Genomic DNA, 72089 nt, shown 5'->3' with positions numbered 1-72089 from the left:
AGGCACCAAGATAGAAGGAGTAGCTGGGCCCAGATGCTGGAAGGCTTTCCCCGGACCTTATGCCTGAAGCTATAGGCCAGCAGTGCTGGGATTACACACAAGAATGATGAATCCGGGGATCCCTGGGTGGCGCAGCGGTTTAGCGCCTGCCTTTGGCCCAGGGCGCGATCCTGGAGACCCAGGATCGAATCCCATGTCAGGCTCCCGGTGCATGAAGCCTGCTTCTCTCTCTCTCACTGTGTGCCTATCATAAATAAATAAAATAAAAAAAAAAAGAATGATGAATCCGCTTTTGCTACATAACAAACCACCCCAAATCTCAATAGTTTAAAATCGTGTTTATGACTTACCCATCTGGGGTCAACTGGGTTTGGCTGGTTCTGGCTGGGCTTTGCTGCAGTGGTTTGGCTCTCCACAAATCTCTTTTCCTCCTGAGACCACGGGGCCAACGTGGGTGTGCCTTGATCATGGCAATGGCAGAGGCACAGGGTACAAAGGGAGGCATACAACATGTCTGGAGGCCAGGCCTCAGAAATGGCGTGTTTCTACCTCATTCTGCTCGCCAAAAGAAGTTACATGGCCTGGTCCACACTCAAAGGCATGCACCTGCAAAGTCATACAACACAGGACATAAGTAGGAGGACTGGAGAACTGGGCCCATCAATGCACTCTAACATGGGTAATGTGATCAGATCTCTGTGTTAGGTCTCTTGGCCGCAATGTGGAGGCTGGATTAAAGGGGATAGGCAGTTTCAGAGATTCAGGCATGAACTAAACAAATGCCCCAGGACCCCACAATTTGTTCTTTCCTCTATTCCACGTACTGGGATTTAGCCAGATCAGGCAAAGGGGGGCTTATCTCTAGTCTTTTGTTCGATTCTAAGAGCTCAGCCTGAGCACTTTGGTGCTTGCAGCAGTGAATAAGGATCCTTTGAAATAAGCAGATAAAGGCTAATATTCAATAAACTAGTGAACAAGGGTTTTCTTTAACTCTCTTGGAAAAGACATCTCTGAGACAAAAACAGAGCTGAGCTGCAATATTGGATAAGCCCCACTGATCACAAGAAAACCTAACATAGGTAATTGACTATTGGCAAACGCAACAGAACCAAATAAAGCAAGTAATTAACAATTATTGTGCTGGGCGGTAATGGAACTACAAATCTAGGCTGCCTAGGAGTTTGTCCCAGGCATTGATAAGAATAGAGTGTTTGTTAGTGGGTGAGTAACCCAGGTGTGAAATTCATTTTATTAGACTACATCTAAAAATAGGCTTGAATCAGACAGTGGAAAAGAACAGAATTCATCCCCACTTGCTCATTGGGGCACATGGGTAATAAACTCAAGGCTCTGGTTTTTGTTTAAAAAGGTGGAATTATGTTTGCAAGATTGTTTGCAAACATGGCCCCATTATTTCTCTTCTGGTATCTATGCTGTTTTGTGGTTGTTGATTTTGCATCTCTTCCCAAAACATGGGGTCTATTTCCCCACCTCCAGACACTGTGACTAGCTCTGACCAATAGACTGTAGCAGAAGTGACATTATCCTACTTCCAGGTCTAAGCCTCAAGAGGCCTTGTACCATCACTGCTCTCTTGGGAACCTTGGCCCCACCATGTGAACAAGCCCAGGCAAGGCTGTACTGGAGGATGAGGCAGTGAGTCAGTCCAGTTGTCCCAGCAAAGGCCCCAAGCATGTGAGACAGTTCAGCCAAAATCAGCAAAGAATGATTGAGGATACCTAGAATGGCTGGAGTGACCTTCAGTCTCGGCATCTAGAACTATCTGGGCCCTTCAAGATCACCTAGGCTAGGGTTGACTAATATAAAACACATAGGCCCCCACGTCCCGACTGGTGCCCAGGGCAGACATTGCTAACCTATTACCATATACTCTTTGAGCCCAGAAACAACTTCTGAATCCTTCTGGACGCAACACTGTAGGCAATCTCTACCCATCAGCTGCTCATTCCTGATGATTTCTATTACTCTCATTTCACAAAGGAGAAAATGGAGGCACAGGGTGAATCAGGGACTTATCCACGGAGAGCCTTTCCCTATGCTGCATGGCCTCCACATGGTTGTAAAAAACAAACACTTGTAAGTCTCAACTATAATTCAGGGAATCACTCCAATATGTGGGAGGGGCTTCTATAAACAATGTCATTTTTTTCTGCTTCCAGCTCAAGGTGTTATTTGGGCAGGTTTTTTTTTTTAATTTTTTTTTTTTAATGTATGATAGTCACAGAGAGAGAGAGAGAGAGAGGCAGAGACATAGGCAGAGGGAGAAGCAGGCTCCATGCCCCGGGAGCCCGCCTTGGGACTCTATCCCGGGTCTCCAGGATAGCGCCCTGGGCCAAAGGCAGGCGCTAAACCGCTGTGCCACCCAGGGATCCCTTGGGCAGGTTTTAAACAGCAAGTTTTTATTATCATAATAAAAGAACACAAACAGTAGATTGTGCCTACTGCACTTAATAAAACCCTAAGAAATTCATTCATTCACCCATGGGCCAGGCATTATGCTGGGCATTTAGTTTATGAGGACACAATGGACACCCCAGACACCCAGGGAGCTAAAATCCTCAACTCTGACATTCTGCTTAGTTGGGGGAAGGTGCAACTGGTTCACAAGGAGGCTCAGTTCACCTCCTGCATCCCAGGGCTGGGAGGGATCCAGAGATCCCATACATACCACCCCTCATGCCATCTTTCATGCAGTCCTCTCTAGAGCCCTCTGATGGGCTCCCATTCACATACTTCCAGTGATGGAGAGATCATTACCTCTCACGGCTCCATAATTCCATCTTCAGATGGTTCTCCCTGCTACAAATTCCTCCTTTTGCCAAAAGGAAATGAGACTCTCTGAGACTCCCTCCCCTTGGACTGTGGGGAACTAACTTTCTGGGGACCTATGGAAAACACTGAGGAGGAGAGATGTCCCGGAAAAGATAGACAAGGAAAGGGGAGAAGGAAGACACTAAAACTGTCCTTCCCAATTTACAGTGTGGCAAGACCACTTCATATCCTTGCTCATAATTCTTACTCATATTGGTGGAACATTGTCTTACCCATTGTGCCCTGGTATATGCTGAGATCCTTGTAAACCTAACTCCTTCAGAAGACCCCAAATGCATTTTCTATGGTATCCTGTGTAAGAGAGCTGGTTGCTATGGTAACAATTGGATATAAATTTCCCAGAACCCCCAACTAAACTATTAATCAGAAAGATGAGAAAAGGGCCAGGGAAGTAAATAAATCAGTTAAGAAATCGGCTCCTACCAGGAAGCCAGGGCCACCACACCCTGCTGAGGTGATAACTCATCCCTCCCTTTGATCCTTTGATGGGGAAGGAGGGGGTAGCTGGAGCCCAAGCAGGGGGCGGGGGAAGCACTACCTCACTCCTCCTTCCAACTATTTGTCCCTCATCCTTGCAAAGTCAGAGAGGCTTGACAGTGGAATCCAGTGCAAGTATCTTATCCATGGAGAGTGAGGAGAAGGGCCCTGAAACAGAAACATCAAAGGTACAATGTTGGACCCTGAAAACAGTGTTCTGACCGGCTTGAAAGAAGTGTTCTACTGAAGTGTGGTGATAAGATTGGGATTAGAGTGATAAGGGCCACATTTTTTTTTAATTTTTTAATTTATTTATGATAGAGAGAGAGGCAGAGGCATAGGCAGAGGGAGAAGCAGGCTCCATGCACTGGGGCCCGACGTGGGATTCGATCCCAGGTCTCCAGGATTACGCCCTGGGCCAAAGGCAGGCGCTAAACCGCTGCGCCACCCAGGGATCCCGAGGGCCACATTTTAATGAGCAGTTTATAGGATTTGGTTCGGTTTTTTTTCAAGGACTTTCTCTTTCTTTAATGTTTATATTTGGCTGTCTTAATAAGGATTGGCATGGGAAGGCTTACTAAGCTTCCTTGAAGTGAAGTAGACCCACCTGTGAACTGGTAGGTCCCACTTCAAAGCCCTGGATGCTGGGGATGGAGGTGGGTGCTTGCTCTGACTATAGGAAACAAGGGAAGAAAGTTAATTTCTGGGAAGGGAAGAAACAGAGAATGCTTTCTTGGTGCACACAGAATCCTGCAAAGGGAATGTCTGTATGACCAAAAAGGTTTCTCAGGCCTCAGACCTGGGATTGATAGACTCCACTTCGGACTGCACTGTGTCCCCTGCTGACCAGGCCCAGTGGTTGTCCCAGCTTTGGCTGAGGCTGGCAGGGCTAAGGCACGTTAGCGAGGGAGAGCGACTAAGGAAGACCAGCCTTGGCTTTGCTGCAAACTCACCCTGAGATCTTGAGCAAAGCTCTTCGTGTGTCTGGACTTCAGTTCTCCAAACTCTATAAGGAAAAGTTTGGGCCAGCTAAGGTCAAAGTCACCATGTAACTAGCAGTAACAGGACTCTTTCTCCCCTACTGCTTGCTTCTCCTTAAGGGGAAAAGTGGACTTCATCAAGGATGTCATTCTTGGGAAAGAGAATCAGAGGCAAGGAAGAGGACTCCCACCTCAAAAGCCACCCTGGAAGAGATCTCACCAGAGAAAACAGAGGGATGTCTCCAAGACTCCAACAGCGGGGCCTCTGGTGCCTCTTTGGTGCTCTCTCACTTTACAATTAAGACTCTCAAGCAAGAAAAGAGGAAGGGAAAGGGATGAGAGGATGGAAGGGGGTTTTCCACCCCTAAGGCAGAGATTGAATTAAAACCTCAAAGAGAAAATTTTTTTAATTTTTATTTATTTATGATAGTCACAGAGAGAGAGAGGCAGAGACACAGGTAGAGGGAGAAGCAGGCTCCATGCACTGGGAGCCCGATGTGGGACTCGATCCCAGGTCTCCAGGATTGCACCCTGGGCCAAAGGCAGGCGCTAAACCACTGCACCACCCAGGGATCCCTCAACGAGAAAATTAAACAACACCCCATCTCTCTCCGCCATGTAGCAAGTCTTTACCCCAGAAAAGCATTGGCTACGCAAAGCCATTTTGCCCACTGCCTCCTGTAAGCATCCTCAAAACACTGTTTTGGGCTTGTCATAGTGGGGAGACCTTGAAGGGATCACTAAGACCCAGAGAGGGGAATGACAAAGCCAAGACCTCCCAGCAGGAGGCTGGAGAAGCAGGACTTACAGACAGGTCCACTTACAGACAGGTCTCCTGTGCTCAGACCATGCAGTTTCTGCTGCCCTTTCCCAGTATCCTTACATTGTCTTCCTTGGGCTCTTGCTATAATGAATGCACGTTCTGTAGTGAAAGTGGCAGAGAGAGATCCTGCAGGGATTGGTAATTTTTCACGATGGGTGGCATTGAGGCTTCCCTGTTCCCTGGAGGAGGGAAATGAAGGGTTGATTAAGTGCTCGAAACATCCCTGCCTGTGGACCATTTAATAAGTGCCTCGTCCATCTCTCAGGCATTAAAACCGACATTTGGTTTGCTAATCCAATTTGGCAAGCCTCTCCAAGGCTGTGATAGCTGGCTGCTGGGCGCCATTTTGTTTGATGTGCTAGGAATCAATGCAAGCTCCCCACACTCGCTCTCGCTACCGCTTGATTAATTACAAATGAGACCTTTCTCTTTACATTAATGTTCCAGTACGGACAGAGCAACCCTCAGTGGCTCCAGCAGCTCTGAGAATCTGGTGATGACCCAGCCAGTCACCTGATTCTCTCAGCCTAATTCCCAGATCTAAATAAATGAGGAGAAAGGAGTGGGGTCTGCAAAATCTCCCTGAACTCCGATCTATGCTATGCTGTCCACTTAGCAAGAGGAAATCTATAAGTAGGAGCCACTGAAGAACATTCAGCAGCTCACATAAAAATTAACAATGAGGTATGTTGTCATTTTGTTATGCAACATCCGTTATTTGAGTGCAGAATGAGTGTTCAGTGCATCTATTTCTCTCAGCAGACAAGAGTTCTGTAAGTTAGCAGGGCTTCCTTTGCCTTGCCACCAAGAAGCTCAAAGCTAAATACAGTTCCATGGTTCTAGATGCAGGCATTTTCCTGCACGCTCAGAGTGGTTTCTTACTTCATTTTTAACTATTATATCATGTGTGTTCCTTTTCTTAAAAAATAACTATGAATTACTCATTTTACCCTGCAAACTTGCTTACATTGTTGGAAATTTTCCTTCTTTCTTTCTTATCGGAGAATGCTCTTGGGAAAGGAAGATGTAGTAGATATTTATTTTTGCCTCCACAGTATTCATTCTTCAACAGGCACAACCCATGGGCCTCCGCTCTCAGTCTAGATTGTCTGGATAGACTTTTACTACCTGGCCCGGAGATGTGCGTTGCACTCCTTGGGCCACAGTGATTGGGTTGGAGTGCCCTGCAGAGTGAATATCAGACCTTCTGTTGGGAATGCTGAACAAAGATTCTTTTCCCTTTCTGCTGAATTTGAATGTGTAAGGATGTAGGCCCAAGTACTGCAAAAAATCATCTTGTGAACCTCTGTAGGGGGAAAGCTGGTCTGAAAATGAGTCAACCTTGAGGAGGAAGAAATGAGAGGCAAAGAAAGAAAGACATGCGGGCAGCCCTGGTGGCTCAGTGGTTTAGGGTCGCCTTCAGCCCAGAGCGTGACCCTGGAGACCCGGAATCGAGTCCCACATCAGGCTCCGTGCATGGAGCCTGCTTCTCCCTCTTCCTGTGTCTCTGCCTCTCTCTCTTTTCTGTGTTTCTCATGAATAAATAAATAAAATCTTTAAAAAAGAAAGAAAGAAAGAAAGAAAGAAAGAAAGAAAGAAAGAAAGAAAGAAAGAGAAAGAAAGAAGAAAGAAAGAAAGAAAAGAAAGAAAGAAGAAAGAAAGAAAGAAAGAAAAAAAGAAAGAAAGAAAGACAGACAGACATGCATCCTGACAACATTATTTGAGCCCTATATCCAGCTACAGGAGCCAATGCATTCACTTTGGGTGGGTTTCCAGTGGCTTGTAGCCAAAAGAATCCTGACAGTTTCTGGGACGGTTTCTGTTCATCGCACCTATGCCTCCAAGTCACCCTCCCTCCAGCCCCCCTCTTGAGAGACCACAGATGCTTCCTCTGACCAGTCTGGTATCCTCCCCAGGGGTTGTCATAGTGGCACTAGAGACCTCTTTAGTACCCTAATACATGAGAAATCAGGTTTTGTTGACGACCTCCCAAGCTCTCATTTCTAAGCACCTGTCAGTACAGACCGAAGGACAGTCCTGTTCTCTGCACTCTTAGGGTTTCCCTTATCCCCTCTCTTCTCATATTATCATCCCTCCTTTGGCCATCTGTCTGGTGATGGCTTCCAAGTCTATTTCCAGCCAGGCTGCTCTGGAGCTCCCCAGCTGGGTGCCTCCAAGCCCCTGCACCAGGCACCTTAGCCTCCACATTTCCTACCTCTGTGAGGGAGGGCACCTCCCTGAGTCCTTGTAGCTTAAAGATTTAGAGTATCTCTTGCTCACTTACCCTGTGCCTCCATTCAATTGGTCACCAAGTCCAGGCAGACATTTGCCTGATGTCCAGGGTATCCACTTCTACCTCCAGTTCCTACTGTTTCTTCTTCAATTCAGGTCAAACACAGGTCTTCACACTACTAATCTCCCCTCCTCCAACTTACTCCCCATACTTCCATCTGAAACTCCTTCTAAGATACTGCCCTCATTTGCAGCTTCCTTTCTCAAAATTCAAGGACTCTCCATCACCAAATCCTCATCTGCACAATCTGGCCCCACACTGAAGATACTCCAGCAAAGAGTACATCTTTCTGCACAAATGCCTCACACTTCTCTTCCACCACATCTTTGCTCACATGTTCTATCCCCCTCAGTCTCTACCAATTGAACTCCTAACTCATCTGTCAAAGCCCAGATCCCATTCTCCCTTCCGCTAAGAAAACTTATACCTACTGCCACCTTAAGAGTGAAATCAATGATACTGTACATAGAAAACCCAAAAGACTCCACCCCAAGATTGCTAGAACTCATACAGCAATTTGGCAGTGTGGCAGGATACAAAATCAATGCCCAGAAGTCAGTGGCATTTCTATACACTAACAATGAGACTGAAGAAAGAGAAATTAAGGAGTCAATCCATTTACAATTGCACCCAAAAGCATAAGATACCTAGGAATAAACTTAACCAAAGAGGTAAAGGATCTATACCCTAAAAACTACAGAACACTTCTGAAAGAAATTGAGGAAGACACAAAGAGATGGGAAAATATTCCATGCTATGGATTGGAAGAATTAACACTGTGAAAATGTCAATGCTACCCAGGGCAATTTACACATTCAATGCAATCCCTATCAAAATACCATGGACTTTCTTCAGCGAGTTGGAACAAATCATCTTAAGATTTGTGTGGAATCAGAAAAGACCCTGAATAGCCAGGGGAATATTAAAAAAGAAAACCAGAGCCGGGGGCATCACAATGCCAGATTTCAGGTTTTCCTACTACAAAGCTGTGATCATCAAGACAGTGTGGTACTGGCACAAAAACAGACACATAGATCAATGGAACAGAAGGGTCCAGAAATGGGCCCTCAACTCTATGGTCAACTAATATTTGACAAAGCAGGAAAGACTATCCACTGGAAAAAGGACAGTCTCTTCAATGAATGATGCTGGGAAAATTGGACAGCCATGTGCAGAAGAATGAAACTAGACCATTCTCTTACACCATACACAAAGATACACTCAAAATGGATGAAAGATCTAAATGTGAGACAAGATTCCATCAAAATCCTAGAGGAGAACACAGGCAACACCCTTTTTGAACTTGGCCACAGCAACTTCTTGCAAGATACATCCATGAAGGCAAGGGAAACAGAAGCAAAAATGAACTATTGGGACTTAATCAAGATAAAAAGCTTCTGCACAGCAAAAGAAACAGTCAACAAAACTAAAAGACAACCTACAGAATGGGAGAAGATATTTGCAAATGGCATATCAGATAAAGGGCTAGTATCCAAGATCTATAAAGAACTTTTTTAAAAAAGATTTTTATTTATTTATTCATGAGAGACACAGAGAGAGAGAGAGGCAGAGACACCGGCAGAGGGAGAAGCAGGCTCCACGCAGGGAGCCTGATGTGGGACTCCATCCCAGGTCTCCAGGATCACACCCTAGGCCGAAGGCAGATGCTCAACCACTGAGCCACCCAGGCGTCCCTATAAAGAACTTCTTAAACTCAACAGCAAAGAAACAAACAATCCAATCATGAAATGGGCAAAAGACATGAACAGAAATTTCACAAAGAAGACAAATACACATGGCCAACAAGCACATGAGAAAATGCTCCACATCACTTGCCATCAGGGAAATACAGATCAAAACCACAATGAGATACCACCTCACACCAGTGAGAATGGTGAAAATTAATAAGACAGGGAACAACAAATGTTGGAGAGGATGTGGAGAAAGGGGAACCCTCCTGCACTGTTGGTGGGAATGTGAACTGGTGCAGCCACTGTGGAAAACTGTGTGGAGGTTCCTCAGAGTTAAAAATAGAGCTGCCCTACGACCCAGCAATTGCACTGCTGGGGGTTTACCCCAATGATACAGATGCAATGAAACGGCAGAACACTTGCACCCCAATGTTTATAGCAGCAATGTCCACAATAGCCAAACTGTGGAAGGAGCCTCAGTGCCCATCGAAAGATGAATGGATAAAGAAGATGTGGTCTATACATACAATGGAATATTACTCAGCCATTAGACACGACGAATACCCATCATTTGCTTCAACGTGGATGGAACTGGAGGGTATTATGCTGAGTGAAATTAAGTCAATCGGAGAAGGACAAACATTATACAGTCTCATTCATTTGGGGAATATAAAAAATAGTGAAAGGGAATAAAGGGGAAAGGAGAGAAAATGAGTGGGAAATATCAGAGAGGGAGACAGAACATAAGAGACTCCTAACTCTGGGAAACGAACAAGAGGTGGCAGAAAGGGAGGTGGGTGGGGGACTGGGGTGACTGGGTGATGGGCACTGAGGGGGGCACTTGATGGGATGAGCACTGGATGTTATGCTATGTGTTAGCAAATCGAACTCCAATAAAAAAATAATTTAAAAAAAAGAGTGAAATCATACTTTTGGCTCTTGACTCAGAGTAGGGGCTTGTCTCAAATTTGGGTTCATCTGACACCAGCCACCTCCACCATGCAGCCTGAGTTCAACCCCAATGAGATCAAAGTCATATACCTGAGGTGCACTTGTACCATGTCTTCCTTGGCCCTGAAGATCAGCCCCCTGGGCCTGTCTCCAAAAAAAGTTGGTAATGACATCACCAAAGCAACCGGTGATTGGAACAGTCTGAGGGTTACAGTGAAACTGAATGTTCAGAACAGACAGGCCCAGGTTGCAGTGGTATCTTCTGCCTCTGCCCTAATCATCACAACCCTCAAGGAACCACGAGGAGACAGAAAGAAGCAGAAAAACATTAGATTAGGCACAGTGGAAAAGTCACCTTTGATGAGACTGTCAACACTGCCTGACAGATGCAGCACTAATCTTTAGCCAGACAACTTACTGGAACCATTAAAGAGATCCTGGGGACTGCCCAGTCTGTGGGCTGCAATGTTGATGCCCACCACCCTCACGACATCATAGATGACATCAGTAGTGGTACAGTAGAATGCCCCACTAATTAAAAACTACAAAGAGGGCAGCCCGGGTGGCTCAGTGGTTTAGCGCCGCCTTCAGCCCAGGGTGTGTGATCCTGGAGACCCGGAATCGAGTCCCACGTCAGGCTCCCTACATGGAGCTTCTCCCTCTGCCTGTGTGTCTCTGCCTCTCTCTCTCTCTCTCTCTCTTTGTGTGTGTGTGTGTGTCTCATGAATAAATAAATAAAATCTTTTAAAAATAAAAACTACAAAGAAAAATATTTCAATAAAGGATCATTTTGGGGATCCCTGGGTGGCGCAGTGGTTTGGCGCCTGCCTTTGGCCCAGGGCGCGATCCTGGAGACCCGGGATCGATCCTGGAGGCCCGGGATCGGGCTTCCGGTGCATGGAGCCTGCTTCTCCCTCTGCCTGTGTCTCTGCCTCATTCTCTCTCTCTCTCTCTATGACTATCACAAATAAATAAAAATTTTTTAAAAAAGGATCATTTTACAACACGCCCCCCAAAATAAACTGCCATAGACAGATATGTACCCAGCCTATATTTAGAAAAATTATCTTACAAAATCACACAGGCCAACCCTGACAATAGAAGAACCCAGGACAAATAAAAGAGGAGTCCTGTAGCCCACAGCACCTGCTCCTTTTCTTTTCACCCTCCCATATCCCTGACTCCATCATGTACTGTACGAGTATGTACACAAGTGTGGACTTTAAGCCCTCCTGCCCAAGGTCTGCATCACCCCAACAGCTCCTGTGCCACCCCCAGTTACCTTTTGACCATCTCTTGAGGCCAGAAGTTCAACAGTCTTGCAGAAGAGGCGAGTGAGGTTCTAGAAGCAGGCTTAGTCCATTTGGGCGGGAGATCCCAAGGTGGAGAACACCAGAGGGAGGTCTAGAAGGGGCCTGGTTCTGGCGGGTCCTCAGCCCTGTGGGGAGGATGCAGCTGAAGGAGGCTGAAGCTATGGCCTCTGCAGTAAAGTTTCTCACACTTGAGTGTGCACATGAATCAGGAGATTCTGCATTTATATGAGCTCCTAGGGGAAATAGAAGCTCCTGGGCCATAGACTGCAGTAGGAGTCACAAGGGGCTACAGCATGAGGTTCAGGTCCAAGTGTAGATAGAAGCTACATTAGCTGTATGGAGTCTTCTTTGCCACTGAGTGAAGTACAACAGGAGCTTCAGTTCTCCGACTGAGGGAAATACTTTTGCAGAAAGGACAGCTCGGTCTCACCTCACTAGCTCCAGGGTTCTCCTAACAGCCCAGAGAGGCAGTGACTAGGCAGGTTGGAAGATTCAGGCCTTTGCCTACTGCTGTGAGGAACCCACCAGACCCCTCAGAGCAGGTACTGGAAGGAAATAAAGTCATTTCCTGGATACATATGACTGCCAGTGAACACCAGCCTTGCCATCAAAATTGCACAGCTAAGAAGGACCCCAGGTAGCATCTCAGGGATATTGGAGGCGGGAAGACACTGGGCTCCCCCCAGGGTCTTCCCTTCCCCTGCACTCTTTCATGCTCTAATTTCACATTCTTGCTAATTACTTGACTCTCTTCTCCTCTCAGCATTGCTGACAAAGTTGGGCCCCCCTCTAGCCTTTTCGGCCCCATTCAAAATGTAGCATGAAGGCTGGTAAGTAGGGGGGAGGGGTAAGGAAGGGTGGCACCTCCTGCCTTCTCGGTTGTTCCTGGAGTCTTATAAGCCACTTGAGCTTATATATGTCTGTTCTTGCCAGGAGTCACTGAGCATTGGGACCTGAAGTATCTCGTACAACTGTCTCACTTAACAATGACGAAATTGAGGTCCAGAGAGGTGGAGAGGTGTGGCAATTAGCCTGAAGTCCTACAGCAAATTGGTATGGAGCCATGGCTAAATACAGGTCTCCCCACTCCCAGTGCAATTCTGCCCCCTGCCCCATGGACTCTTGTGATTACACTGGCCTGGCCCAACTAGATGATTTAGGTCAGCTGACTAGCAATTGATCTGCAACCTTAATTCTCCTCTGCCTTGTAGCATAACATATTCACAGGTTCTGGGAATTAGGGAGGTCATCATTCTGCCTATCACAGCCCTTGACCATGTGGCAACTTGGAGAATCTGAGAAAAACTAGGGCTTCACCTGAATCAAAATACGCAGGCTAAAAAAATTTGGCATGTAATCTCAGGGAATTTATGGGCACCCAAGCATGAACCCTGGTTATGACTCTTGGCTCAAAGGGATAACGTGGGTCCCCACCTATGACATTTATCACAGGTATATTAGTGTGTGCACCCACAGGCACAAGTGCATACATGTGCACATGTATGTACTCGTACACATATGTGCCTATATCTACATGTGTGTGCTGTGTGTGCACATGCACACAAACTTACATGGATGTACACATATACATATATACATACCACACCATATTCCTATGGAATTAGCAAGACTTTGGCTTCCCTTTGTGTGAGATGCAGCCTAGAAGGCAGAGAAGAGCAGTCTGCCCCTGCATTGCCTCTCCAACAAGCTCATTTCACCTCCAATCCAGGTCCCTGGTGTCTGGCCACTCTGTGCTTATCACTGACCTTCATCAATGACCTCTGGTAGATCTGGCCCAGGAGAATGAGTACCAAACCCTGGCTGGCATGAGCCCTGTGGCTTATGTTTTGGCAGCACGTTCAGCTTGCAAAGCTGCTTCCCTGAGGCTTCTCCTTGGAGTAATATTAATTTTTTGACTGTTGTCCTTTCAGGGTCCCTGATTCTTATACCTGTGCATTCAGATCTTGAGATAAAGTTGATAGAGGCTAATCACAAGGAAGACAGGAGGATTGACTGTACCTAGACGCCCACATGTACATGCACACTCACTCTTGGGCATGACTATCAATAGATGTTACACACACGCATGTGTATGCACGCATGCACACACACACAATCTATTTCCAATAAGGCTGTCTGTCTAGACATCCAGGAAATCCACCCCCTGAACACATGTGTGTCTCCAGAATGGCAAGTCCCCAAAAAGAGAAAGCCATAAGGGGAAAGGATGGCCTGGCGTCTTCCTTGGTATGACAAATATGCATAGCTATTCCCTAGACAATCTCCCATTCATTCCCAATCTTTCACCCCACAGTTCCAGGCTCCTTTGAGCCCAATCTCTTCCCCCAGTGTTCTCACCTCATCCTAAATTCCAGCGCTCAGGTTCAGCTGTCAGTCACCATTTACTCTGCTTGAGTTCTGCTTGTTGGGGTAGCGGATGCTCCAAGTTCCAAGGGTAAAAGGAAGTGGAGTAAGGTCACTGTGGTCTAAGGTCAGGTGAAATAGCTAAAACGCTGTCATACTTCTGAGCCCACAAAAGGTGATTTCTTCCTAGTGTATCTCCAGTAACTGATTATGTAAAAAAAAGTATCTCTCCTTCCTAGTCTTGAGTCATGCTCTCCCAAATCCCCTTCTCTGTATTACATTAATGTTGAAAGGCACAAGATTCTAGAGTGGAGAAGGACCCAACTGAGCACCTCCCCCCCTCAGCTGGATCTTTGTGGTTTGTCCAGATGGGGGCCCTCACCTTCCCAGAGAAGACATTGCTTGTTGACCTATCCAGGTGCAGCAAACTCTTCCAGCAGCTCTTCAGAGGACAATGATCAATAACCAATTGGCAACAAGGCCTGGGTGAAGGGGGGGCAGGGAGACAGGTGGCAACTGCCCACCCCCAGCACTGCTCATGCCAGTAAGCTCTGTGACAACCACTGGACCCACAGATGATGACATGCTTTGGGGAGCAATGAGGAGCCACTTGGGGTTTCCCACTTTGGGCTTCTTTGTTTAGGGCAGGTCAGCGCTGACTGGGAGTGGCTTGGAGAGAGATGAAGACTCTTAGCTCAAGAGGGAAGCACTGAAAAGAGGACCTCTATTTGGAGGAAGTGAAAAGAGGTTGGAGAGAAGGTCAAGGCCACAGAGAAAGAGTAGAGAGAAAAGGGCACTGTGAGAGTCTACTCATAGCCAAACCCATAGTCTTTCCCCTTCTTCCTGGTTTTCCGGAGTTAACAATGTGCCCAGGCTCCATCGCAGCCACAGGTGTCCACAGCATACAGTCATGGCTAACGAGATGTAAAAAGAAGTCATCTGGGTGGGGTTTCTGAGAAACCCTTGTGCGCAATGTCTGTTCTCAGACCCTGCTGGCTCCAGGCCTTGTATCTTTCTCTCTCTCTCTCTCTCTCTCTCTCTCTCTCACAGACACACACTTTTTTTTTTTAAAGATTTTATTTATTTATTTATTCAGAGAGAGAGAGAGAGAGGCAGAGACACAGGCAGAGGGAGGAGAAGCAGGCATCATACAGAGAGCCCGTCATGGGACTCATCCAGGGTCTCCAGGATCATGCCCTGGGCTGCAGGCAGAGCTAAACCGCCCTGCCACCAGGGCTGCCCCCCCACACACACACTTAATAAACACAAAGATTGTCCCTATCTTTTGGGATTAAGTGCGTAACACTGATACACTGATGCACTGCAATCTAAACCCTAAACATCCATTATTATTACAAACACCATTCAGGCCCCAGGGAAACACACTATCACATTGACCTATTTCCTTGAAACATACTCAGTCTGGAAATTCTGTCTTTCGGCACCTCATGACACTGGAAATGGATATTATTTCAGAAATCAGGAAAGACCCAACTGCAGAAGAGCTTAAGTGATGGAAAAAGCAAGTGACCTTGTTAATTCCTTTCCAGCATAAAGCATGAATGTTATATTCTTACTCAACAAACTACATTTTCCTATTGAGCCAAGTATCCATCTTCTGGCTTCTTTTCTGGCTCCAGTACCTTCCTGAAGGTAAGCAGAGCATTCACAACCACTGTACATGGTGGCTAAAGAACATGCTGCGATACTCAACACTTCATATTACTCTCAAATAAACATGTATGTGGGTCTAGACAAAATCTGCATGAAGCACAGTATGAAGTATTTACCTTGGCCATCATGTGGATGTTGAATGATAGCATGCCAAGTTTTATTTTCACAGAAATATTTAACAAGATTTAATTACATTTTTAAATTACATTTTAAAAAATAAAATAAAATGAACTTATTTAAATGGTGTTACTATACATGGATTATAATTTGTATTTTATCTTTCAGTTTGTTAGGTAATTATGACTTCTTTAGAAAAAAATAACTTTTCTAGAAAATGTACGTGAAAGCAGTTTTAATTCTTTCATTTTTATGTTCACTTTAATTTATGCTTATTTTTGACTTATATTTGTGGATGGAAATCTTGTATACTTTCACTACAATTACATTTCATGTTTTAATCTTTTAGGGTGGGTTTGACAAACTTTTACTTAAAGGGCCAGAGGGGCACCTGGGTGGCTTAGTAGGTTGACTCTTGATTTTGGCTAAGGTCATGATCTCAAGATCCAAGAGGCTCGTCCCGCTCCCTCTGTTTCTCACCCCTGCTCAAATAAATAAATAGATAAAATCTTTAAAGGGCCAGAGAGGAAGCGCCTGAGTAGCCCAGTCAATTGAGCAGCCCACTTGTGATTTTGGTTCAGGTCATGATCTCAGGGTCCTGGGATCAAGCTCCATCTTGGGCTCTGAGCTCAGCTTAGGGGGGAGTCTGCTTGAGGATTCTCTCTCTCTCTCTCTCCCCTTCTCCCTCTGCCCTTCCTCCACACAGGCACTCATGTGCTCTTTCCTTCTCTCAAATGAATAAATAAATCTTTAAAGGGCCAGAGAGTAAATATTTTAGGCTTGTAGGCCATACAGTTTCTGTCACAAGTACTCAACCTTGATGCTCTGACACGAAAACAGCCAAGGACAATATGTTAAAAAAAAAATGTGCATGGTTATGTGCAAATAAAACTTTATTTACAAAAACAGACAGTGGGCCTGCAGGTCACAGTTTGCCAAACTCTGTTTCAGATCATTACTGTCAATAGAATCCAAAATTTGTAAAAATCTTGGTAATATAATCATTGAATTTTGCTGAGACGAAAGCAAGAAAAATAAATTTTATGAATATGTAACTTATAAATGATGTATACCATGATTTTATTATTCATTCAGACTTCGCCAGCTCATCAGCAGTATACCCAGATATATTCAGTCATAATTAAATTCAATTGTCTTTGGTGATTTACTGATTTTCAGTCATATAAAAATTATGGCTTGACATATATTCTTGATTTTGTCATTTTGAAGGTATATTTGTCAAGGCAGGAAGATGAATATATGTTATTTAATAGTACACTGGCTTGAATTACAACTTTTAAATAGATAAACATATGGTAGCTGGATCTCCTTTTGTACTCATGTCCTGGGCTCTGCAGAGTAGCCTGAGCTCTTTAGTAAGGTACAAGCTTGGCTGGCTTTCCCTTTCTTTTTTTTTTTTTTTTTTAGACTTATTTATTTATTTATTTATTTATTTATTTATTTATTTATTTATTTAAGAGAGAGAGTGAGAGAGAGAGAGAAAGCACAAGCCAGGGGTGAGGCAGAGAAGCAGACTCCCCACTGAGCAGGGAACCTGACTCAGAACTCAATCCCAGGACTCTGGGATCATGATCTAAGCTGAAGGCAGATGCTTAACCAACTGAGTCATGTAGGTGCCCCTGGCTTTCCTTTTCACCATTTTGACTTCCTGCTTCCCTGAAAAATAGACATGATATTGGGAGTTTGGCTACCATCTTGTGACCATGAGGAAGAGGCTAAGTAACGGTAGAAACTGAACCACCAAACTCAGTTCAGAAACTACCCACCCCCAGACCCTTACCATGTGAAAAAAAAAAAAAAACCAATCACTATGTGGATAAGTCACTGTTACTTGTCTGTTATAAACATCCAAACACAAATTGCAAAGATGTAAATCCCAACTGGGAGGCAGCTATCCCTCCACAGCTCTTATGATGCATCTATCACAGCTCCCACCACAGGCTGGTTCACAGCACAGCACATTCAGTCACTCACTCACTCATTCATTCAATAAACTTTTTCAAGCACCCACTCTGTGCCAGGGCCCAGGGCACCATGAGGAACTGGAGGGTAATATAGGAGAGATCATAATAAGGAATTCACAGCTTGGTGATGGATCCTTACAATAGATCCTTGACTTACCCACAGTATTAGTTAAGACATGGATCAACATACATGCATCAGAAGCCCAGACTAACGATGGGTTAAACAAAAGAGAAGTTTATTTCTCTTATGTATAAAAGTCTAGGCTGGTATGGCTATGAATTTGTCAGAAGCCCAGACTTCCTCTTTCTTATTGCTCAGCCGCCATGGGGTTTCCTTGTGCACCTGGTTCAAGATGCCTAACCACCTGTTCATACGCTACCCAGGTGGAAGGAGCAGGGGTGAACATGCCCATTCCCTTTAAGGGTATAACCTACTTTACCCCATTGGGCAGAATTTAGTACACAGCCATAACTAGTTTCAGGGAGGTCTGAGAAATATAGTCTTTCTTCTGGGCCACCACATGCTCAGAAAAAAAAAAAAAACGGATTTCTATTATATAGAAGAAAGGGAAATCATCCTTTCTGCCATACTTTCCAAAACAGTGCTGAACCACAAAAATAATGAACTCAAACAGGTAGATTTGTGACTTCTGGAATCACGTTCCTAACAAGACACTGGTATTTCCTCTATTCATTCCTCACCACTACTATTTAACTGTCTTTTGAAGATTTCATTAAAGTTTTGTGTATCTCCATTTATTGCACCAAGAGTGCACACACATACACAACAGAAAAAAATAAGACAATTTTGGTTTTTGTTTTCGAGGGAGAATATGTGTGTGTGTACATATGGGGGGAGTGGCAGAGGGATACATACAGGGCTTGATTCACAACCCTGAGATCATGACCTGAGCAGAAATTAAGAGTCAGATGTTTAACCCACTGAACCACCCAGATGCCCCCAAAATAAAACAGTTTTTATCAATGAAGCAGAGGCATTTCCCTAAATGATGAGTTGAGAACACCAAACCACCTCAGCGAGAATTAGACAGCAGGCAGTCTGCTAGGTTCACTCACTAGATCAGTATCTTGGTTCAGCATGCTGGCCTCACAACTCAGGATTCCAATCCATGGCTTTTAGGGTCTTCAGAAAAAGCCAGCACACCAAGTGTTATGCCTGTGAGTGCCACAAATCCTGTGAATTGAGGTGTGTGTTACGATAAGTGAACAAGTGAAATAGTCCATTTTAATATTGCTCTTTTCATTCAAAGGACATTTTAATGTGGTACTTTTGCCAGCTCATTCTGAGCTGTATCAAAATGTAAAAGCTGTTTGTTTTTGGTGTAAGGCCACCTTTAATCCCAACCTATTTCTCAGCCTCAATCCACTTCTTGCTTCACTCCTTCCTCATTCTCATTCAACCACAAAATTTACGACCATAGCAAATGGCCCATAATAAACGAGCCCTAGTAAAATATCTGTAAATCCACCACTCCTCTCCCAAGGGAGATTTAATAAAAAGGAACTCAGATAAAAATACTCATTAAGAGTTGAAACAGACTGATAGACAGTGCTTAATTTATAATTAATACATGAGAAAATTATGGTCTTTCTCAAGGGTATTTGAAAATATTTTAGTCCCATAATTTTTGGCCAGTATCAAAATTGTTCCATTAGTTCTCATATTTTAATAATGCCTCTGGTAAGTTTTTCTTTATACACAGAGATCATATTCTAGGTCTCTTTGGGGTTGGTCCTCACACTGGCAAATTTTCAGATAGCTTTGATTGGGTTGACATTTTTAGTCATTATTTTTCTTTTTCCTTTCATGACCTGACCTAACACGGGTAGAAATAATGAGGTTTCATGGAGTTTATTTTTGACAACTTTGGTGGCTTTAAATAAGTGTCTTTGACCCAATTTAAAATGGTTGCAGATTTTAAGGTGCATTATCTACTAAAGTATCAAATGGAATCTCTGGGTCATTAGTTGCCACAAACAGAATCATTTGAGCTGCAAAAGAAAAATCCAAACCACTCTGTTCACTGCTTTTAACTTTTCCTTGGCTAATGTCTCTCATGTTTTTTTGTGGGGTTTTTTGCACTAACTGTAAAATATTTTTAGTAGTTAAGAAGACTGAACAGGTGGATCTAATGTGTCCTGCTCCAAAACTATCACCACAGATACTGTTTCTTCAACTGTAAAAGAGAATAATAATGGTACCTAATACACAGTGTTTGAGAATTATGTTAGGATATGTAAAGTACTTAGCATGGTGCCTAGCACATAAATGCTCATTAGATGATAGCTATTGTTATATAGTTGCTATTCTTTAGAGCAAAGGGCCTAAGTCTGAACACAAGGAAACATTGGACTGACCCAGACTAAGGAATCTACCCCAGAAAGAAAGGCCTGTCCCCTCTAAAGCTGTCAGAGACATGCATGAATAGTAAGGACTGGGGGAGCTGCTATAGATGAAGGAGACTAGAGAGCCATGATTACTAAATGTAACGTGTCAGCCTAGATTGCTCCTACACCAGAGAGGGAACAGAGATTTTGTTGGGACAGTTGACAACAATGGGAGTTCTTTGTACAACTGGTCTTGCAACTTTTCACTGAATCTAAAATTATTTCAAAATGAATCATTATCATTGAAAGGTATCTCTATATTTCTTCATGCCTTGAGGAGGCAACGGGCCAATGAACACCTCCCTCAAGGGAGTGGCCACCAGCTTCCAATTCCAGGTAACATGAGATCGTCAGACAAATTGCAAAATATGAGTGAGAACACTTCCACTTCTATTCTGTAAGGATTAACTGCCACAGAAACTGCCTTCCTAGCCTAAACAACTAAAAGCCACCAAAATGAGTAAAGTGTTGTTTACAGATACTGGACTCAGGGAAAAACAAGACTGTGATTACAGGAAAAACAAGAGATGAGGCCTATGGCTATCCTACCTGACTGCCTAGGAGAAGTTCCTAGCACAGGGAGGAGGATACACACCGAGCCCAATAGACCTACTGAGTTGAGGAACAGATCAGAGTTCAAGGAGGCAGATACAACTAGAATCTGCAGTATAGAAAGACAAAGATGAGAAGCCATGCACAGGGAGCTCCAAAGACCCCCAGTAAATACATCTAGAAGACAGATCAGGGGCTGCCTGTGGATGTGCAAAGGGAGCTGGCTATAAAGAAATACAAGGAAACTTCTGGGCAATGGAAAAGTTCTATCTTGATTGTGGTGGTGGTTGCACAACTGAAAACATTTGTCAAAACCCATTAAAGAGACACCTGGGTGGTTGAGCATCTGCCTTTGGCTCAGGGAGTGATCCCAGAGTCCCCAGATCAAGTCCCACATCGGGCTCCTTGTGGGAAGCCTGCTTCTCCCTCTGCCTATGTCTCTGCCTCTCTCTGTGTGTCTTTCATGAATAAATAAATAAAATCTTTTTTAAAAAACCATTAAATTAGAAAATTGGTGATATTGAATGTAAATTACATCTCAATATGTACATCTCAAAAACTATACAACTGAGAGCCATCTTGAATCAAACAGCAAAATCGCTGTGGTCTTGAGAGGTTTCAAAGCTGAGTCCAATGTTTGCCCTGATGCCCTGCAAATCTCTGAACTCACCTTCATTGGACTACATATTTTGCTGCACCAGGTTTTTTTTTTTTAAAGATTTATTTATTTATTTGAGAGAGAGAGTGTGTGAGCAGAGGAAGGGGCAGAGGGAGAGGGAGAAGGAGAGAATTCCTAGCAGATTCCCCATTGAACACAGATCCTGATATGGGGCTCAATCCCAGGACCCTGAGATCATGACACAACCTGAAATCAAGAGTTGGATGTTCAACTAACTGTGCCACCCAGGCGCCCCTTGCTGCTCCAGTTTCTAACAATTTCCTTTTCTAAGTCTTTGGAGAACCTTGATAGGCCCCATAGAGAATTATAAATGGAGCCTGAAGAGTTTCTCAAATGCAAGTCTTGTCACCTTGAACTTCAGGACTCTCTTACACACTCAAGAAATTGTTCCTCAGGGATCCCTGGGTGGCGCAGCGGTTTGGCGCCTGCCTTTGGCCTAGGGCGCGATCCTGGAGACCCAGGATCGATTCCCATGTCGGGCTCCCGGTACATGGAGCCTGCTTCTCTCTGCCTGTGTCTCTGCCTCTCTTTCTCTCTCTGTGACTATCATAAATAAATAAAAATTAAAAAAAAAAAAAAGAAAAAGAAATTGTTCCTCAAGGGCTTAAATTCCTCTGCTGCTACCGAATGAGGCAATGTGGCTTTTTAGTCACATGAAGCATACTTGTCAAAATGGCTTCTTTGAGCGAAGTCTATCAAGGAAGCATCAACAGCCATCCCAAACAGACATTGCCTTTGTCCATTGAGCTTCTGTTCGGCACCACAGTTAAGGGAGTAAAAAGGTCTTGTGTGAACAGGTTCCTGAACTCCTGCCAAAATTTTTCTTTGGACCTGTTACCATGATAAATTTTATTAATGTACATACTAATCTGAGCCATCTTTACATTCCTGAAATAAAAAACCAACTTGGTCGTAATGTATTATTCTTTTAACATACTACTGGATTGAACATTATTTCATTTGGGACTTCTGCCTCTATATTCTTAAGTGTGTAACCAGTTTATTGAACGGTCTAAAGTCAGCAGACTATAAACATAAAATGGTTTTATGTTTTGGTCCAGTTGTTTACCTTCAAACAAATTCTGTTAAATCACTCCTTTCTGTCCCATAATGACATTTGAACAGACCACATGGCTTTCTGGTCACTTTCAATTACTAAAAAGTCCAGGCTAACCCTATTACCAGTTTTAAACTCCAGTTGCAGCATGGGCACCTGCACATGCAGGTCAAAGCCTGTCTAGAACATTTCCTTAACCAAGACTGCTAAGAAAAATGCAGAACTCATAGAACCCCACAGAAAAGTTTCAGAAATGTGTAGATACCTACAAATACTTTTTGATTCTCTCCATGGCCAGCATGAATTAACAGTAGGCTGAGCCCATCCAGAATGCCTAGAAACAGCAGATGACTTCTGTTAAGAACAAGATGGTGATATGGCCTTGGATAGGTGCCTATCTATAGAGTACAAAGACAGTCCACATCAGGCCAGCAAGAAGTCATCTGAAGTTACAGATCTATAGTCTACCAACCACCTAAGGAGGAAGCAGTGAAATGGTCTGACATAAGTCATGCCCTGGCTGGAAACAAAGTGACAACCTTCACCATGAGCCTGGACTTGGAGGTTTCCACTCTGTGGAGCCACATCTGGCCTGCTTACTGCCCTCCAGAGAGGTGATGAAGAAAGGAAGTACTCCTACATGCTTACAGCAAGGATGATCCTTGAAAACATTATACTTAGGGAAAGAAACTAGTAACAAAAGACTACATACTATGTGATTCCATTCATATGGAGTCCAGAATAGAGATATCTATAGCAACAAAGAGTAGGTTAGTGATTGCTTTACATGGGGGACAGGGGAATGAGGGGAAAAGAGGAATGAGAGCTAAAGAGCACAGGGTTTCTTTCTTTCTTTCTTTCTTTTTTTTTTTTTTGAGGTGATAAAAATGTTCTATTGCCTATGGTGATGGTCACACACACCTGTGAATTTACTAAAAACCATTGGATTGTACACGCTTTGAGTGGGTGAAGGGATGATATGTGAATTATATGTCATTAAACCTATTGAAAGAAAAAGTTAGAGAGGGAGGAAGAGAAAGAGAGTGGGGTATCGCCAACTATAAGTTGTGCAAGAAAGGCAATGCATTAGGTGCAATAGGCCCCTATCTGTAGTTCCTTAGATCAGATGTCTGAATTCAAGATGGTCATCGGATCCATGCAGCAGGCAAGATGGGAAGGTCTGAATCAATGCCATTGAGACAAGAAGCACATCCAAGTCCTCAGAAGTATGGGAGGAGGAGCTAACTCCTGAGGTACTTATGCATGAAGGTATCCCCTCAACCCAAGTCACAGCCTTCCTCTTTCTGTCCTCTTCTCCCTGGGAAGAACTTACTTTGTTCTGGTCTGGGGACAAGGAAGGAAGACAGAAGGACTGAGACTGTTTCTATAAAGACCAATAACCTTGTCTGCAGGTAACTCCCCATGGTAGCAAAAGGGCCCTTTCTTAGGGCCCTTACTCTGAAGTCCTGCTTTTCTGGGAGGATTTTCAAAATAAACAGTAATAGACTATATATAACTTATCAAATAAAACAGGAAACCATGAGTCTACCTGATATAAATTAATAAATGAATACATTGAAAGTTTAATGAGAATGAGATATTTACACACTCTCCAAGTACTTCCCCACAAAATACTTATTAATTACAAAGAGAAGAAGAAGAAATCTACAATGGAGAAGTCTGGCAAACACCACCTTAACTAGGTGACCAACATGAACACTGTGAATAATTGGACAAATCAAAATCATAAGCCATCTGAAAGACAGTAAGGAAGCAATGAGAGAATCACAACAATATTTCTGTGACTCTCTACCTAAGAGGCATAAGCTGAATCTAATTATGAGGAAACATCCAACAGTCGCAAGATACTCTACAAAGTAACCGGCCCATAACCATCAAAAATATTAGTTATGAGAGTCAAGGAAAGACTAAGAAACTTCCAAAATGAAGGAGACCAAAGATACAAGAAACATCACTAAAAGTAACATGATGTTTAATACGTGATGCTGAACTGCTTCCTTTTGCTGTAAGAGACATTCTGTGAAATGTGAATAGGATCTGATGATTAGACAGTACTACTGTACTAATGCTAATTTCCTGATTTTTATAAGTGTGGAAAGCTAGTGGTAAGGTTCTGTTCCTCACATATCCCACTCTCCCACCCTGTGTTTCCTCTCTTGGATTGGGGCAAAGAGAGTAAAGATGGAAAAAGGCAAATGTCTCTTACTCAATTAGATGAGCCTGTTATCTTTTCTCTGGTTAATAATAATGCATGTGTGTGTGCATGTGGGTGTTTGCTTTACATATTTTGATGCTGTTTTTTATTACACAAAGATTTATGATAGTTATATATTCAAGGAAACTTCACTCTTTATCAAAGGTAAAACTTTTTGTCTCATTTAACCTGTTTGGCCTTGAATCCTGTTTAGCCTGGATTTGAGATCCTGCTTTCTTTGTTTGTATGTGCTTGATGTAATCTTGCCCACTCATTTACTTTCTTATATTTTTTCAATCCTAAATTATGCCATTTCACCAGTTTTAAGTATACAATCAGTGGAATTAATTACATTCATAGGGTTCTACAACCATCACCACTATTTCCAAAACTTTTTATTATCCCAAAAAGAAACTCTATAGTCTCCAGCCTCTGATAATCTCTAATCTATTTTGTGTTTCTATGAATTTGCTTATTCAAAGTACTTCATATAAGTGGAACCATATAATATTTATGGTTTTGTGTCAGGCTTCTTTCGACTAGCTTAATGTCTTCAAGGTTCATCATTGCTGTAGCATATACAAGAACTTCATTCCTTTTTATGACTAAATAATATTCATCATATGTATATCTCATATTTTGCTTATTCATTCATCTGTTTATGAACACTGGTGTTTTTTCCACCTTCTGACTATTATGAATAATGCAGCTATGAACATTGATGTACAAATATCTGCTTGAGTCCCTGCTTTCAATTCCTTTAGGTATATACCTAGGAGTGGAATTGCTGGATATTTATTTTTATTTTTATTTTATTTTATTTACTTGGGGGGAGGAGAGGGACAGAGAGAGAATCCTAAGTAGGCTCCACACCCAGAGTGGAGCCCAACATGGGGCTCAAACTCACAACTCTGAGACCATGACCTGGGCCAAAACCAAGAGTCAGACGCTCAACTGACTGAGCCACCCAGGCACTCCACTTTTGTTTTTTACTTTCCCTTTTCACTTTGTTTTAAAAATTTCTCTTTTAGACAGCAAGCTAAGAATTTTTGTCTTAAAGAAATGTAACCGTTTGCATTTATTATTATAATACATATTTAGTATTCTATCACCTACAGATAATTTTAATTCATTCTTGCTCTTTCTAGAGTTTACTGTTGGTGTGTTGACCATGTATTCCCTCTTTTTTATCTTCTCTAGAGAGAGAATATGTGTATGTGTATATATACATACATATTACATTATACATAGCTATGTATTATATATTATAATGCATTTTTATTATGTATATTAATATATGATATATATGTTCTGCCTATAATTCAACAAATAGTTATATTTTTTAAAAGTATTCTTTGGGACACCTGGGTGGCTTAGCAGTTGAGCACCTGCCTTTGGCCCAGGGCGTGATCCTGGAGTCCCAGGATCGAGTCCTACATCAGGCTCCCTGCATGGAACCTGCTTCTCCCTCTGCCTGTGTCTCTGCCTCTCTCTGTGTGTCTCTCATGAATAAATAAATAAGATATATTTTTTTAAATTTTTATATTAAATAAAAATAAAAGTATTTTTTAACTCACATTTTTTTTTTTTTTTAAGTATCAGTCAAGAGTAAATCAGTACTTCCTGAGTCCTTTTTGCTTCTTCTTTGAGACTATTTTTAACTTTTCACTGTTTTGGACCACTTCTACAACTTCTAAGATTTTTCTCTGTTTAACAGGCACTTGCCCCCTGTCCTTTGGTACCAGGGCTTTCCCACTGAGTTCCTAAGTTTGGTTCATCTTGTGACAATCATGAATACTTCTCCAAGTTCTTTATTCAAAAGGGTATGTTTTTAAACCCTTGCATATTTGAAGGTATCTTTCTTAAGGCTTTAAATGTTAACTGTAGCTTTGTGGGACATCGAATTATTGGATCACAATCTTTTTCTTTATTCTTCTGGAAACTCTGTAAACATTCTCTATTGAAATCAAGGACAAGAGTTTAAAGCCAGTCTGATTTCTCTTCCTATGTAGGTTTCCTCTTTAGGATGTGTGTATACTTGCAGGATTATTAAAAGCCCAATTCTTCAAATATTTTTGTAAGGTGTCAATGTAGGTGCATTTTCAGCGATTTTTGCCTGGCACATACTGATCTCTTCCAAGTGGCATTCTCTGGATTGTGTAGTGTTCTCTTATCTACTGAATGATGGCTCTCGCTGGTACCACTCTCAGAGAAGCATGGAGTGTCTGCGTGGTGCTGCTTTATTCTCTGGTCTTCATACCTATATACTTTCCTCTTGTCATTTTAATTTCTCCTCTTCCCTGCATTTTTAATGAGATGTTTCGACCTTGACCTCTTTAGCACTGATTTAATATTTTACAGCACCAATTCTATTCTTTAATCTCACCAAGGGATTAATGGTGAGTTTTAATTCTGTAATTACATTTTTAGCTTCTCTTACAGTGTTTCCTTTTCTCATTAATTCTCTTTTCACTTAATCTTTTTTTTTTTTTTAAATCTCATTCTTGGTGGAATCAGAAAAGACCCCAAATAGCCAGAGGAATATTAAAAAAGAAAACCATAGCTGGGGGCATCACAATGCCAGATTTCAGGTTGTACTACAAAGCTGTGGTCATCAAGACAATGTGGTACTGGTTCAAAAACAGACACATAGATCAATGGAACAGAATAGAGAATCCAGAAGTGGACCCTCAACTTTATGGCCAACTAATATTCGACAAAGGAGGAAAGACTATCCACTGGAAAAAAGGCAGTCTCTTCAATAAATGGTGCTGGGAAAATTGGACATGCACATGCAGAAGAATAAAACTAGACCACTCTCTTGCACCATACACACAAAGATAAACTCAAAACGGATGAAAGATCTTAATGTGAGACAAGATTCCATCAAAATCCTAGAGGAGAACACAGGCAACACCCTTTTTGAACTTCGCCACAGTAACTTTTTGCAAGATACATCCACGAAGGCAAAAGAAACAAAAGCAAAAATGAACTATTGGGACTTCATCAAGATAAGAAGCTTTTGCACAGCAAAAGATACCGTCAACAAAACTAAAAGACAACCTACAGAATGGGAGAAGATATTTGCAAATGACGTATCAGATAAAGGGCTAGTATCCAAGATCTATAAAGAACTTATTAAACTCAACAGCAAAGAAACAAACAATCCAATCATGAAATGGGCAAAAGACATGAACAGAAATCTCACAGAGGAAGACATAGACATGGCCAACAAGCACATGAGAAAATGCTCCACATCACTTGCCATCAGGGAAAAAATACAAATCAAAACCACAATGAGATACCACCTCACACCAGTGAGAATGGGGAAAATTAACAAAGCAGGAAACCACAAATGTTGGAGAGGATGTGGAGAAAGGGGAACCCTCTTGCACTGTTGGTGGGAATGTGAACTGGTGCATCCACTCTGGAAAACTGTGTGGAGACTCCTCAAAGAGTTAAAAATAGATCTGCCCTACGACCTGCTGGGGATTTACCCCAAAGATACAGATGCAATGAAACGCCGGGACACCTGCACCCCGATGTTTATAGCAGCAATGTCCACAATAGCCAAACTGTGGAAGGAGTCTCCGCGTCCATCGAAAGATGAATGGATAAAGAAGATGCGGTTTATGTATACAATGGAATATTCCTCAGCCATTAGAAACAACAAATACCCGCCATTTGCTTCGACGTGGATGGAACTGGAGGGTATTATGCTGAGTGAAATAAGTCAGTCGAAAAGGACAAACATTATATGGTCTCATTCATTTGGGGAATATAAAAAATAGTGAAAGGGAATAAAGGGGAAAGGAGAAAAAGGAGAAAAAATGAGTGGGAAATATCAGAAAGGGAGACAGAACATGAAAGACTCCTAACTCTGGGAAACGAACTAGGGGTGGGGGAAGGGGAGGTGGGCGGGGGTGGGGGTGACTGGGTGACGGGCACTGAGGTGGGCACTTGACAGGATGAGCCCTGGGTGTTATTCTATATGTTGGCAAATTGAACACCAATAAAAAATAAATTTATAAAAATTAAAAAAAAATCTCATTCTGTGGCATTTTATTTTATTTTTTTTTTATTTAAAGATTTTTTTTTTAATTTTTATTTATTTATGATAGTCACAGAGAGAGAGAGAGAGGCAGAGACATAGGCAGAGGGAGAAGCAGGCTCCATGCACCGGGAGCCTGATGTGGGATTTGATCCGGGGTCTCCAGGATCGTGCCCTGGGCCAAAGGCAGGCGCCAAACCGCTGCGCCACCCAGGGATCCCTCATTCTGTGGCATTTTAAACAATGTCTGTCCCTCTACTCCTGTGGCTTTCTGCCTTTATTTCATAGGGGCCATATATTCTGACATATGTAACAGAATGTCGAATAGGATTTTCCCTATTGATCCAGAGCTGATATGAAGATCCATATTAGGACAAAGGGCTAGTTGCCTATGTTCTAGTTCAAGGGATGCAGTCTGCACAGACCCCATGACTTAATCCTGTGAATTTGACAATTTGAGGGCTACAGGCCACCCTTTGGTTTCCTGAGCAGACAGCCAGGCCTACATTTCTGAGAATGCTCCCACAGAGGAATGACGAAGCCCCAATTCCCAGCTTTCCCCCTCCCCTTGAAGCTGGTGAAGGCAGACCTATCCAGAGCCCAGGAGGCTTCTTTTACAGGAAAAAGCTCTAGGGCTTCACCTAGTCAACATCATCCCTGGAGGCGAACTCAGCTTTTTCCCTAGCTTCAAAATCCTCCCATTTCCTCTTCCTCCCCAGACGTCCTCCTTGCCTCAGCCTAGGAACAAAGACATTTGGACAAATCCGCAGAAACTTGCTAATTGACAGACGGGCCAGGTTCCTGTTGCCCTGGGGGGGTCATAGGCTTGTTGAGCACTGCCAGGGGAAGAGGAGAAATGAACAACTGAGCAATAGCACTGGCTCCTGTATTTTAATGCATTCAAATATGTCCCCTCAAGGAGTTTGCAGACCCTCCGGGGTACAGGGAGTCTGAGCTGAAACAATTTTTCTTAATTGCTGAAGCAGACACCCAAATAGAATCCTGGATTTGAGACTCCCATATGGAGATTGGCTCACTCTGGTTACAGGGTTGACGAAAACCCCATTGTAAATCAGGGTCTGCCGTAGTGGGTTTTTCAGAGCACTATTTCCACAGAATGTTAATAGGTATTTCTGAAAATAGGGTTTCAGTAAAAATAAATTTGAGATATGCATAGTAAACAGTAGCAGTTTCTTTTCTGCAGGACTTCTTGGCATCTTGCATACTAATTGCTTATTACTCAGTCATTCATCTTGCATACACTGAGCATCTATTGTGTACAAAGTGTTGTGGAAACAGGTGAGATTTCCACATGGTCCATGCCTGCAAAAAGCTCACAGCTGAGCATTCCAACACCTTACCACTCAAACTGTGGTCTGGGCCAGTAGCTGCAATGCCAACTGAAAACTTGTTAGAAATTGAGACTCTCCAGCCCCACCACCCGAACTACAAAATCAGAACCTGCATTTTAACAAGCTCCTCAGTGATGTGTATGTAAGTTAAAGTATGAGAAGCCCTGGAATCATGCATTGTTAGCAGAGAAAAAGAATACAGGAGAAAGAAAGCTGGAGGCCTTTTACTGTGGAGTCCAAGTAAAATAGTGGTAGCAGAATTAAGGAGGGGCACATTGTCCTCACTTCAGAATAGACACAGCAAGGCTCTGGACAGGAAGACTGAAGAAGACACAACTCTATTTTGGCATCAGTATTGGCTGAGGTAGGGTTCACTTTGAAGAAAAGAAAAGCCCTAAGTAATAGGCACTTATACAAGATAAAAATTTATTCTTCTCTTACTTTTGGTAAGTCCAGCAATAGGAAATACTGGACTGCTATGGCATACCACAAGATCAAAGACCCATATTCTTTTTATCTTGTTACTCTACCATGCATTCCAAAAGTCAGCTTATAGTCCAACATGGCTTCAGGGCTTCCAGCCACCACAGCTGCATTCCAGTGAGCAGGATGTGAGAAAGAGGAGCATATCTTCCTACTTTTAAAGACACTTCCTGGGCATCTGGCTGGCTCAGTGGGTAGAACATGTGACTATCTCAGGGTTATGAGTTCAAGCCCCATGTTGTATGTAGAGATGACTTAAAAATAAAATATTAAAATAATAATAAAAGTAAAAGCACTTCATGGGATGCCTGACCTTCAGCTCAGGTCATAATCTCAGGGCCCCAGGACTGAGCCACATGGCTGGGCTCCCTGCTCAGCAGGGAATCTGCTTCTCCCTCTCCCTCTGTGTGCGTGCTCTTTCTTAAATAAATAAATAAATAAATAAATAAATAAATAAATAAATATTTTTTTTAAAGTAAAAGCACTTATACACCATCTCTATTTACATTCCATTGCATGAATGTGGGAGACTCTCAGGGAAGAACCTGGAGAGAATGTGAAAGGTAGCTGAAGACTCAGCAGAATTTAAGTTATTGCTAATATAAACTCTGTTGTGCCCACAGTGAGTGAGGACCAGGAAATTCAGGTTATACATGTTTCTAGAATCAGAGAGAATGAGGAAATTGAAAAGTTCTCCAGTTCCGGTGTTTCAGGAATTGGATAGGGTCATCCCACTCAATGGTGCCAGTCATTTCTCAATTTCCAAATAATGATAATAACATTAAATTCACGGAGAGAATTTTCTGAATTTAAATTTTTTATTTGATATTTTCCTTAAAACTCTAGTGCTTGCAATTGCTTATCTACTTTTGAGTGGAGATTTTCATAAAATAAGTGAACAAATGGCAAATGGTGAAATAAATATTAATAAGAAAAAGAATAAAATTGCAAGTTCAACAACTTTTCCATGAGCATATGGTTTTTACTATATTTTGCATACAGAAAAGAGCCATGTTTCCCTCAAGTAAACTGTTTTTCTGGTTCCCATTTGCATGTTTGTTTTTTTTTTAATTTTTATTTATTTATGATAGTCACAGAGAGAGAGAGAGGCAGAGACATAGGCAGAGGGAGAAGCAGGCTCCATGCACCGGGAGCCTGACGTGGGATTCGATCCCGGGTCTCCAGGATCGCGCTCTGGGCCAAAGGCAGGCGCCAAACCGCTGCGCCACCCAGGGATCCCTCCCATTTGCATGTTGAGATTTCCCAGTGAACTACAAAAGGAACAATGATGTCCAGACACTCCATTTCTGAATGAAGTTGAGGTCCACGGCTCTAGAAAAAGGCAAAAAATAAGCCATGAAACCCGAGAGTCCAAATCAGATGACCCCACTGCCCTCTGTGGCCCAGTTCAGACACCTGAATTCCTGTCAGAGTTGCCCTCAATTCCTCCCCCAGACCTGCTAAATCAGAACCTGAATTTTAGCAAGATCTCTAACATGGCTCATGTGCACGTTAAAATCTGAGAAGCACTGTTCAAAGAAAGGGGTTTAAGGATGGGATTGATTAGGGCACTTGGGTGGCTCAGTCAGTTAACTGTCTGCCCTTGGCTCAGGTCATGATCCCAGGGTCTTAGGATAGAGTCCCACGTCGGGGCTCCCTGCTCTGCAGGGATCTGCTTCTCCCTCTGCCCTTTCCCCCACTCATTCTCTCTCTCCTTCTCTCTCTCTCTCCCTCTCTCTCTCTCAAATAAATAAAAATCTTTTAAAAAAATAAAAGAATGGGGTTGATCACAAGCATGGGGTGGGAGTACGTTAGGCAGGAATGTTTCTTTTTTTTTTTTTAAGATTTTATTTATTTATTCGTAAGAGACATAGAGAGAGAGGCAGAGACATAGGCAGAGGGAGAAGCAGGCTCCCCACAGGAAGCCCAATGCAGGACGCTATCTCTAGACCCGGAATCACGCCCTGAGCCAAAGGTGGATGCTCAACCACTGAGCTAACCAGGCATCCCTAGGCAGGAATGTTTCTTGAAGCTGATTCCTGGAAGCTCTGTGTGTGTATGTGTGTGTGCACACACGTACCAAGGAATGTGTCTGCCCACAGGTATGTGGAAATAAACAAAGAAACACCGATCTTGGTTTGCCCGGAACAGTGAAGCTATATAAAATGCTTTGTCCTTAATACACATGAATATACTTTCTCATTCATTCATTTACATACTACACATATTTTCACATGCATCAGTGGCATACATTCATATGCAGGCACATGTTCCCAGGCACACCTGTCCACTCGCTTGCCTGTACATAGGCACATGCATGCATTCACACACACACCCAGGCCTGGGGAGACAGTGATGGTGCTGCTATTCACAGGCCCATTTCCAAAGTGTGAATAGTGTGCCATGTGTTGCTACCCTGGCTGGTATGTGGCTATCTCCAGATCCTTCTGTCCAGATTGCTGGAATTGTGCTGAGCTCTGCCCCTATCTATAGCAACCCATTTCCAGAACAGCCTCAGGATGAATGAATCACTGCAATGTTTATCATCTTGCCATGGGATGGCTTCTGTCTCTATCCCATCTCCCAGTATGTGAGTCATAGGAACTCATGTCCTTTTTGATATGAAAGGTGCTTTAAAGATCATCCCTTCTGACCTCCTTAATGTACAGAAGACTGAGGCCCAGAGGAAAATAGGGATTTGCTCCAGGCTACCCAGAAAATCAGAGGCAGAGCTGAACTTGAACCCTAATCTAGGGCCAGGGCTCCTTTGACCCTTTGCCCCACCCAAAGAAGACCTCCCTCCCCAAATCCTGATCCCACTGCTGGTCCTTCCTGGAACAGTACAACATAGTGGCTACAAGTGACCATGAGTATCTAGTGACACACTGGTCCCACACAGGGACCAAGGGGTACTGCTGTCCAGCCTGTGAGCTTGCCCCACTGCCCTAATTCCCCCATGCAGGCCCTTCAAATGAATCAACATTCCTAGGTCCCCGGGAGCTCAGGGAAATGGAGCCAGGAGATGAGACGGGCAGACAGCAGAAGCAGTCAGAGCCCCAGAACCTCCTTTATCTAGAAAGCAAAGATGGCTCAGTCATTCCATAAATATCTTCTTTTCTCTCCATGCCTACTCTGTCTCCTGCCAGGTCTCAATCTCTCTGACTGGTATTCAGACCCATGACAGGCATGGTGGTACGGAGAAGAATCAGAGCTGAGGCTACCACATCCCCCTTGGACCCACCACTGCAACCCAGTGTGGGAAGAGCAGAGAGAACTCATTGGAGGAGCACTTACCAGAGCAGTGGATATCCAAGCAAGTCTGGCAGAGTTAGCCCCATGAAGAGGGGAGGAGGGGGCATTCTAGAAAGAGGGAGAGTAAGCACAAAGGCCTGTAAGGAAAAGTGCTTTGATCATTCATTTAGCATGAGTGGGGCAGAAATGCAAAAAAAAAAAGAGGTCAGAAGACTAAAAGGACCATCTAAGCAGGAAGATGGCAGCATTGGGTAGGGGCAATCTATGTCCCAGGAGCTCCCTGGAGGTACTCAGGCTGTCAGAAACAAAACACACCAAGGAACATGCATATCAGTCCTCTATTAGTACTAAAGGGGAAACTGAGGCCTAGAGAGAGGTTGAGACACCCCAAATCACATCGTGGGCAGAAGCAGTATGAAAGCCAGAAACTCAGCCCCCTAACTAACAATCTGATTACAAGGTCACATCATTCCTTGTTGCTTGTAAATTTTGCCCATTCCAAGTTTGGGTATCAAAACATTTCTAGAGAGAGTAATAAAGACACTTTTTGTAGGGGGAGCTTTTCTTGCTGGAAACAGCCTGACAAAAGCAGAGATGGTGGCCCAGGGAGACCCACAGCTGAACAGATGTTGCCTGACCAGGTTGGAGCTGGATGCCTTGAATGCCCAGGCATCTGCAAGGACCCTGTGACCCTGGGGTAACACGCCATCAGGGACAGCTTCAGTAGGACACCTTCTCTGGCCTACCTCTTTGCATAGTGAAGGGAGGGCAAGGGAGACTCCACAGCCCCTCCAGCTCTGAGACTGCGTGAGGCACTGAGCTAGAGGAAGCCTCTAGAGACAGAACAAGCAGCTTCAGGTCCTGCTGAGTGTGTACTTGTCAGGGGGGTTATCTCAAGAGAGAGGAATCAATTATATTTAGTATTTTCTGCCCCATACATGATTCAGTTGAATAAAGAATGTCACCTTTGCTGTAAAAATCAATTGTAATAAGTAAAACACTTTTACACTCAACAAAATTCTTGGGATACACAAGCATTAATTAATAATGCTGCTGCTCCATCTTTTCCATCACCACTAACGCCTATTCAAGAGGACATAGGGTCAAAGAATTCCCAAGATGAGGAAAACTAGCACTAGCAATAGCACAAACAAGAGGAACAGAGAAGATTATCCCAGAAGACAGGCAGAAGGGACCATGCCAAAGCCCAGGCAAAGCCCTCAGCTGCCCAGCTCAGCACAGGTATCAGCAAGTGGACCCAACACATAACTCTGCCATCCGGGACTCAGTTCCCCCATCTGTATAATAATGAGGCTATTGACCCTTCCAGCTAACATGTTCTGTGACTCTAGAATCTAGTCTAGGATTGACAAACTACAGCTTGCACACCTCACAGCCATTTCTGCATAGCCAATGAGCTAAGAATTGTTTTTACATTATTAAAGGGGTATAAGAAGAATAGAAAATTACAAAGAAAGCTATATGACACGGACTGTATGTGGCAGATAAGGCTTATAATAGTTATTATCTAGCCTTTTACAGAAAGTATGCTGATACCTGATGTGGATAATTTTGGATTTATGCTCCTGCCCCATTAGAGTTCATGGAACTCTTTGGGATAGGCAGGATTTATCATAGGCTATGCAATCATTGTTTAATTCTCTCTCCTCTACTGTCCTGTAGCTCTGGGAAGGCTTGCACCAGGGCACTTCTAGACCAGAGCATATAATGGATCTTCAGTCTGAATGAAGTCTGTGCTTCTCACGTCCTTGTAGCCTATACACGGCACTACTTGGGCTACACAATTACTTCTGCATAATGTAGAATGGAACCATATGCTTATTTTATCCAATAACCATTACTGAGGGTTTTACTAGGACAAGGTTTCATGCTAGGCTGGTGTCCAGGCCTGGCTCTTTCCATCAGGAACTTACAATCTAATAAAAAACATCAGACAGGGACACAAATAACTATAATACAAGCTAGACCACGATTCATGCCCCAAAAGAAAGTTAGAGAAAGTGAAATGCACACATGAAAGGGAGAGGTAATTATATCTGAACAGGAATTAACACTCCACTAGATAAATGGGCAAAACCAGGAAAAGACGACTCCCAAAAGGGAATACCTTCCTTTTTTTTTTTAAACATTTTTTATTATTTACTTATTTATGATAGTCACACAGAGAGAGAGAGAGAGAGAGAGAGAGGCAGAGACACAGGCAGAGGGAGAAGTAGGCTCCATGCACCGGGAGCCCGACGTGGGATTCGATTCCGGTTCTCCAGGATCGCGCCCCGGGTCAAAGGCAGGCGCCAAACCGCTGCGCCACCCAGGGATCCCGGTCATACCTTCTAATAAAACAAATATATGGGAAAATTGTCAGCCGTAAGGGTAGTAACCAGAAAAATACTAACAAAAAGTACAATGAGATATCTTTTTATGATTATTAAAATAGTAAAATTTCTATTTCAAATCATAATGCCCAGTGCTCTCAATGGTACAATGAAATGACTCTTGCACACTGCTATTAGATGGGGGTAAAATTGAATAAGTCTTTGAAATAAATTTGATAATGATATTGAATATAAAAATATATGAACTTTAAGATCCAGGCATCCCATTTCTAACAATTGGACCAAAGAAAATAATTCAAAATAAGGAAAAGTTTATATACTAATATATGACATTACTACAGTAGCAGTTATTTGGAAGCAACATAAAATCTCACCATGGGATTCTCTTCCCTGGACCCCTTTTCTATACCAGCCACCTGACTATTTAATGATAACTCACGTTAGTAGAATAGGACCTTGTCCCTACAAACATAAGAGGAATCTTCTCCCTGAAAAAGGGGGACCAGTCTCTGGTGGGTGCCCGGACTGACACAGGTAAAGGTTGGGCTCAGTAAGTAGGTGTTTTCTGCCACATGAACAGGAAAAACACAGGAGATTGGTCAGCTGAGGGAAGAAGGAAAGAATGAAGTTAACACAGACACAAGGTACACCTCATAGCATTTGCATCCCTGTTCCAGAGGTCCCCAAAGCCTAGCCACATACCTATTGTTGGTTTCTGTGAGATGCCTCAATATCCTCCCCACAAAGATCCTTTTTATGCTTAAGCTAATTTAGGTTAAGTTTCTACATGTAACTATTAAAAATTGTGATGAAGACTATAGACACAACATTGGAGAAAAGCCTTTGACCTAATAAGGGTCAAAAAATAAAACATTTACTGCATTACAAATGTGTTACAAATTCAAAATTTGTGGACAGAAAAGGTAGAAAGGAATACATTAACATGATAAAAGTTTGCCAGCAGTGGGATAGAAGTGATTATTTTCTCTATTCTCATACTGCTGTGTTGCTTTTCCTAAACTTCAAAAAAAAAATTCTGAGTGAGGAGATGAGTCATAGACCAACACAACTGTGATGTCCAGCTTGTTGCTGGACAGAGGGCAGATACAGGGCCATGGAACCCAAGGGAAGGATATTTTTATTACCTCCACCTAGAGATCAGAGAAAATGCCATGAAGGAGGCTGTATCTGAAATGGGTTTTTAGGTAAGAAGGGGAATTGAGATGGAGAGAAAGCAGAAATGAAAGCTTGGAGGCAGAGAGCACCTCGTTTGGGGAAAGATGTACCATTCCTCAGGCAAGAGCAAGCCAATGCCAAGATCAGTAGGAAATCAAGCTGCAGTGCAGAAGTTTTAAAGGGCTGACCTTCAGCCCACAACAGCCCCGTTGCTTTTTATTTGGTCAACACAGTGATCACTTATTTCTAAATTAATTGCTATGCCTCTCATCTCTAACTCAACTCCTCTAAGTTCTGCTTTGTGATGCCGGGCCTAGGACTCTTATTCTGCTTGGCCAGTTGGTACGTTCTTAGCCTCTGCAGATAGAGGGTGTAGAGGGAAACCACATGGTGGAGAAGTAAGGGATACACACATCCCAGGTGGGAGCAGTCACTGATTTAGCTTTAATTTATAAGACTGTTCACACACCATGTGATCCAGCACTCCCACTCTAAGGTACATCTTTGAGAAACCCATGTGCATCGGGAGACATGCCTGAGAATGTTCATAATGGCATAATTCATGATAGCAAAATATCCCTCCCATAGTAGGGAATGGGGAAAGGGGAACAGGATAGACAGTGTGCCCTGGGTTTGGACATTCTCTTCTTCAACTACCAGACCCCAGAGCACAAAGCCTCATGCCCTCCCTCCAGCAACTCAAGATAACCATCACTGCCCAAGGAGGGCCTCAGTTTACTGGCCAGAGGATGACAGAAAATCTGCTTCCTTTCTCTAACGAAAAATTAAACAAAACGAAAGTCTCAAACCTTTAGAAACACAGGCAGTTTCCTCCCTGGGTAGGGAGCTTTGTAGGCTATGCTGAAGCCTGGGAAGAAAATGCTTTTGTTCCTTCTGGAAAGCCCACAGGAGTCAACAAAACAAGACACCAATTAATTTTTCAATAACATAATCTGTTAGATATCCAGAGATATCCAGTGTTAGCCAAAATCCAATGTAACCTGCTTTAAAAGAATAAGACGTATCTCCCCATTGCTTAAATACAAACTAAAAGGATAGAAATCTGCACACAGCAGGTAAGTAATGATTTCAGGGTGCCAGGAAGAAGTGTGTCTCATGAGTGAGAGGGCTATGGAAATGCATCATGGAGTTTTGTTTTGTTTTGAGTCCTGTGTTTGGCTCAGGAATGACCCCCAAAATATCCAGGTCCTAATCCCTGAACCAAGGAATGTCACTTTATAGGGCAAATGGGGCTTTGCAGGTATGCCAGGGAAGCTATCCTGGATTACCTGGGTGGGGCCTCAACATGATCACAAGTGTCCTTATGAGAGGGAAGTAGAGGGAGACGTCACACAGAAGAGAGGAAGACGATGTGATTGTGGAGGAGGAGGTTGAAGTGATGTAGCCACAGGCCCAGAGATGCCCACAGCCACCAGAAGTTGAAAGAGGCAGGGGGCTGGAGCCTCTCCTCGAATGTGACTTAGCCCTCTAAGATTCAGTTTGAATTTCTGACCTCCAGAACCCTAAGAGAATAAATTTCTGTTGTCTAAAGACGCTAAATTTGTTAGAGTAGGGGCGCCTGGGTGGCTCAGTGGTTGAGCATTTGCCTTCGGCTTGGGTCGTGCATCAGGCTCCAAGCAGGGAACCTGCTTCTCCCTCTGCCTATGTCTCTGCCTCTCTCTGTGTCTCTCCTGAACAAATAAAATATTTAAAAATAAACAAACAAATAAATAAATTTGTTAGAGCAGCCATAGGAAACTAACATAAGCCGACTGCCAGGACCCTGTGACTTCATTGGCAGCAACCTTCTTTACCTAAGAGACTTGAATAATTGGGTGGCCCCTTGATTTATCTGTAAGGTATAAATAATTTGTGTCTTGGAAGAAGGAGGAACGTGAAACTGAATAGGTAAACTGAGGTCAGATCACAAAGACCTTAAATGATGAGCTAAGGATCTTGGCTCTTTATCCCCAAATTTTGGGAAGCCAGAAAAGGTCTGGAGTAGGGAAAAGATGTGAGGAGATTTTTTTTAATGCACCTTAGCTCTGTAAAGAAAGAAATGGGAGGCAGCAAAATAATAAGCCAAGACACAGAGAAGCAGCTATTTCTATCATGCAGGAAAGAGACAAAGATGACAGGACAGGTGAAAGGACACTCATGAAGGCCTTAGGTCCTGGCCGAGAAGGGAATAGTGGCTTTTATAAGGGAAGTAGAGGAGGGCAGGTAATTTTCAAAAAGGACAATCCAGGTTCCATCTGGTTTGGATGACATATGCAAGAAAAGGAAGGCATTTGATCACACCTCCCTGCATTTATTTTTATTTTTTTAAGATTTTATTTATTTATTCATGACAGACACAAAATGAGAGAGGCAGAGACATAGGCAGAGCGAGAAGCAGGCTTCCTGCAAGAAACCTGTTGTGGGACTTGATCCTGGACCCCAGGATCATGCCCTGAGCCAAAGGGAGACGCTCAACAGCTAAGCCACCCAGGCATCCCCCTGCATAATAGCAAAACCAACTAAATTATTCACTTACAAAGAGAAAGTCTTTTAAATTCCAAAAAGACCAGTGCAACTCCTGTTGGTGCCATGGTCAGTGAAAGCAAGCTTGCACACTCACTTTGAGACAAATTTTGAATAACATTTCACATGGGCCTTCGTGTGATCAATGCAAGTGGGACACAGATGTGGGGCTTTTATAAAAGAGGTGGCCTGGTAAGGAGAAAGATGTTTTAGGCTGGAAGGCAGGAGCTCTTAGGTTCAGCCCTGGCTCTTCCATTAGCTGTGTGGCCTCAGACAAGTACTTGGCCCTCTCTGGGCATGTCTTCTCCTAGATCAACAGTATTCAAACTGGGTGGCAGAGCTCTAGAATTCTGAAAAGGTGCCCAGGGACCATAGAGGCCTGGGAGTGGGTAGGGGGTCCCTCTCCTGACTCCTGGAGAGGCTGGTCAAATGTGACAATATTTTCCTTCCTTCAGCTGATACATACTGACTCCTCACTCTCTGCCAAACACTGTTCTGAGTTCTTACCTGTATTATTTATTTTACAAATGAGGAAACTGAGTCACAAAGTGATGAAATGACTTGTTTGATGTTGCGGAGCTCAGAGGACAGAGCTGGGATTCACACACACACACACACACACAGAGTCTGGCTCTAAGGCCTGTGGTTTAAGAAGCTTGCTTCATGTCCCCACTTACTCTCTCCCTCCTCTATGCTCCATCACCCCTGCAATACACTGTCAGACTCTCCCAGGGTATGCTGGAAGCAAGTCGCGGTTCAGGACCAAGTCAGGTTTACCTCTGTCCGCCCGTAGAACACAGCCTGGCCTCATAGGCTTGGCCCTTGGTGACCACTACTAAGGGGCTGTCCAAATGAAAATTTAAATGGGGGAGGAGGGAGTCCAACAATGAGATGGTTCCTCCACCCACTCACTAGGCATCAACTCTGTGCCAGACCCTGTAGACATAAAGAGGAATCTGACTGGGCCCCTGACTTCCGGAAACCCAGCCTGGCCAAGCAGACAGATCCAGAAGCTGATAAGAAGCCCTGTATACTATTGTCTACCGTCACCCAGACAAACCCTGCATTACACTGGCGAAAATAATAACAAGATTGCAGGAAACCTGCCTGTGCCCCTGACAGCCAGCCTTCTCCCCAGACTTCTCCCTTGCTAGGGAAGGGAGGAGGAGGGTAGGCAGATGGCTACACTGGCCAGTCAGCCTCCACCCAAAAGGCCTTTCATTCCCTCATTCAGCCAGACACAAGCTGAGCAGTGTCAGATCTGGCCCTAGAGGGCACAGAGAAGATAGGTCAGACACAGTCCCTGCCCTTGAGGATTTCATGGGCCAGTGGGCCTGGTGAGCTGCAGACACATAACCATCCCACTAACACACAGAACTCAGACACAGGCAAAGCACCTCCAGGGGCCAGGTGGGGGTCATAGATTGGCAGATCATAACTGCTAAGCATGCTCTGAACCAAATCCTGATTTTACAGAGACAGAAACTAAAGGTCAAACTGGGAAAGGGGCTTGCCCACAGTCACACAGTGGTCAGTGACAGAAGCAGGACAGGAGCCCATGTATTCTCTCTTCACACGCCTCCCTTTCCCCAGTTTGGAAGGTAAAATTCTTTTTTTTTTTTTAAGATTTTATTTATTTATTCATGATAGACACAGAGAGAGAGAGAAAGGCAGAAACACAGGCAGAGGGAGAAGCAGGCTCCATGCAGGGAGCCCGACATGGGACTCGATCCTGGGACTCCAGGATCACGCCCTGGATCAAAGGCAGGCCCTGAACTGCTGAGCCACCCAGGGATCCCCTGGAAGGTAAAATTCTTAATGACATAATACCTGCTCTCCCCAGAAGTTGCTGAGATTTTGGAACAACAGACAAAAGAATCCAATGCTCCCATTCCCCATGCCCACTCCCTTAGCCCACAGGGATGGTGTATTGTTGCTCCCATACTCAGCCTAGACCGGGGCCTGCCTGGGGGTCAGATCCTGCTCCCAGAGCCCCAGGGGCTTGCCATCTGCTTGGGTGCTGACTGCCCCCCAACCCATACTGCTTGCCTAAGCCCCTGGGCTGCAGTTCAAACCTCTGGAGTAGGCTCAAAGAAGCTGGGACTGTGAGGCACTTTTGTCCAGGGCAGGGGTGGGGGGAAGGGGAAGGAAAGAGGAGGAGGAACAGGAGAAGAGGACTCCTAATTGCTGAGCACCTACTGGGTACCAGGGGTGTAACACTAACACCTTCCCACGTGTTGTCTCAATTCATCCTTATAACTCCTGTCTGGAAAGGTAGGATGACCTATCTTTCAGACAAGGAAACTGAGACCAAAGAGGGGCTACAAGAGTCACTCCTGGCCAATCACCAAGCTATGGAAGCCAGAAGGGTGTGTTTGACATCCCCAGTAGGGCCTGAAAGACTCACAGTCCATTTGTGAATACCATTTCCTGTAGCTTCATTCCATAAATCACAGCCAGGCTTCTTTCTACAAGTGAATGACGGTTGCTGGTAGTAGCAATGGAATGAGCAGTATTAACAGTGGTATTGCTGGAATGGACAGAGGCTTCAGGTTTCAGGCTGAATCTGCAGACCCTGGGGCTCTGGGGAGCCACCTCAGGGCTAACGAGCCACTAGACATGGTGGAATCAGGCAGGCTGTCCCTGGAACATAGCAGAGTCTGGAGCAATTCAACTAATGCAGGGACCACCCTATTAAGTATATACTTAGTGAATGTCATAAAAAGGTGGGTCCTTGCTTGTGTCAATATCAATTCAGTCAGCAGTCCCCCATGGTATCCTAAATACCCACCCCATGCAAGGGGCCTAAGGGATCTGAGTGTAGGGAAATGTCAAATACTTTTGTTCATTCTCTGCAACCAGCACCTAGCACAGAGCTAGCCACATAGTAGGCACTCGATAATTTTGCCAGGTGAAAAAGTACAATCAGGCAGGGTTCTGACCCCAGCCAAGGAAACTCCTCTCTTCTCTGGTCTATAACTTTGGCTTCTATGTAGGTTTTCCTTTGAATAAAAAGGGTTTGTAAAAATAAAATTGAAACCCAATGACCTAGCTCATGCTCCTCCTTTTATAAAAGAGGAAACCAAGGCACAGAAAGGCAGAGGGACTTGCCCAATGACACAGAGCTCAGCAGTACAATCAGCGAATTCCCACAGACTTGGGCTTTCTCTTCCACCCTGTTAGATCATCCTCCAGGATGCTAAGACCATGGAGCCAAGAGAGGGGCTGGGCTGAGTGCTGCTGGAGCTGCAACATCTGGGTGCCTGGTGCCAGAAATGCAGGGAGGGTGAGGCTCTTCTGATTGCTTCTGCTGTTGGGAACAGACCTCAAATGCAGTCAGATGTGGCGCCCAAGATTTATGCACGAGGGTGTTTATCACTGTGTTATTTATAATATTGAAAAATTGGAAATGACCTAGAAATGGGTTAATAAATTATGCCACAACCTTTTAATGGAATATAATGCAGCTAAATTTATCTCTGTGGAGACTGTTAAATGGTAAGTTAGAATCCAGGCAAAATACAATCCTCTAAATACAGCTGACACCAGTTTAAAAAATATTTTTTTTTTCGGGGGGGGGGGGACAAAAGCTTGTCAGATTATATCCTAATACTAAGAATGGTTATTTCGAAGGATGGTTAATGGGTGATTCAGCAAATATTCACTCACCATTTTGTTTCAGACTATTGTGTTTCCAGACACCAGAAACGTCTCAGCTTTAAGGCACACAGATGCCATTTTTAATATATTTCATGAGACAGTCACCATGTATTAATAGGATCCTTCTTAATTGATGAACCAATCACTAGAGATTCTGAAAATGTTGCTCTGTAATATATAGTGCATTTGGAAAAGCAACTTAAAGGGGCATCTGGGTGGCTCAGTGGTTGAGCGTCTGCCTTTGGTTCAGGTCGTGATCCTGGGGTCCTGGGATCGAGTTCCACATTAGGTTCCCTGTGGGGAGCCTGCTTCTCCCTCTATCTCTGCCTCTCTGTGTGTGTCTCTCGATGAATAAATAAATAAATAAAATCTTTTAAAAACAGAAAAGAAATTTAAATGTTCAAGTTTAAAACCCCAACAGGTACTATTTGTGTCTTCTGCACCCTATAGATTGTCCATTGCCTTCTAAGAAGGAATCATGCCAGTTCTGTCCTCTGAACCTAATGGTTCTTTTTAATTACAGCTGACCTTTTCTCTGGTGCTAATGGTCCCCGGCACACTGTGCGACTTTGAACAAGTCACTTGAGTTCTCTGGGCTTTAGCTTCTCCCTCTGTAAGAGCTTTTCCAGCTTGAGAGTCTTAGCTTCTCTCAGTTCCTTGGCAGTAACCAGGGGAAAGTGTCAAGACAGAGATTTTCAGCCTCGGGACAGACTCCTTGGCAGGGTCCTTATGCAGTATCCCTCAAATGCTGGGTCATTGATTTCTGCATCCAGATTTCCAAGCATTTCAGAGAAGAGCATCCTTTAGGGGTGGTACTAAGATAGATTAGACACCCTAAATGGGGAAATCATTCTGATCTAAATCTTTATGGGCTCCCAGTGCCTCATTAAACGACCAAGCCCTGGAGGCTCTGAACCACAGCTCCTCCTCCCTCACAGCCCTTCGGGAGGAGTTCTGATTACCCCATAAATTACATGGTGTCGGAAGGTATCTGCAGGCCCTTCATCTTCCAATCCAGCCGCCAACATTTTTATGGGATATGGATCCTACCAGGCTCAGGCTCTCCTCCATCCCCATGGTTACCAGGGAGGGCTCAACAGAACGCCTTCCTTGGAGCACTAGCTCAATCTCCACTGATATTTCTCCCCTCCCAGGAACACATTAAATACTCCTGAATGGAGAGTTCTTTCTACCAGAAGCCTTTGTTGTCAGCTTTCCTGTCACAATGAAGTCTCGGTGGCTCGTGGATCCTATTGTCTCAATGAAATTGAACAAGCCACTTTCCAGACATGTGAAAAGCCTCACTTCTAATCCTCTCAGGATCACAAAGGGGCTTGCTCAGTGGCCAGAATCCCTATTAGGATCCCAGTTTCAGAGCCAGACCCCAAACAACCAAGCACCATAATGGTAGAGCCATAGAAACATAAAGTATAAAGAAGGCCAAAATCTTTTCAGCTCACCCCCACCTAGGCTCCAAAATCTCTCAGCTCAGTGAGGCCTGCTCTTGATCCACATGCCTGGAATGCCTCCATCTCACTCCTCTGGCCATTTAGGTCCACTGCCTACTGTCTTATTTGGGTTTTTTTAGATGTTGACCATGAGACAAGGATTCAGTTTTATTTTTATTTTTCTATTTATTTATTTATTTATTTATTTATTTATTTATTTATTTATTATTTATTTATTTATTTTTTAAGGATTCAGTTTTAAATAATATATTTGGGAGATGACCCCAGGAAACACCTGTTGAAGAGCATGAGGTGAGGCAGGGAAGGGAAAGGAGCCAATAAGGGTGCATGGTCAAGCTTCAACCCATTGGGGAGCTCTGGGGGTCAAAGTTCTTCATCCTCCTCCTCCCTGGGCAAGGTTGCTGGGGTATGCACACACTATTGGTCACTAGTTGGAGGCTGCTGGGGAGGATACATTTAGCTCTCTGGAACTTCTGGCCTGCCATGGGCTCTGGTCAGCAGGATAAGCCTTTGGGCAAAGAGAAGCAAGCATATACTGATACTTGGAAACCAGGTGTTCATCGCAATGGGAAGAATGACAGAATCATCAGCTATAGCTACTCAGATACTTAGCAGGCAGCTCACCTCCTCTAGGAAGCTGTTCTGGCCACCACATCCTGTGCAGAGTTAAGCTAGCTCTATCCCCTTTTGTAGCCTTGCCTCCCTGTGAAGAGGCAGGGAACATGTGGACACTGGGCACATGTGTGAAGGGAAGGAAGTTGAGTGCCCTCACAGCCAGTGGCTACAGAGACAGGACTCGTCTGCTGATGACACCAGGTTTGATGGTCTTTCCCCACCTTGATGCCCCTTCATTTCCAATACTGAGGTGATACGTTTGTTCCCTCAAGAAGATTTGGGGGAACCCAGAGATGCATGCTTCATGATGCCCCTTTATTGGCTGCTTTCTCTTTCCTGCCTCACTTTGTCACTCTGCTATATGTGTTTCCTGGGATCATCTTCTGAATAAACTACTTGCACTCAAACCCTTACCCCAGGTCTACCTCTGGAGACCCCAAACTAAGAAAGCAGGCAATGGATAGAAATGGTCAAAGAGGTGAGAGGGAGTCACTTTTTCCTGGGAAGTCTAGTTAGCAAGCCTGAATAGTATAAAAATGTCAGTTCTTCCCAAGTTAAATGCTCTGCTTAATACAATCTAATAAAAAAACACGTGGGACATTTAGAACTTAGTTTTAAAAACTAATTTTTAAACCAGTGTATCAGTTTCCCATTGCTTCTGTAACAAATTAACCACAAACTTAATGGCTTTAAACAGCATGAATTTCTTCCCCTATGGTTCTGGAGGGTCAGAAGTCTGAGATGAGTCTTAAGGAGCTAAAATCAAGGTATTGACAGGGCAGGGCTTCTTCCTTCTGAAGTCTCCAGGAGATAATTTGCTCTTTGTCTCTTCCAGCCTTCCAGCTTCTAGAGGCTACTGATATTCCTTGATTTATGGCCCCATGACCCCAATCTCTGCTCCCACCATCTTCTCTATTACTCCTACCTCCCTCTTATAGGGTGACTCGTGATTACATTAGGCCCATCTGGATAATCCAGGATACTCTCTCCATCTCAAAATTCTTAACTTAATCTCATCTGCAAAATTCTTTTGCCAGATAAGTTAACATTCACAGGTTCCAAGGATTAGGACACAGATTGCGGGGAAGGGGAGTATATTATTCAGCTTATTACTGTTAGATTAAACAAACAGATGAATCAGAATTGCTAAGAAATTTTTGAAGAAAAAACAAGTAATTAAGGTAAATTTGCTTACTTGATAAACCATAAAACTCCAATAATTAGAACACCATTAGTAGAAAAACCAATACTGGGGCAGCCCAGGTGGCTCAGCGGTTTAGCGCCACATTCAGCCTAGGGCCTGATCCTGGAGACCCGGGATCAAGTCCCATGTCAGGCTCCCTGCATGGAGCCTGCTTCTCCCTCTGCCTTGTCTCTGCCTCTCTCTCTCTCTCTCTCTCTCTCTCTCTCATAAATAATAAAATAAAATCTTTAGAGAAATAAAGAAAAACAAATAGTAATACAGTGATAGAGAAACAAATCTAAATATGTTAAAGGTTGGCCTAAGATAAATATGGTTAATCAAATAAATGGAAAAAGAATGAAATGATTATTAACTATATAGTTCAGTTGGCTAATTAGGTGAGGACAAATAGTTTCCTTACAACTTAAACTGTAGGTAGACTGAAGAGTGTAGGGGCACCTGGGTGGCTTAGTTGAGTGTCCAACGCTTGATTTCAGCTCAGGTCATGACCTCAGGGTTCTGGAATTGAACCCTGTGTGGGTTCCATGCTCAGTGGGGAGTCTGCTGGAGATTCTCTCTCACCTCCTCTTTTTGTTCCTCCCTCAGCACATTTGCACATTCTTTCTCTTGCTTTCTTTTTAAAAGATTTTATTTATTTATTTATTTGAGAGAGAGAAAGAGAAAGAGAGCATGGGGGAGGGGCAGAAGGAGAGAGAGAAGCAGACTCCCTGCTGAACTCGGAGCCCGCCATGGGTCTTGATCCCAGGACCCCAGGATCATGACCTGAGCCGAAGGCAGATGTTTAACCGGTTGAGCCACTCAGGTGCCCCGATAGATAAATCTTAAAAATAAATAAATAAATAAATAAATAAATAAATAAATAATGTAATATTTAAGAGTTCAACCAATAAAGTAGTAGAAGGAAATATAAATAAAAGATATTTACTAGCTTTCTGTATTAAAAAGGATTTTTCAGTATAAAAGCAATAAATTTCCTAAAAGAGTAATGAATTTGACTACATAAAATTTAAAGTCTCTAAATCAAATATACTATTATATTATAAATATAATAGCCAATAAAACCATGAAAAAGTTTTTCAAATACTAAGTCATCAGGAAAATGTTTTATTATAATGAGATACCACTACAAACCACTAAAATGACTAAAATTTATAAAATTTACAACACCAAATGTTGGCAAGGATATGGAGAAATTGCTGGTGGCAATGTAAAATGGTATAATCACTTTGGAAAATAGTTTGAGGGTACCTGGCTCAATCAGTTAAGTGTCTGCCTTCGATTCAGGTCATGATCCCAAGGTCCTGGGATCGAGCCCAGGGAGCCTGCTTCTCCCTCTGCCCCTCCCCCTGCTTGTGCATGTGCTCTCGCGCGCTCTCTCTCTCTCTCTGTCGAATAAACAAATAAAAATTTAAAAAATAGTTTAGCAGTTTCTAAAATATGTAAATGTACATTTACTTTATAATCCAGCAATGCCATCCTGATATTAATCCAAGAAAAGTTTTTTAAAAAGACTCATACAAGAATGTTCATTGGAGCACTATTCATAATAGCTAAATACTAGTTACAACCCAAATGTCAATAGAGAATGAAGAAACAAACTGCTATATTCACACAAAGGAATATCACTAAGCAAGGTGCCTAGGTGGCTCAATGTCTACCTTTGGTTTGGGTCATAGTCTCGGGGTCCTGGGATCAAACCCCAAGTCAGACTTCCTGTTCAATGGGGAATCTGCTTGCTCCTCTCCATCTGCTCTCCCCACACAGACTCATGCTCTCTCTCTCAAATAAATCTTAGGGTAGCTCAGTGGTTTAGCGCCTGCCTTCGGCCCAGGGCATGATCCTGGAGTCCGGGGATTGAGTCCCACATCGGGCTCCTGCAGGGGGCCTGCTTCTCCCTCTGCCCGTGTCTCTTGTCTCTCTATCTCTCTCTGTGTCTCTCATGAATAAATAAAATCTTTAAAAAATAAATAAATCGGGATCCCTGGGTGGCGCAACGGTTTGGCGCCTGCCTTTGGCTCAGGGTGCGATCCTGGAAACCCAGGATCAAATCCCACGTCGGGCTCCCGGTGCATGGAGCCTGCTTCTCCCTCTGCCTGTGTCTCTGCCTCTCTCTCTCTCTCTTTCTCTCTCTGTGTGTGTGACTATCATAAATAAAATTAAAAATAAATAAATAAATAAATAAATCTTTTAAAAAAAGGAATACCACTAAGCAATAAAAAGGAACAAAGTATATCAATAATAAAAACATGGCTAAATCCCAAACACAATACATTGAGTAAAAGAAGCTAGATACAGAAAAGTATATACATCATAATTCCGTTTGCATGAAAAGCTAGAACAAGCAAGACTGGTGATAGAAATTAGAGCAGTGGTTGCCTCTGGCAGAGCAGGTGGGGGCTGAAGATTAAGAAGGGACATAAAGGAAGCTTTTGTAGTCGGCTCTCAGAAGCGCAGGAGGCGACGCTTGCGGGAGCTGCGACTCTGTTGCTCTACCTCGGCACCTCTCTCCATGGCAGTTCCCGAGACCCGCCCCAACCACACTATTTATATCAACAACCTCAACGAGAAGATCAAGAAGGATGAGCTGAAGAAGTCCCTCTATGCCATCTTCTCCCAGTTTGGCCAGATCCTGGATATCCTGGTATCTCGAAGCTTGAAGATGAGGGGCCAGGCCTTTGTCATCTTCAAGGAGGTCAGCAGCGCCACCAATGCCCTGCGCTCCATGCAGGGTTTCCCCTTCTATGACAAGCCTATGCGCATTCAGTATGCCAAGACTGACTCGGATATTATTGCCAAGATGAAGGGTACCTTCGTGGAGCGGGACCGCAAGCGGGAGAAGAGGAAGCCCAAAAGCCAGGAGACCCCAGCAGCCAAGAAGGCTGTGCAGGGTGGGGCCGCCGCCCCTGTGGTGGGGGCTGTCCAGGGCCCTGTCCCGGGTATGCCCCCAATGACTCAAGCCCCCCGCATCATGCATCACATGCCAGGCCAGCCTCCCTACATGCCGCCTCCTGGCATGATCCCGCCTCCAGGCCTGGCACCTGGACAAATCCCACCAGGGGCTATGCCCCCACAGCAGCTTATGCCGGGGCAGATGCCACCAGCCCAGCCTCTTTCAGAAAATCCACCAAATCACATCTTATTCCTCACCAACCTGCCTGAGGAGACCAATGAGCTCATGCTGTCCATGCTTTTCAACCAGTTCCCTGGCTTCAAGGAGGTACGACTGGTCCCCGGGCGGCACGACATTGCCTTTGTGGAGTTTGACAATGAGGTACAGGCAGGGGCCGCTCGCGATGCACTGCAGGGCTTCAAGATCACCCAGAACAATGCCATGAAGATCTCTTTTGCCAAGAAGTAGCACCTTTTTCCCCCTGCCTGCCCCTGCCCCCTGCTCTGGGGCCACCCCTTCCCCCCTTGGCTCAGCCCCCTGAAGGTAAGTCCCCCTCAGGGGCCTTCTCAGAGCCGTGTGTGAGTGAGTGGTCGCCACACAGCATTGTACCCAGAGTCTGTCCCCAGACATTGCACCTGGCGCTGTTAGGCCGGAATTAAAGTGTTTTTTTTGAGGTTTGGTTTTTCACAAAAAAAAAAAAAAAAAGAAGGGACATAAAACTTTCCAGGGGTAGGGGTGAGAGGAGTCAATGCACCTGGCTGTCTCAGTCAGAAGAATATATGACTTCTGATCTTGGTGTCATGAGTTTGAGCCCCATGTTGGATATAGAGATTACTAAAAAATAAAAAAATAAACCAAAAAAAAAAGAGATATTTCTATCTGGGGTGATAGAAATATTCTACATTTTGATAGAAATGTGGGTCACACAGGTATATGCATTTGTCAAAACTCATCAAACTTCACACAGTCTGTGCATCTCAGTAACAGAAGGTGAAAAGATAAAATTAGAAGATAAATGACAAATTATCTTGATAAATTATCAAATTATCCAAATGATCCTTGGGTGGCTCAGTGGTTTAGTGCCTGCCTTTGACCCGGGGTGTGATCCTGGAGTCCCAGGATCAAGTCTCACATCGGGCTCCCTGCATGGAACCTGCTTCTCCCTCTGCCTGTGTCTCTGCCTCTCTCTCTCTCTCTCTCTCTGTATCTCTCATGAATAAATAAATAAAATCTTTTAAAAAAAGAAGATAAATGACAAATTAGAAATAATATTTATGAAAAATATGACAAAGTCTTGTAACTTTAATATATAAAGATTATTTGGAAATCAGTAAAACATGCCAAAGGGGAAAAAAAAGCATGAATATGAACAGTCAAATCCCTCTGAAAGAGGAAACACATACACATGAAAAGCAGTAATAAAATGATATGGATATATACCATACATATATGTGCATATATACATACCTAAATATAAAATATGATAAAAGAAGTCTCTCTATATATGAAAAGTGGTAATAAAAGAAATATAAATTAAAACAATAACTCTAGATATCAACTTCATTTATAAAAATTATTCATTATAATGCCAAGCTTAAGTGGCTATCTGGATAAAGAAGGGGGAGGATGCCCAATAGCTGGTAACAGTAACAGTAATCCTCCCTCATCCCAACCCATATTCTACTCTGCAGCCCTGGCCTTGGAATAAGACCTCCTCCAGGACAAAGGACAACACCAGGGTTGGAATTCTGAAATATAGCCATGGTTGCACGGGTCACCCAGAGTTCTATTTGGAAGTTCAGAGATGGAGAACTCTGGGCCCTGCACGTCCTCTGTACTACGATGAATTTTTATCCTGACCACAGTTTCCTTCCCACCTCTCTCACCTCTGCAACCCACTATCATTACCTACAGTAGTACTCCCAATTCTCCCACCTACACTGCTCTTTCACTGTCACCCCATGTTCTCATGTGAGAGATTGACTTGATAACCTGGTATCAGTCAGTAACCTCCCAGGAGTTCCTGGTACCTTAGAAAATAGGGGTCTTCCTGATAAAACATAGTCTTATTTTCTTTGTATAAGAATGTGCTATCTGTCAAATGAGCAGAGAAGAGGAACAGGCAGCTGGGAAATGTAGGAATGCAGTTAATTAATGAACATGTGTTAAAACATTCAATGTCACTGCTAATAAAAAATACAAACAAATTAAGGCCCTATTTTTAACCTATAAAATTAGAAAAACTTAATTCTTTTTTTTTAAGATTTATTTATTTATTTATTTATTCATGAGAGAGAGAGAGGCAGAGACACACGAGGAGGGAGAAGCAGGCTCCATGCCAAGAGCCCGATGTGGGACTCGATCCCGGGACTCCAGGATCGCACCCTGGGCCAAAGGCAAGCGCTAAACCGCTGAGCCACCCAGGGATCCCCGAAAAACTTAATTCTTATTAACAATACCTAATGCTGATAAGAGTATAATGAAATTGGGGGTATTATATATTATACTGTCCTTTAAGAAAGAAATTTGACAGTATTATCAAGTCATAAAAACATCCACACTACTGACCTAGCAATTCATCTTCTGAAAGGATACATTAAAAAAAAAAAAAAAAGACTAAAAGAAGAAGAGAAAAAGGCTTTATGTACAAAGAAGTTCACAGTCATTTGGAAACAACATAAATAATCCATAAGAATATTGTTAAGTAAATTAGGGCACACACATAAGATGAAATACCCCATAGGCTTTAAAGAAGTGTGACTCAATCAAAATGGAAAAAGCAATTCACCAAAAAAATGATTAGCCATCCTCGTGATTAAGTAAATGCAATTAGAGCAACAGAGGTACACCATTTCTTTTTTTTAAATTTTTTTTCAATTTTTATTTATTTATGATAGTCACAGAGAGAGAGAGAGAGAGAGAGAGAGGCAGAGACATAGGCAGAGGGAGAAGCAGGCTCCATGCACCGGGAGCCCGATGTGGGATTCGATCCCGGGTTTCCAGGATAGCGCCCTGGGCCAAAGGCAGGCGCCAAACCACTGTGCCACCCAGGGATCCCAGAGGTACACCATTTCTTACCATCCAGATTGCAAAGATTTAAAATTGCATCAATGTCCTGTTGGCATAGGGCATGCTATTTACTGTTATGGGAATATTGTAACCTCTTGTGCATGTGTGTTAGCTATCTAACCATACAGAAAAATATGGGCAATAATAAAATAAATATCTGTGTATCTCCTACCCAAGTTCTGAAATATTAACATTTATGGGACTTCTTTGATGAGCAACTTGTCTTTACCTCATTTGAAAATGTATATACCCTAATATACTGCAATAATTTGATTTAATACTATGTACTCTCTTTAAATGTATATATACTGTGATAGTCCAAGAATTCCAATTGCTAGGAATTTAATGTACAAAGATAGTTCCACCTATGCACAAAGATGAATGTATTAAAAGGTACACTAAAGTATTATTTCTAATGACAATATATTGGAAACAGCAGTAAGTCCATGCAGTAAAGAAGTGGTTGAACAAATCCCATCCCATCTCCCCTACGGAAGGAACTCCATCCTGCTCTTGAAACAGAATGAACAATCTCTATATATGCTAATAAGAAAAGTATCTCCAAAATACAGCATCAAGTGAAAAAAGTAAGGCATAGAACAAGAGGCACTGTACCATCCCACTTGTCTATTTGAAAATATATGCATATACACAATTATATATGTATTAAAGTTTTTGGAAGAATTCCCAAGAAAATTGTAAAAAGCAGTTACCTCAAGGAAGACAGCCTGGGGGGAAGATGGAGACTTACTTTTCATCTTTTATTCCTTTTTGAGTAGTCTGCATTTTGTTTTACTATATACATGTGTCACTTTTGTAATTTAAAAACTAATTTTATGAGAAATGTATATAACATGAAGTGACCAAAACAAAAAACCAAGATAGAATGTGCATTCTAAGACTCCAGGGCCTTGTTCATAAGTCTCACCACCTGCTACCTGCCTTGTGCACCAGAGGTTCACAGTTCCCTCCAAGCTTTTGCGCAATCTGCTCTCTCTAGCTGATCCTAAAACGACTCTCATCCCAGTCTCTCTCTTTCAGGCATAGAACACTCCTGCCTTGTGCTTTGCCCAAAATCCCAGGCTGCTCACAGCTCAGTCCTCACATACCATGGCATGCAGGAAACATCAATGAGCATTCTAAAGAAGTCCCTGATACTCTGGTTTCTCTTCAGATTGTATAAATCTTTCACCTTTTACTAAAGAAGTCTCTGGTTCACTGTTTTCTGGAGACAGTTCCCAACACCCTGTAATCTGGGCTATGGGTGGGCAACTGACCCAACTCAGGCCAGCTGGAATCCTTCTAGGGATTTCCCAATTGAACCTAGAGAAAGGGGAACTATCCATCTTTTGGAGCAAAGCCTTGAGCTGTGGGACACTCAGTAGTAGTCAGCACTGTGTCTGCTAGTATGAAAGAAGCCATTAGGGACACCTGAGTGGCTCAGCTGTTGAGCATTTGCCTTCAGCTCAGGGTATGATCCCAGAATCCGGAATTGATTCCTGCATTGGGCTCCCTGTGTGGAGCCTGCTTCCCCCTCTGCCTCTGTCTCTGCTTCTCTCTATGTCTCTCATGAATAAATAAATAAATCTAGAAAGAAAAAGAAAAGAAAGAAAGAAAGAAAGAAAGAAAGAAAGAAAGAAAGAAAGAAAGAAAGAAAGAAGAAAGAAGAAAGAAAGAAAGAAAGAAAGAAAGAAAGAAAGAAAGAAAGAAAGAAAGAAGAAAGAAAGAAAAGAAAGAAAGAAAGAAAGAAAGAAAGAAAGAAAGAAAGAAAGAAAGAAAGAAAGAAAGAAGCCATTAAACAGTGGGGCTGACACACAGATAAGCAGAGATGAAAGATGGGAGGAGCTTCTTGGCTTTATTCAAGTTTCCACGTTCCTAAAGTCAACAGGGACACAATTTGTTGCCATGAGAAAGGCCTTTCCACAATTTAGTGACAATGGAAAGTCCAGTGTCTTCTCAATAACCTCCTTTCCCCTTTGGCCTTACCTTGTTTGAGCTGAGTTTCCGTGATAACCAAAAGTATCCTAAATGAATAAACCAAATGCAGTCTGATATCACCTCTGCCGTAAGGAATCCTGAAGTCAAGCTTGGAAGACTCCCTGTAGGATGAGGCCCCATTATATGCCCTCATCTTCCTGGGGTAACAAGACATCCCAGCCATTGCCCCTGTTCCAATCTCCCTCCACCTTCCCTTCTTGAGAATTCCGTGAAATCCCAAAGGACCCATGCTGACAGGGTCAGAGCTAAATCCCAAAGGACCCAGAGCTGACAGGGTAAAGTTCTCTAGCTCTCTGGCCTGTTCATCCTCCTTGGTTCCAGGAGCACAAGCCCAAAGGAGTAGTGTACTCACTATTACTCACTCTTTCCTTGCCCAGATTTTGTATTGGGACCTTGCACAAATAGCCTGACCAGCAGAGGGGCAACCAGGGTGGTTTCCATGCCTGGGCTTTGGTGAGGGTTATAGGAATGGAGAAGAGTCTGTCTCAGAAGATACACTGTACAAGTCAAGAACTGCTCTAAAGTTGATTTGAGGATCCCATCTCAGTGCTACCTCTCCAGCCCCTTAACCTTAATGAGATTTGACAAGATAAGATAATGGCCAAGATATACCCTGAAGCCCTGGAAAACCCCTGGCTGGTTCAGAAGCTTTAGCCTCTGGTCCCTGTGGCTAGAGGGACTAGACTGGCTGACTGGCTGTGTGGCCAACCTCCTCCCCATCCCTGGCCTCTCTCTCCAGGCTGTAAAATAAGGGGGTTAGGCAATTTCTAAGGAAGCTTCCAACTGTGATGTTGGTAGACCCTCTATTACATGGAAAGGAGGAGACGATATAGGGAATCCCCAGGGGTGGAAGAAGGGAGTGTAGTACGAACATCAGGGGTATATAGACAAATGGCAGCCTGGGACCCTCGTCCTAGACACAGCCTGAGACCAGCACCTGCCCACCCTCCCCAAGGCCCTCAGCTCAGACAGCAGAGTGACATGGGATGAGATGACACCCAGAGATGAGAACCTCATGGACAAGTTCTCTAGCTCCAGCCATAGAATGCAGTTCCCTGCAGCCTAAAAAGGCATCTCTTCACATCCCACCACCTCTCCTCCTCCCACTTCATCTTGGCCCCTTTGATGGTAGAGAAAAGGGCAGGAGGACAGGGGACAAGTCCAAAGAACAAGTGCCTTTGAGGGAGGTTTGGGAATGAGGAAAGGGGCAGAATCCTTGTCTTTGAGTCAGGAGACCCTGGTTCAAGGTCCAGCTCTGCAGCTGTTCTGTGTGTCCCAGGTAGTCCCTTCATTTCCAAGTCCAGGTCTGTCCTCTGCACAAGTGGTGAGACCAGGTGATTGCTGAGGACCCTTAATATCCAAAATTTTGTCTTTTTGGGAGGTAGTCTAGTAACAATTCTGGGTCCTCATCCTCCCAGGGATAGTGCAGCTCAATAACCTCATAATCTCATTTGCCAGGGGCATTTGACGACCAGCCTGAGGAGAGACAGAAACAGTCCTTTTCACTTAACTTAAAATCGTCAGCCATCCATGGGTAGCCAAGGAGCCTTACAGATGAAACCCTGGCCTCTTCCCAGTGCCAACCCTGCAACCATTCCCATCCTTAGGAAACAGGCCTCATCTTTTATGGGGCCTGGAAAAGTGGGGTCAGAGGACTTTGGGCAGAAATAACCATCTCTCTGACCCAGGGCAGGTGTGGCCCAACAGGCATCTGTGCTGTGGAAAGATGCTAGGAACTAAGAGGAGGCATAAGGAAGGGGAGTCTGGCCTTGTGGTCTCCTGGCTTCTCTATACTGAGAGCATGAGAGATTCCTGGTGATCCCATGTAAATTCTCTGAGTAGACACCTCCACATTTAAATATAGGCCCCAAGGCAGCTCAAATGCAGATGAAAGTGGTTTGTGGGCTGCCTCCACTGCACCTTCAGTCTATATAAATAGGTGAAGAGTTGGTTTTACCTTGACTAGGCCCTGTCCTCTAAAGTTGGGGCCCTGCCTGGGAACTTTCTATGTTCAACCACCAAGATTTTTTTTTTTAATTTTTAGATTTTTATTTATTTATTCATAGAGACACACAGAGAGAAGCAGACAAAGGCAGAGGGAGAAGCAGGCCCCCTGCAAGGAACCCAATGTGGGACTGATGATGCCCTGAACCAAAGGCAAGATGCTTAACCGCTGAGCAACCCAGGCGTCCCACAACCACCAAGATTATAGGACTGTTATTGCAACTTGTCTACCCTGACTAATACACTATCAAAGCAAACAAATAGATCCATTTTTCCTTAACTTTGGGATACCTGAGGTTCTCCTTGGTATTTTGAGGTCCCAATCCCCTAGGAAGTCCTCTGCCTATTCTGGCCATAAGTGTCTGTACCCAGCACAGTCCTCCCTCACCCGCAGCATTTCACCACCATCCTCCAGATCCAGCCCTCCCCTCTGCAACTCTTCACCCTCCCCCTCCCCCAGGACCATTAACCAGAGCCACATATATTCACTGCAAGTCTGAGGGTCACAGCAGGGAATTACCTTACAGGATAAGAGAACCATTTAAAATGAAATATCAGGTTTCACTCTAGCTAAAGCTCATCAGCCAGACTTAACCATGGGGAGAGCCTTATCGCTTTGCTTTTTGGTAAGACTCTAGCCTCATTTATTTATTCATTCAACAGTTATTGATTTTGCACCTGCCATGCCCCAGGCACCCCTTCGAAGTGCTGGGGAGATGTGGAAAACAATGCAAAGTCCCTGCCATTACAAAGCTGCTTTCTAGTAGGGATAAAAGACAACAAACAAACAAGTAAACATATAATATGATGTCAGAATTAAGAAAAATTATTCAAAACATGAAAATAAGTCCTTTTGCACTATAGTATTGTCTAACAAGCTGCCTAATGTCCTCTGACTTCCAAGGGCTGTGTTGTCTAATAAGGCAGCTGCTAAAATTGATGGTGACCATTTAAATTGAAAAGTTCACTTATTGAATTTATATGAAATAATGAAATATATTTAATATAAGAAACTATATATTTACAAATAATTTATATTGGTATCATATTAAATTATATCACATTATATTTCTATTATGTTACATTACATAGTATATTAGTATATACACAGATATAATATATATCTAGTATTTCAATTATATTTATTGAAACTTAAACAAATATTAAAATTCTGAGGGCCCCTGGGTAGCTCAATCAGTTGAGTGTTTGACTCTTGATTTTGGCTCAAGTCATGATCTCAGGGTTGTGGAATCAAGCCCACACCTGGACTCTGCACTCAGCAGGAAGTCTGCTTGAGGATTCTTTCTCCCTCTCCATCTGCCCCCCTGCATGCACACTCTCTCTTTCTCTTTCTAAAATAAATCTTAAACAACAACACCAAAAATTAAAATTCTATTTCCCAGTCACACTGAACACATTTCAAGAACTGCCTAGCCACTTGAGGCTAGGAGTTATCATCCTGGATGGCCCAAATATAGTACATTTCCTTCACTGTAGAAAGTTCTTTTGGATAGTGCTGTTTTAGTAGAGTAACTTTTGTTTGACCATTTGCTATTGATTAGGGCCCAGATTCTAAGAAGTGAAATGTTAACTTAAAGAAGATGGATAAGCTGCAAATGATTTTTGTCCAGCAGAGATGCAAATGATTTCTGCCTGGAAGAAAAGATAACCCCAAAGGCTGCAGTTTTATTTTGCTACAGGACATTAACCAATTTGGTATCGAACTCCACAATCTTATTCTGGCACTCTTTTTCCATTGATTATATGTATCTCATACCCCCTTTGAACCAGCTTTGTCATCTTGCTGATGCCCTCACTAATAAGTTAAATAAATCATGGACACATCCCATTGGATGCTTGCTTGTATGAGAGCCAGACTTTTGACTCTTTGTAAATTATACTTTGTTTGATACCAGGTAGTGATCAGGGCTTAAAGAAAAGTTAAACAGAATGAGGAGAGAGAACAACAGTGTGCGATTTTAGCTACATGGATCATGGAAGGCCTTCTAAGAAAAGACATTTGAACAAAGGTTGAATGAAATGAAGGAGCAGGGTGCTTAGGGATCTAGGGGTGCATGTTGCAGCAGGAGGAACATAGGTACAAAGGCAGGTGTTGAAGCCCCACTATACTTGGTGTCTGAGGCAAGTTGGAAGCTAGTGTGTTTGAAACAGTGTGATTCGGATGGATGGGAGAGTCCAAGGTAAGGACTCTGGATTGCATTGTTCAGGTAGATAAAGATTTTAAGGCAGGACTATAACTATCCCCTCTCATACTCCAGGGGGAATGTTGAACAATGTCCTTCATGATCTGCCCTGCTGAGACCCTTCCTAGGTGGGAGGGGGTAGAAACCCTTTTCAATATGCTAGGCCACAGAAGGCTCACTAGTAACAATGTGGTGGACCCCTAGAGGTGTGTGAGGCTGTGAGTAATCTCCCCTGACCACTCCCACTGTTCTGCTTTAGCCCCTCCCACCTCTGTGTGTCACCTAAAGGCTCTAGAAGGAGCTTCTCTGAAGCAAAGGAAACAATCTCTCTAGAAGAATTTGAGAGACCTCCAGAAGGTTCCATAGCAGCCAGCTTTCTTTTTTCTTTTTTTTTTTTCTTTCTTTTTTTTTTTTTAGCAGCCAGCTTTCCAAAGAGCAATTTTTCTCTTCATTCCAGATAGGAGAAGCTGTGTTTTTCACCAGACATGGACGCAGGTCTAGGGCTTCAGAGAGCTGGTAAGTTTATTAGTACAAGTCCAAGGATTTGAGATGATAAGGAAGTAAAGTAAAGACAGGAGGGACAAAAGAACTGAGTACAAATGGGAGATTACAAAAAGGGCCCAGAGTCCCTGTAAGGTCGGAGAGCAGGGGCAGAGAAAGCTGTGGCTAGCGAATGAGATGTCACAGCTGAGATTTCAGGACTGGGGAAAGCACTGGTGAGTGTAGGTTCCAGCACATAGGTGCCTACATCAAATCCTAGCTCTGCTACTTAGGATCTGCATGACCTTAGGTAAAAAATAATCTACCCTCTCTATGCTAGTTTCCTTGAGTGCAGAATGGTAGAAGAGTGTTCCCTCGGGAGGGTGGCTGGAGTATCAAAGGAGATAACTAACATATGTGGAGGCCTTAGAACAGTGCCTGGCACAAGGCAAGTATGCCCTAAACACTAGCTGCTCCTATTATTATAAAAGATGATCCCAGGGGTGCCTGGCTGGCTCAGTCAGAAGAACGATTCTTGATCCCAGGGGTGGGAATTTGAGCCCAAGTTGGGGGTAGAGATTTCTTACTTACATACACACAGATGTAAAATAAAAAAGATGATCCTAGGCTATGGGGCCAGTGGAGTAAATCCTGGGGACACTGAGGTCACTCCATGGTGGTGATAAGACTTAGGTGGAAAGGAAGAGTATGTTGAATTGAGTGCTGTCTGCCAGAGGCAGGAGTTGGCTAGGATTGTCACTAGCTAGACCCCAAGACCTGACCTTTACTGAACACCTGCATGTACTCATTTTCATTTGTCCCACATTTTTCCTTAAAGCACTTTTTTCCATCTCATCTCTTAACTCAGGCAAAAGACTCTATGGGCATGACATCCTGTGATGAAAATTGAAACCACCCCTCAAGCAATTACTACCTGAAGGAAGAGAGCTCTGATGGCCCAGACCACCTAGTCCAGTTTGAGCTAAATCCTCGACTCACACCTGGGTAGATGGACCATGGAGTGACCTCTGGAATGACCAGAAATTGCCTTTACCTCATTAAAATATTGAAATTTTCTACCCAGGGAGGAACCCAAGCTTCATACATAGCATACATTGTATATATAGGCATGCTTCCTTAAGGTGCGGGAGTGGCCTTCATGCCCATCTCTTCATACAATGACAAGGCTTCCCTCCCTAAATATTCATCCTGACCCTAAATAAAAGGAATCTATTCAACCTATTAGGGGTCACAGCTTTGGAAGTTATTCTCCATGATCTCCTTGTTTGCTACAAATAAAGTTTACTTTGTGTGACAATTCTACCCGGTGTAGTTTCTGTCAGTGACTCACATTAGTTTGGTTACAGGACCTAGTGTCAGAATGACAACCTGCCTGCCTGGGTGCTCTGCAGGGTCATCTTCCAAGCTCCGACTCCTGTTCCTCTCCTCCCCAGCAGAGTCCAGAGTGAACCCCAAACCTCTCAGAAGCCCTCAGGGCCTCCCAGGATGAGGGAGTCCCAAGAGCTTTACACATTATCATCACATTTGCTCCCAACAGTCCTGACAGACAAGTACTATCATCCCCTTTTCACCTCAGTCCAAGGCTCAGGGGGGAGTTGACCAAAGTCTCAACTGGTAGAATCTTTTTCCTTTGCTTCAGTGAGAGCAGCCTCCTTTTTGTTGGTGTCGATATTGGAGTTTCATTGAAGATGTTGTTCTTGACAAAAGGATGCCCAGTTTAAAAAGTACCCAAGGAAGGAAGAACTGAGAAGAACTGGGCTTGATTATCTTAAAGGGGCTCTTAAAATTCTGGCATTTTTTGGCACCCCAACCTTTCCAGGTAACCCTTAGTTTCAGTCAGATCCCAAGAGGTCTTTTCCCTCAAGGTCACTGTTAACTGTGCTCCTTTTGCCTCACATAGATCCACAAATAATCAGAAATGCTGGGTTTCTGGGAGGGGTGGGGCCAGAGTGAGAAGAAAAAAGGAATCTGATCTCGTTCCCTTCCAGATCTCTCTAGCTTATTGAGATTCCATAGCAGGCTGCATGATACACTTCAATAGCTCTGTGCAGGAGTGACATACAGAACACAAAGATCCAGCAAAGCTTATCTGCTCACCCAGGCAGGTCACAGAACAAAGGGCAGGCAGAGGGAGAGGCCCATTCTGCTCCACCCCATCCCACTTCACCCCTGGACAACTCTAGGAACAGTGTTTCTGCTTTCACTGCCCCAGGTGCCACTTCCCTTCCTCCCAGAGAGGGCAGGGCTCTCATTTCTGCTGAAGAATCAATCTCCACCCTAAGGCACCTTCATTCCATCCTCACTGTTTCCTCCATCTGGAAGGGAAAGTCGTTCTGAGCTGGGATCCTCTCAACCTCTATCTCTGAGTAGAAAGATGAACTTCCTCTCCTGTGTTTATGTCTAGAAAGTAAGATTTGAGTTAATTTAAATTTTTCTTTTTTTTTTTAAGATTTTACTTATTTATTCATGAGAGATACAGATTGAGAGAGAGAAAGAGAGGCAGAAACACAGGCAGAGGGAGAAGCAGGCTCCGTGCAGGGAGCCCGACATGGGACTCGATTCCAGGTCTCCAGGATCTGGGATCACGCCTTGGACTGAAGGTGGCGCTAAACCTCTGAGCCACCCGGGCTGGCCTAAATTTTTTCTTCTTTGTACTTTTCTGTACTTCTTGGTTCTATTTAATTAACAGGTAGTACAAATATAAAAACAATAAAACTATTAATTTTATGTAGATTTTTGTTTCTTATCATTACCCACTCTTCAAATGTCCAGGAAGAGCTTACTAATCCCCAGCCAAGAATTTCTATCTCTTCCGAGTCCCGGAGCTCTTCACTTTCCTTCTTCCACATCCTTGAGCATTGTCTATCTGTACCTTTAGTGTTGAGTCCAGGTCATACCTCCTTTCCCCAAAAACTGTGAGTGCACGAAGGCCCAAACTGGGTGATTTATCTCCACTGCCCAATTCCCCACTTCCAGTCCCTCCATCAACAACTCACCATTCCCCTTTCCTTTTTTTTTTTTTTTTTAAGATTTTATTTATTTATTCATGAGAGACGCAAAGAGAGAGGCAGAGACACAGGCAGAGGGAAAAGCAGGCTCCTAGCAGGGAGTCTGATTCAGGACTCGATCCCAGGATCATGCCCTGAGCCAAAGGCAGTTGCTCAGCCACTGAGCCACCCAGATGTCCCCACTATTCCCCCTTTCAACAACAACACCTACCACTACCCATCAACATTACCACCACGACCTCCACCAACATCACTACACTTATTATCATTACTAACACAACCACCACCACCCATCGCCAGTCATCACCATCAATACCACCATCACAACTACACCATCACCATCACTACCACTATTACTCTACCAACATAACAATTGCCACTGTCCACCAATATCACCCAAGGGAAAAAAAAAAAAAAACACCCATCTACCACCACTACAACCCATCACCACCAATACTACCAATCTATCACCACCTCATGACCATTTTACAGCATCAGCACCACCATAATCACCAGCACTCATCAATACCACCCACCACAAACAAAAGTACCCCCAATTACTACCACTACCATCACCAAGGCCACCTACATCTACAACCATGACCACTCCTAAGTACATGCACCATGAATGACTGGTTGGTTACATGAGTTAACAAGTATGTGTATGAATGAATAAGTAAAGAGATAAGGAAAAGACAACCTCAGAATGTTCATGAAAGGAAGTCAGATCCAACATTTAGTGATTTGTGGTGTGTAATGTAGGCAGATTTTTATGTCTCGGATTTGTCTCTTTAACAACCCTTTCATTTCCCTGACTGTCGCTGACTGCTGCCTTCTTCAGCCATTGTCCAGTATCTTCCAAAGCCTAGTTATGGAGCAATGTCCTCTAAGATAGTTCTCAGGTGGCTGTCATGGCTTTGAGACAAAGGAGCTTAATGCCTGAGCTCCTGGTGAATGAAGTTAAAGTATGCACCACTATCACCACCATGGAAAGATGGTGATAAAATGTGTCACCAGCTGCATCTAGTTCCTAGGGTGATGAGGTGGGGCAGTCCCAGAAGCTCTGGATAACAGCCTAATTTAAGGCAGGTGAGGGGCGCTTGGGTGGCTCAATTGGTTGAGTGTCTGACTCTTAATTTGGCTCAGGTCATGATCCTGGGGTTATGGGATCAAGCCCTGCATTGGGCTCTACACACAGTGCAGAGATTGCTTGAGATTCTCTCCTTCTGCCCCTTCCCCCAATTCACAAATGTGTGTGTGCATACACTCTCTCAAATAAATAAAGTATTTTTTAAAAATAAAGAAATAAATTTAAAAATAGGGGAGAAGAAGAGAGAAATGGTACCACCCAACATCAAATTCTGGGGATATTTCCAGTACATTAGTTATTCTTGCTGGCTAAGAAACCCCAGTCCTGTCTTCCCAACTTCCCTCCCTATCACTTGGCATGCAGACTGATGCCTAGGGACATTGCCAGGACCCAGCAGATCCAAGTTCTAGCTTCTGTTCTAACAATGACTTTCTGGATATCTTTCTCCCCATCTGAGCAATGGGGAACTTGGGAAAACTGTGTCTGGTGTCCCTCCAGTTCTGATGGTCTATGATTAAGCATTTCTACCAAGATTTCTTTGCTGGAAAAATCCATAGGTGGAATTATTCTCCTTGATGGAAAAATCCCTTTCTGCTCACATACTTGACAGCAGACATGATCTCAAAGTAACAACTGGGAGTAAACACTCAAGAAGAAGGGATGGAACCCTTTATCTTTAAGTCCAGTTGCTCCATCAGTCATGAAGTTCAAAACTAGAAGGGACTCAGGAATCATATAATCCAAATCATGACGTGAAAACTTTCTTAAGACCCCCAGCCAGGCAATGCCAGACCTAATCCCCCAAACCAGGCCCAGAGTTCCTGATGCCCCTGACCTCCTGAGCATTTTCTACAGCCCCTGAAAACCCAGACGAACTATCAGATCAACCTCAACACTTCTCTCAAAATCCCTCCTCATATACACATAGCTGCTAGCCCAAGCTATAGCAACTGAAAAGCTCAAGTGCCAGCTCTCAGAAAGAAGTCTTAGGATAAAGGCCTCTGGGGCCAAGTCATCCTATAGGCCTCAAAGAACCCAAAGAGAGCAATAGCTGTCTTTACCTTTGAAACATTTCCCAGGCTGGGGTTGAGGAAGGAGATGGGTAATATACAGAGAGGGTTCTGTTACTGTAGTCTTCTTTACCTCTGGTTCCTGCATCTCTCACACAGTTTATCTCTTTCTGTTTCTTGGTTTCTTTGGACTTGGATCATTTTATTTTTTTTTAAGATTTTATTTATTTATTCATGAGAGACACAGAGAGAGAGAGATAGAGGCAGAGACACAGGCAGAGGGAGAAGCAGGCTCCACGCAGGGAACCCGACATGGAACTCCATCCCAGGTCTCCAGGATCACACCCTGAGCTGAAGGCGGCGCTAAACCGCTAAGCCACCAGGGCTGCCCGGACTTGGATCATTTTACACTCTTTCTGTCCCTCTATCACCTTTGTCCCTATCTCATTCTCTTTTTCTCTATCTTCTCTCATCTCTCTCTCTCTCTCTCTTACTCTATCCATCAGTGAATTTTCCTTGGAATTTAAAAGGTAGATGCCAATTTCAAGGTCTTATTAATCCAGCACTGGGGGGCACAGAGGGAAGGGTGGCTAAATCGGTTAAGCGTCTGCCTTTGGCTCAGGGTGTGATTGTGGGGTACTGGAATTGAGTTCTGGGATCGAGCCCCATGCCCAGTTCCCTGTTCAGTGAGAAGTCTGCTTCTTCCTCTGCCCCTCCCCACCACTTGTGTTCTCTCTCTCTCTCTCTCAAATGAATAAATAAAATCTTTTTTAAGAAGACTTTTTTAAAGATTTTATTTATTAATTCATGAGAAACACACAGAGAGAGGTAGAGACATAGGCAGAGGGAGAAGCAGGCTCCATTCAAGGAGCCCGATGTGGGACTCGATCCCAGGACTGTGGGATCATGCCCTGAGCCAAAGGCAGACGCTCAATCACTGAGCCACCCAGGCATCCCGAATAAATAAAATCTTCTTTAAAAAATGTTAAATCCAGCTCCAGGAAAACCCCTGTTTATGAGCTAAGACATCCAAGAATTATAAGCATTCTTACAAAAACTCCACAGCCTAGTAGAGAGGGAAGAGCTTCAAGCCTTCTTAGGGCTTAAGCTTCTGCATCTATAAAATGAAGGGTTTGGGAGACACTGATCTTGAGCACCAGCTCCAGCTCTGACAACCCAGGATTTGGAAGGATATAGATGCTCAGATTCCCCAATTCAGCCAGTGAATCTTAGCTGTGGGTATCATTGATCACTTTTGCTTTTGTGGACATTGGCTAGGAATTTTCTTAAATTCTTCATTTCCATTGCATGGTTGGGGAAACCAAGGACCAAAAAACATAAAGGGCTTGCCTGGGTTCTCTGGCAAGCCATGACAGAGTCTAGTTCTAGAGTCAAGAACTTCTGTCTCCAAATTAGTGTTTACCCCTCCCCAGACATTTGCCTGACTAGTGTGTGGCTCCACTTTGCTAGAAGAAAGAACAAGAGACACAGACACCACAGAAAGGTGTCTGGAACCCTAGCTCCTGTGAAGTAGGCAGGCAGTTGTGGTATCAGGAGCTGTCACTGCACTCAGAGATTATTGAGGGCAGAGCTAGGACAGAGTCAGTGAGGGTCGAAGAAAAGATGGGGAAAGGGGGCAGCCCCGGTGGCGCAGCGGTTTAGCGCCGCCTGCAACCCAGGGCGTGATCTGGAGACCCTGGATCGAGTCCCGCGTAGGGCTCTCTGCATGGAGCCTGCTTCTCCCTCTGCCTGTGTCTCTGCCTCTCTCTCTGCATCTCTATGAATAAATAAATAAAACCTTTAAAAAAAAAAAAAGATGGGGAAAGGGATACAGTGAAAGAAAAGTTACTAGGATCAAGCGAAGGATGCCCCACGATGCAGGACAATAGGAACCTGGGCATGAAAAAGCTCTGGTGACATTGCTCATGTTGGATGTTATCATTATTAGTGAACAAGACCAGGTCAGAGGTGACCCCCAAAATGAGGAGGCCAAAATGAGGAGGCTGGAGGGCTGGAGAAGGCAGAAGATAGAAAGGCTTTGTTTAGAATCGAAACTATGAACTTGTTTATGATAGGTTGAGTTTGAAATGATGTAAGACAGTGTGGTACTGGCACAAAAATAGACCACATAGATCAATGGCACAGAAAAGAGAACCCAGAAATGAGCCCTCAACTCTATGGTCAACTAATATTCGACAAAGCAGAAAAGACTATCCACTGGAAAAAGGACAGTCTCTTCAATAAATGGTGCTGGGAAAATTGGACATCCACATGCAGAAAAATAAAAGTAGACCATTCTCTTACACCATACACAAAGATAAACTCAAAATGTATGAAAGATTTAAATGAAAAAAAAAAGATTTAAATGTGAGACAAGATTCCATCAAAATCCTAGAGGAGAACACAGGCAACCCCCTTCTGGAACTTGTCCACAGCAACTTCTTGCAAGATACATCCATGAAGGCAGGGAGACAGAAGCAAAAATGAACTATTGGGACTTAATCAAGATAAAAAGCTTCTGCACAGCAAAAGAAACAGTCAACAAAACTAAAAGACAAGCGACAGAATGGGAGAAGATATTTGCAAATGGCATATCAGATAAAGGGCTAGTATCCAAGATCTATAAAGAACTTCTTAAACTCAACAGCAAAGAAACAAACAGTCCAATCATGAAATGGGCAAAAGACATGAACAGAAATTTCACAGAGGAAGACACAGACATGTTTATCCATTTATCAATTGATGGGCATTTGAGTTATTTTTACTTTTTGGCTACTATGAATAATGTTGTCATGAACATTTATGTACAAGTTTTTATTTGAACATGTTTTTACTTCTCTTGGGTATATACCCAGGAATAAAATATATGGGTCATATGGTAACTCTCTATGCTTTACTTTTTAGGAGTTGTCAAACTGTTTCCCAAAGTAGTTGCACCATTTTACATTCTCACCAGCGGTATATTAGGGTTCCACTTTCTCTACATCGTCAGCAACACTTGTTATTGTCTGTCTTTTTTATTATAGCCATCCTAATGGGTGTATGGTAGTATTTCATTGTGGTTTTGGCTTGCATTTCCCTAATGACTGAGGCACAGGCAGAGGGAGAAGCAGGCTCCCTACAGGGAGCCCAATGCGGGACTCAATCCTGAGACTTCTGGATCACACCCTGGGCCAAAGGCAGACGCCCAACCACCGAACCACCAGGTGTCCCGAATTTCCCATTTCAGTTATAGTAGTTTTCAACTCCATAATTTCTATTTGGTTTGTCTTTATAATTTCTATCTCTTTATTGTTATTCTCTATTTGCTGAGATATAATCCTCACACTTTTCTTTTTTTTTTTAAGATTTTATTTATTTATTTAAGAGAGAGATCACACATGCACAAGTCAAAGGGGAGAGGCAAAGGGACAAGCAGACTTCCTGCTGAGTGCAGAGCCTGATGCGGAGCTCCATCCCAGGATTCTAAGATCATGACCTGAGCTAAAGCTGGACACTTAACTGACTGAGCCACCAGATGCCCCTTAAGATTTTATTTTTAAGCACTCTCTACACACATGTGGTGCCCAAACTCACATCCCCAAGATCAATAGTTGCATGCTCTACTGACTGAGCCTGCCAGGTGCCCCTTTCATGCTCCTCTTTGGGTTTTTCAACATGGTTTCCTTAAATTCTTTGGTTTTTTTAAATAGCTTTTGCTTTTTTAAAAATAGTTATTTATTTATTCATGATAGACAGAGAGAGAGAGAGAGGCAGAGACACAGGAGGAGGGAGAAGTAGGCTCCATGCTGGGAGCCCGACGCGGGACTCGATCCCGGGACTCCAGGATCACGCCCTGGGCCAAAGGCAGGCGCCAAACCGCTGAGCCACCCAGGGATCCCCTCCTTAAATTCTTTGAATATATTTAAGATAGCTGATTTACAGCTGATATCAAGTGCCTGGGTTTCTTTTCGGTTTCTATTGATTGCTTTTTTTTCTCCCTGTGTATGATACATTCTTTCCTTTTTCTTTGCATGTCTTCTATTTTGTTGTTGTTTTTGAAAACTGGACATATTTAGTAGTATAATATGCAACTTGGAAATCAGATTTTTCTCTCCATCCTCAGAGTTTGTTGTTGTTTCCTGGAGTGTCAGTGTGTGTTTCCTGAAACACCATTCCAGGTTTGGCCATTCTGGCCCTTCCCCACCTAGAGCTCTCATCTGCATTCTCACTCAGCCTGGGCACTGCAAACACTGGGGTTACTGTTACCCAAGTTTTTTCCTGTGTTTACTGAGATCAGCACATCTTCACCACACAACAAACTGGATTGACTTCAAGGCTCATCTTGATGTTTGATTTGAAACTTTCTCCAACTTTGACTTCTGTGACAAAGACTCTATTCTCACTCTGCCTCCATCTGCTCCTTTCTAACTCCCTACTGAACTTATACTGCTCAGAGTTTGCCACACTCTCACTTTTCTCTTCCTCTACATTCAGGTGTGTTTATCTACTCTTACTCCTTCAACTTTCTCTTCTCTGTAGCTCCTTGGCGATGGATCTGGAGCACAGTAATAATAGGAGTGGACTTCAGAGTTCAGTGGACCTTGTTTGATATCTGGCTTGTTCATTACAAGTTGGGGAGCCTTGAACAAATTGATTTACAGCTCCATTCTTCATTTTCTCATCTATCCAAGATAATAGTGCTGTTTCAAAGAGTTCTTATGAGGCTTAAAGGAGATCACATCAATACCCTATGCCTGTGGTAGGGGAAATACTAAAAAATATTAGCTATTGGGATTCTAACATCATTTCTTTTTTATTTTTTTGTATATTTTTTTATTGTTCGATTCGCCAACATATAGTAAAACACCCAGTGCTCATCCCGTCAAGTGCCCCCCTCAGTGCCCATCACCCAGTCATCTCGTTCCCCCTCCCACCTCCCCTTCCACTACCCCTTGTTTGTTTCCCAGAGTTAGGAGTCTCTCATGTTCTGTCACCTTCTCTGATATTTCCCACTCATTTTCTCTCCTTTCCCCTATAATCCCTTTTACTATTTTTTTTAATTTTTATTTATTTATAATAGTCACACAGAGAGAGAGAGAGGCAGAGACACAGGCAGAGGGAGAAGCAGGCTCCATGCACTGGAAGCCCGATGTGGGATTCGATCCCGGGTCTCCAGGATCGCGCCCAGGGCCAAAGGCAGGCGCCAAACCACTGCGCCACCCAGAGATCCCCTTTTCACTATTTTTTATATTCCCTATATGAATGAGACCATATACTGTTTGTCCTTCTCTGATTGACTTACTTCACTCAGCATAATACCCTCCAGTTCCATCCACATCGAAGCAAATGGTGGGTAATCATCGTTTCTAATGCCTAATATTCGATTGTATATATAGACCATATCTTCTTTATCCATTCATTTTTTGATGGGCACTGAGGCTCCTTCCACAGTTTGGCTATTGTGAATGTTGCTGCTATAAACATTGGGGTGCAGGTGTCTTGGTCTTTCACTGCATCTGTATCTTTGGGATAAATCCCCAGCAGTGCAATTGCTGGGTTGTAGGGTAGTTCTATTTTTAATTCTTTGAGGAACCTCCACACAGTTTTCCAGAGTGGCTGCACCAGTTCACATTCCCACCAATAGTGCAAGAGGGTTCCCCTTTCTCCACATCCCTTTCCAACGTTTCTCACTTACTGCTTTGTTAATTTTCACCATTCTCACTGGTGTGAGGTGATATCTCATTGTGGTTTTCATCTGTATTTCCCTGATGACAAGTGATGTGGAGCATTTTCTCATGTGTTTGTTGGCCACGTGTACGTCTTCTTTAGTGAAATTTCTGTTCATGTCTTTTGCCCATTTCATGATTGGACTGTTTGTCTCTTTGCTGTTGAGTTTAAGAAGTTCTTTATAGATCTTCGATACTAGCCCTTTATCTGATACGCCATTTGCAAATATCTTCTCCCATTCTGTAGCTTGTCTTTTAGTTTTGTTGACTGTTTCTTTTTTTTTTTTTAATTTATTTATGATAGTCATACAGAGAGAGAGAGAGAGAGAGAGGCAGAGACATAGGCAGAGGGAGAAGCAGGCTCCATGCACCGGGAGCCTGACGTGGGATTCGATCCTGGGTCTCCAGGATCGCGCCGTGGGCCAAAGGCAGGCGCCAAACTGCTGCGCCACCCAGGGATCCCTTGACTGTTTCTTTTGCTGTGCAGAAGCTTTTTATCTTAAGTCCCAATAGTTCATTTTTGCTTCTGTCTCCCTTGCCTTCATGGATGTATCTTGCAAGAAGTTGCTGTGGCCAAGTTCTAAAAGGGGGTTGCCTGTGTTCTCCTCTAGGATTTTGATGGAATCTTGTCTCACATTTAAATCTTTCATCCATCTTGAGTTTATCTTTGTGTATGGTGTAAGAGAATGGTCTAGTTTTATTCTTCTGCATGTGGATGTCCAATTTTCCCAGCACCATTTATTGAAGAGACTGCCTTTTTTCCAGTGGATAGTCTTTCCTGCTTTGTCAAATATTAGTTGACCATAAAGTTGAGGGTTCACTTTTGGATTCTCTATTCTGTTCCATTGATCTATGTGTCTGTTTTGGTGCCAGTACCACACTGTCTTGATGACCAAAGCTTTGTAGTACAACCTGAAATCTGGCATTGTGATGCCCCCAGCTATGGTTTTCTTTTTTAATATTCCCCTGGCTATTCAGGGTCTTTTCTGATTCCACACAAATCTTAAAATGATTTGTTCCAACTCTCTGAAGAAAGTCCATGGTATTTTGATAGGTATTGCATTAAATGTGTAAATTGCCCTGGGTAACATTGACATTTTCACAATATTAATTCTTCCAATCCATCAGTGAGGGTGACAAAACATGAGGACACCGAACTCTGGGAAACGAACAAGGGGTAGTGGAAAGGGAGGTGGGTGGGGGTTGGGGTAACTGGGTGATGGGCACTGAGGGGGGCATTTGATGGGATGAGCACTGGGTGTTATGCTAAATGTTGGCAAATTGAACTCTAATTAAAAAAAAAAAAATTTAGGGCAGCCCGGGTGGCTCGGCGGTTTAGCACCACCTTCAGTCCAGGGCGTGATCCTGGAGACCCAGGATGGAGTCCCACATCAGGCTCCCTGTATGGAGGCTGCTTCTCCCTCTGCCTGGTTCTCTCTCTCTCTCTCTCTCTCTGTGTGTCTCTATGAATAAATAAAAAATCTTTTTTAAAAATGTTAATAAAATAAAATCTTTAAAAAAATTTTTTATAAAAATTATTTTTAAAAAAGGGGGGGGGATCCCTGGGTGGTGCAGTGGTTTGGCGCCTGCCTTTGGCCCAGGGTGCGATCCTGGAGACCCGGGATCGAGTCCCACGTCGGGCTCCCAGTGCATGGAGCCTGCTTCTCCCTCTGCCTGTGTCTCTGCCTCTCTCATTCTCTGTGACTATCATAAATAAATAAATAAATAAATAAATAAATAAATAAATAAATAAATAAATATTAAAAAAAAAATTTTTAATGGATAAACAAAATGTGGTATATCCATGCAGTAGAATATTATTCAGCAATAAAAGGGAAAGAAGTGCTGCTGCATACAACATGCTGAACCTTGAAAATATTATGCTAAGCAAAAGAAGACAGACACAAAAGTCACGTTATATGATTCCATTTATATGAAATGTCCAAAACAGGCAACTCCATAGAGACAGATAATAGATTAGTGGTTATCAGGGGCTAAGTAGAGAGAAGAATGGAGACTGACTGTCTGCCTAATG

General features: G+C 43.4%; 1 protein-coding gene, 1 long non-coding RNA gene and 1 pseudogene across 2 annotated transcripts in view; 2 read left to right on the top strand and 1 right to left on the bottom strand.

Annotated features, from left to right (window-relative positions):
- Nucleotides 1-4076, bottom strand: part of LOC112650078 (uncharacterized) — a 5984-nt gene extending 1908 nt beyond the window's left edge. Inside the window, exons 1-4 of the long non-coding RNA XR_003129935.3 lie at nt 3938-4076; nt 3392-3498; nt 351-606; nt 1-244 (exon numbers count right to left, since the gene is read on the bottom strand). The exon at nt 1-244 is cut by the window's left edge and continues 1908 nt beyond it. This is a non-coding gene — a long non-coding RNA (uncharacterized LOC112650078). The remainder of the gene's footprint in view (nt 245-350; nt 607-3391; nt 3499-3937) is intronic.
- A 6007-nt stretch (nt 4077-10083) lies between these two features.
- LOC112650077 (60S ribosomal protein L12-like) lies at nt 10084-10607 on the top strand (annotated as a pseudogene).
- A 38391-nt stretch (nt 10608-48998) lies between these two features.
- Nucleotides 48999-50135, top strand: LOC112650076 (U1 small nuclear ribonucleoprotein A). Its single transcript, XM_025432726.3, has one exon. The coding sequence runs from the start codon at nt 49082-49084 to the stop codon at nt 49928-49930; it is 849 nt and encodes a 282-aa protein (XP_025288511.1). The 5' UTR covers nt 48999-49081; the 3' UTR covers nt 49931-50135.
- Nucleotides 50136-72089: the final 21954 nt, after the last annotated feature.

The sequence above is a fragment of the Canis lupus genome, chromosome 11 (genome assembly GCF_003254725.2).
Source record: "Canis lupus dingo isolate Sandy chromosome 11, ASM325472v2, whole genome shotgun sequence".
In the NCBI taxonomy this organism is placed as follows: Eukaryota; Metazoa; Chordata; class Mammalia; order Carnivora; family Canidae; genus Canis; species Canis lupus.
The sequence above is the reverse complement of the archived record's forward strand: the minus strand, read 5'-3'. Positions and strand labels throughout refer to the sequence as shown.

Coding starts and splice junctions, on each gene's coding strand:
- LOC112650076 (XM_025432726.3), top strand. CDS start 49,082: ATGGCAGTTCCCGAGACCCGCCCCAACCACACTATTTATATCAACAAC.